Source organism: Medicago sativa, chromosome 4 (assembly GCF_051527215.1).
Source record: "Medicago sativa cultivar Bolivia chromosome 4, Bolivia_mono, whole genome shotgun sequence".
In the NCBI taxonomy this organism is placed as follows: Eukaryota; Viridiplantae; Streptophyta; class Magnoliopsida; order Fabales; family Fabaceae; genus Medicago; species Medicago sativa.
Genome location: NC_140752.1, coordinates 63573274 through 63645362, shown reverse-complemented (window position 1 = coordinate 63645362; position 72089 = coordinate 63573274). Strand labels below are relative to the sequence as shown.

The 72089-nt window shown below is 32.1% G+C and overlaps 4 protein-coding genes and 5 long non-coding RNA genes across 10 annotated transcripts; 2 read left to right on the top strand and 7 right to left on the bottom strand.

Annotated features, from left to right (window-relative positions):
* Nucleotides 1-14738: 14738 nt before the first annotated feature.
* On the bottom strand, nt 14739-17732 carry LOC146930625 (heat shock cognate 70 kDa protein 2-like). Its single transcript, XM_085702098.1, has 2 exons — nt 17405-17732; nt 14739-16655 (listed from the first exon to the last, which is right to left on the bottom strand). The coding sequence occupies exons 1-2, from the start codon at nt 17616-17618 to the stop codon at nt 14920-14922; spliced, it is 1950 nt and encodes a 649-aa protein (XP_085558224.1). The 5' UTR covers nt 17619-17732; the 3' UTR covers nt 14739-14919.
* Nucleotides 17733-22871: 5139 nt separating this feature from the next.
* On the bottom strand, nt 22872-25862 carry LOC146930624 (heat shock cognate 70 kDa protein 2). The gene is made up of 2 exons (XM_085702099.1): nt 25528-25862; nt 22872-24789 (listed from the first exon to the last, which is right to left on the bottom strand). The coding sequence occupies exons 1-2, from the start codon at nt 25739-25741 to the stop codon at nt 23054-23056; spliced, it is 1950 nt and encodes a 649-aa protein (XP_085558225.1). The 5' UTR covers nt 25742-25862; the 3' UTR covers nt 22872-23053.
* A 2974-nt stretch (nt 25863-28836) lies between these two features.
* Nucleotides 28837-34483, top strand: ALB3 (63 kDa inner membrane family protein). Its single transcript, XM_085702097.1, has 11 exons — nt 28837-29216; nt 29964-30074; nt 30284-30358; nt 30484-30544; nt 30697-30770; nt 30868-30972; nt 32414-32521; nt 32598-32701; nt 33153-33302; nt 33380-33503; nt 34044-34483. The coding sequence occupies exons 1-11, from the start codon at nt 28899-28901 to the stop codon at nt 34149-34151; spliced, it is 1338 nt and encodes a 445-aa protein (XP_085558223.1). The 5' UTR covers nt 28837-28898; the 3' UTR covers nt 34152-34483.
* A 5876-nt stretch (nt 34484-40359) lies between these two features.
* Nucleotides 40360-41761, bottom strand: LOC146930622 (uncharacterized). Its single transcript, XR_015006435.1, has 3 exons — nt 41588-41761; nt 41389-41495; nt 40360-40601 (listed from the first exon to the last, which is right to left on the bottom strand). It is a non-coding gene; the product is annotated as an uncharacterized LOC146930622 (long non-coding RNA).
* A 4819-nt stretch (nt 41762-46580) lies between these two features.
* On the bottom strand, nt 46581-47609 carry LOC146930621 (CLAVATA 3/ESR (CLE)-like protein). The gene is made up of 3 exons (XM_085708310.1): nt 47446-47609; nt 47115-47182; nt 46581-46990 (listed from the first exon to the last, which is right to left on the bottom strand). The coding sequence occupies exons 1-3, from the start codon at nt 47543-47545 to the stop codon at nt 46910-46912; spliced, it is 249 nt and encodes an 82-aa protein (XP_085564436.1). The 5' UTR covers nt 47546-47609; the 3' UTR covers nt 46581-46909.
* A 3941-nt stretch (nt 47610-51550) lies between these two features.
* Nucleotides 51551-52295, bottom strand: LOC146930620 (uncharacterized). The gene is made up of 2 exons (XR_015006434.1): nt 51807-52295; nt 51551-51725 (listed from the first exon to the last, which is right to left on the bottom strand). It is a non-coding gene; the product is annotated as an uncharacterized LOC146930620 (long non-coding RNA).
* Nucleotides 52296-57358: 5063 nt separating this feature from the next.
* On the bottom strand, nt 57359-60062 carry LOC146930619 (uncharacterized). Its single transcript, XR_015006428.1, has 3 exons — nt 59860-60062; nt 59671-59771; nt 57359-57696 (listed from the first exon to the last, which is right to left on the bottom strand). It is a non-coding gene; the product is annotated as an uncharacterized LOC146930619 (long non-coding RNA).
* A 2761-nt stretch (nt 60063-62823) lies between these two features.
* On the bottom strand, nt 62824-66408 carry LOC146930618 (uncharacterized). Of its 2 annotated transcripts, none has more exons than XR_015008347.1 (3): nt 64147-66408; nt 63386-63484; nt 62824-63018 (listed from the first exon to the last, which is right to left on the bottom strand). It is a non-coding gene; the product is annotated as an uncharacterized LOC146930618 (long non-coding RNA). The 2 variants fall into 2 exon arrangements; XR_015008348.1 differs by having other exon boundaries at nt 65937-66408.
* Nucleotides 66409-67344: 936 nt separating this feature from the next.
* LOC146930617 (uncharacterized) lies at nt 67345-68823 on the top strand. The gene is made up of 2 exons (XR_015008346.1): nt 67345-67607; nt 68680-68823. It is a non-coding gene; the product is annotated as an uncharacterized LOC146930617 (long non-coding RNA).
* The last annotated feature ends 3266 nt before the right edge of the window (nt 68824-72089 follow it).

The window sequence follows — 72089 nt, the reverse complement described above, 5'->3', positions numbered from 1 at the left end:
GGTTTCCGTTAATTGGCAGTAGGCATGGCAATGGGCCGGATGGGGACAGATTTTACCTTCTCCGTCCCCATACCCTACTCTCATATATACTTACCCGTTACCCTACCCATACCTAGCGGGGATGAGAAATCGAAATCCATCCTCGTCCTCGACGGGTTCGGGTATCCCCGCCTCATCCCCATCCCCGCCGTGGATAATTTTTTTAATAAAAGTAAAAGTATTTTTCAGCTCCGAACGCAATGTTGTAACACATTATCCAACAAAGAGATGATGGTGATCGATGTCTATGGTGATAGAGAAGGGAGAGGTCGAAAGTGTGAGATATGGAAGGAGAAAATAGAGCTATGATAAGTGAGTGCCATAAAAGACTAAGACTTCTTCAAAAAGAAAAATAAATAAATAAAAGACTAAGACTTAACTGTGTGAGCGGAATAATTTAGGATTTTGATTTCTATTTATATAAAAGGGGTAATAAATTGATTTTCTACATTCAGGGGGCTTGGGTATGGGTACCTATATCCCTGATACCCGTCTCGTACCGTGTTTTGAAATCGGAAAAAAAAAAAAAAAAAAAAACCAAACCCATACTTAAACGCAGTCAAAACGGGCGAAATCCGTCAAATTAGGTTTGGTTCGAGTGGGTACCCGTAAGTATGGGTTTTGTTTCCATGCCTAGTTGACAGCCAATACACTTTGAAATAGCTGCTGATAAAATCAGTAGCAAATTCTATTTTTTCTCGTAGTGGTTGTTGTTCTTTTGTGAGCTACGACTCTTCGTGAGTCAAAAAATCCACCTTGAATACGAGTAAGTGAAAAATAACAGAAAAGGAGACCCGATCTCGTCAAGGTTCTAGGATCATCAGTATCTTTTCTTTTTATCGAAGTTGGCGACAAAAAGTTTGATAGATATGCATACTTTATGGCAAAGTAAACCTCTTCTTCTCTCATGTCATTAGTAGTACTGCATTTTTTTTTTTTTTTTTTGAGAGAACTACATTTTTATTTTTTAGGGATTAGGCAACATTTCTTTGTGCAAATTTAAAGTGTAAATCCACACATGTACAAGGTTTTAATTAGGCTTTATTTGGAAAAAAATTAAAAGTTGATAGCTGATCAGTGAGCTAATTATAGCTGATCACAGATAAATTAGTTGAGTTTACGGTGTTTAGTAAATTAGGGATTAAACCACATTATAAATATATATATATATGGAATTACATAAAAATATATGTTTAATTAATATTTAATAAACATATACTACAGATGGAGCAATTGCTTTAGTTTGACCTATATATTCTCACATATATACAGAGAAGATAATGTTTGTGCTAACAAACTTGCTAGCCTGGATCATAATTCTTCAAGTTTTAGTTGATGGGATTCTTTACCGACTAGTCTCATAGAGGAATTTGTTAGGGACTGTTGTGGTCTTCTTAATTTTCGCTTTTGCTTATTCTGTCCTTTTTGTGTACTTTTTTCTTTTGTTTTGGGAAAAGGCCTAGTTCCCCTCTTGTATATATTTCCCCCTTTTTAAAATATTTATATATGAGCAATTGTAATATGATTAGAGGCCAAGGAGTGTTAACCTAATTTTGATGTCGTATAATCTCTTTGATGGCTTTTACTCTTAATTTACCATAAATAAATATATTTAATAAATTAAAGATAACAAGGATTTAGTTGAGAGAAGTGGAAGGGTTTTGGAGTTGGGACTTGAAGTGGTGGAGGAACTTTTTTTATGGGAAAATCTCTATTTCACGATTTATGGGACCAGATTGAGGGGTTCTTAGTTGGCATGAAGGTGATAGTTAGATTTGAATGCGTGTTTTTTGGTCAAATCTTTGTATGTGGCCCTTGATAAAAAAAAAAAAAAATTTACCAGAGAAAGTTTAGTTTGCGGCCTTGCAAAGGGATTGAAAGCTAATTGGATAAGTTTCGCTCCGCCTAAAGTTCAAACTTTTGCTTGGCAACTCTTTCTTGGAAGGCTTCCACCTAGAGGAAATTTAGCAAATAGGAGAATTCTTATCAATAGTTTGGATGGTGATTGTGTTTGATGTACGAGATCCTTAGAGGTGGAAGACCATCTATTTTGTAGGTGCAAGTTTTCAAGCTCGGTGTGGTATGATTTTTCAAATGGGTAGGAACGGAAGTGGTGCTTCCCGGTTCTATGACCCCTCTTTTTGATTATTTTTATTCCTCTTCTCACAACAAAAGGCACCAAAATGGCTTAATTTTAATATGACATACTACAACCGTTTAGAAGATTTCGGAGGCTAGAAATGAGAAAAAATATGCAGATAAAAAAGTTGGTATCGTAGATATAATCAATGATATTAAAGTATCCTCTTGAAAATGGTTCCTTTGCTTGTAGAAAGGGGTGCCCTTGTTTGTATTATGAGTGGTTTGTGAACCTTCTTAGTTGTCTTCTTTTTTAGAATGTAGTTTATGGATTTTTGTGGGTCGAGTACCCCTTATACTTCTCTTAATTAATTAGAAAGAAAAATATTATTTGTACTTCTCTCATTCTCTTCAATAATACTATCAATTTTGATGTTAAAAAAAGTTGAGAGAAAAAAAAATGATACGACACATTTGAATAAAAAAGAGTATGAAGCCGATAAAAAAAATACAAACTTGTGAAAAAAATATTTTTATCAAACAAATTTATGATTGTAATATGAATTAATATGCTATTGTAAATTGGTAAAATGCCAACAAGTGTCCTAAGAGCCCTAAAGGCACTTGTTAAGGAGCTTAAAGTAGCAACTTTATCTTAGAAATTGTCCATTCAACTTATTGAAAGATTAAAAAGCAATTTTTTTTACATGAAATTTCACAATTATTTTCCTTTTTAAATCCTTAACAAGTGTCCTAAGAGCACTGGTTAGCATAACTCTTCTATTAAAAAAAAATGGTTATAGACTCGGTTCTATAATCTCAAAAAGAAATATTCAAACAAAAGCTCCACATAGGAAAAGGTTATTTGCATAAAGATTTTAATTTACATATAGAGGTTGCACTTGCACTAAAATGCTTTTAAACCTACACCTACATTTTTTTTTTTAAATGGCAAAATATATATAAATAGAAAAACAAAAGAACAAGATAGTACAGAATATAAAAAGAAAAAGTTGCCAAGCGATACACCAACACAACACCCCAATGGAGGAACGCCCCAAACCCCACAGGCGGGGCCGAAGACTCATTCACAAGTCTCCAACAGGAGCAAAGAATACCAAAAGAAGAAAGAAAAAAAAACATAGAGCATCAATAACCGAGCGCCCTAATCAGCAGAGAACCCAACAAACACCTACGGGCAACAAAGAACAACATGAATAACACTTAACATATCTAAAAAGATGTGTGACAAAATAAACCATCATATATAGAAATTAAATCTTTATATATATTTGAGGGAATGTTCTTTTTGTAAGCTACGCCGTTAGGCTAAAATTAAAGTTCATAAAATCCTTAAAATAAGGAAAACAAAAAGAAAAACAAAGATACAGACACGTTACACATTAACACATAGAAAGATAGCGATAATGTATATACAGCGTATATCCCACGAGAAACTTAGATGTAACCAGATAAAGCAATGCAATGGGTAGAGAAGAAGATCCAAATTGTGGGGATGCATGTGAATGATGCGAGGAAGATGCGTGTTACAGGTTAAAAAACACGTGTTAAGTTGAGAATGGCTTAGGGCATGCAGATTACTAAACCAAAACACCAAGTTGATGTTGGACGTTAGTGCCATTAATGTCACTGTTGCATGCTAAGACATGCAGTCAACGAAGTACAGGGTGTAAAACAAGACATGATAGGTGAAGGATCATGCTATTCAATTCCTCAAGAATAACGGGCTTTTGCGCTGATTGTTGTGTGTGCCTGCCTTGGAAGAAGAAGAAGGGTTTCTCAGTCTTATCGTATCCCCATACTTATTTAAATTTAAAAAAGGTCTTGTTAACGGGTGTTCGAGACACTCCTTAAACATACACCCTCTGGTCACTATTATAAGCAAAATTTTATTTTTTAGGTTCATTCAATAAATGATGTATGTGGTCTATTTAATGGACCAGATACATCATTTATTAAATGAACCTAAAAATTAGAATTTTGCTTATAATAGTGACCGGAGGGTGTATTAAATTAAGTAATTATTCTTTTAAAATGTAAAAGTTTTTAATTTTTAATGCATTGATTACACAAACTTTTATAAAAAGTTACTATTTAAGGTCTTTAATCAATGCCCCGAAGACATTAGTTAACATTTCCCTTTAAAAAATATTATAAATGAAAGAAATCTAGTAATAATTTTATCAAATATTCATGTAAAAATATTATAAATGAAAGAAATCTAGTAATAATTTTATCAAATATTCATGTTTGTGGGTCTTGCTAACGAAGGACACTCTTTAATGTTTCTCAATCAAGAAACTATTTATTGAAAAAGTTTAATATACTTCAATTTTCAATGTATTAAATGCACAAGTTTCAGTGGAAACTTACTATCTAAAGTCGTTTATGAGTGCCCTGAGAGCACTCGTTAGCATTTCCTTTCATATATTTATTACCATTACCACCAATGAGGTTCATCTAACATACACCCTCATGTCACTATTATAAATAAAAATGTAGACTTTATCCCACTAAATAGGGTCAGCTATGAGTAAGGATCCTCTCCATTTTCTTAAAATAAATGGAAAATATCATTTAGTGATAGATAGATACAAATAAGTAGATAATTGGTCTTACAACTAAGTGAACCACAATTAATTATTTATATATTTTTTTAAACATCATTGTGTGATTATCTCTTCAAATGGAAGAGATCGAGAGAGTACTAAATGGATCAAATCACATCATATTGTTATATAAACAATATTTGGATACAATTTATTAACCTTTAAAACTTTCATAATAGTGTCTCTTATAGTTTTACTAGATCTTTCTCTGTCTCTTTTAATCCGACTCTCCTTTATATCTACTCGTCTTACTTTAACATCTATATGTCTTCTCCTGCCTATGGTAGCCTTGTTATACATATAGTTTATCCCTTGTCAGGGTAGAAGAAGAGAGTTGTGTAAGGTCTCGACGGCCAACATAAAACTGTATCGAATCTCTATAACATGGACAAAAAAATGTATTTACCATTAATGATAAATGGAATGTGTTAAATTGGGAAAAGTAAGAGTGCCTTCGAGAAAGAAAAATGATCGATTATGTTTGAAACATATGAAATAGTAAAGATTTTTTTTTGAAGAAATATGAAATAGTAAAGATAAAATATATTGAATTTAACTAACAAATATTATTAAAAAAAACCAGCAAAATAATATATCAATACAATATTTGGTGCAAATAACAAATAAATACGTATTAATACTTGTGTATGCTGTTCGATTTGGTTCGATTCAATTTTAAAAAATGAATCCAAAATATGATTTGATTCAAATGACTGTCACAAAAGCACATCTAAATACACCCAATAAATTTGTGATTTTATTTTGAAGCGGTTTGAATTTGCACATTCAAACACATCCAGTATAAAAGGCAAAATTGGTGCATGGATATAACTAACCCAAAAAAAATCCCAGAACTCCCAAAATTAAAAAATAATTTGTTGAAACATAATCTATGATGCATATTGAGAATAATTTTTTTTAGTAATATATTCAATACAGTGATAGATGTCAAAGATAAAATGAAAGATAACGAGAAGACGAGAATGGACTTAGCACTTTACCGTAAACAAAATAACTTGGAGGTGAAGCCTCAAGCAAATGGAAGATTGTTAAAATTCAAGGCCATTTATAGTTTAACTATTCATGAAGTAAAGTTTGTTTGTTTGTTTGTCAGTGGTTAAAAGAGGATATCCAACATGCATTATTGTTACGCTTGCTTCCAATTGATTTTAGTTCATTGTTCAACAATGTTTTAAATCCACTTATAGAAGTTAGTCAATCTGTTAAAAAATTTGTGTGCTTCAACTTTGAAAGTATATGAACTTACTAAAGTGAAAAAGAATATTACATTCATTATTTGCAATGAATTATCCAACAAAGAGATTATGATGATCGATGGCTATATGGTGATTGAGAAGAGAGAGGACGAGAGTGTGAGATATGGAAGGAGAAAAGATAGAATTATGATAAGTGAGTGTCATCTGAAAGACTGAGACTCTGATCTGTGAGGGTGAAATGATTTAGGGTTTGAGTTTCTATTTATATAAAAAGGGGTAGTAAATTGATTTTCTACATTCGAGATGGGTTTGGGTATGGGTTCGGGGTGGATACTTATATCCTCGTTACTCGTCATGTTTCCCGTGTTTTGAAATTGGGGAAAACCCAAACCCAGTCAAAGCGGAAAAAACCTGTCAAATTGGGTTTGATTTTGGTGGGTACCTGCGTGTATGAGTTTTGTTAGCCATGCCTAATTTGATTCATTGAAACATTTCTGATGCATCTTGCATATGAAGCTATGCTCAGTAAACCTTTTCAAGATAGGTATGATGTGTCAATTTTATAGATTTGTGGGTGAGTCGAAGCGATCACTAAATAATAAGATTAGAGTTAAAGGATCAATGGGTATGTCTTATTTGCATTGGAAAACGTCATATTTTTGTTTTTGACACTTTTGATTTTCTAACACTAGAGACTATCCTTCTAAATAGAGTTCAAATAACAATGTCATGTCTCATAGATCCATAAATATTGTGTTTGCGATGATTGGTTTTGTCATCAAAAAAAAATCTAAGTGCGCAACTTGTTACCCGCTTGTCTTCTATTTATGTGTAAGTAATCCTTGATATATATATATATAACACCTTCTATTTAATACCATAAATAAAGTCGATGATAAAAGTAAAAAGACATACATTAGTCTTATTAGTCTTTTGTCTTTGTGGTCGCCATTTTAGCAACGAGGATTAACGTTGGTTGAGTGAAAAAGAACTTTAATTAGCTCATATCTATGTGTTGATTAATTGCATTATAAATTGTTCATAAGTTATCTTGACGAAATTATAAAAATAAACCGAAAATAGCTAATGACAATGTCATAACTTTTTCTTTTAACTACTTTCAAAAAGTCTCACAAAACTAATATCAATAAATAAGTCCAAATAAGTTAATCCAAACAAACTCTTTTTTTTAATAAAAGAGATTATAAGTAGGGAAAGAGGTAGTATGAAGTTTATGTTTAATATTTCCTCCGCCCCACGATATTTGATCCATTTGCAACAACAACAACAAAAATTTCTCAATGACATTGTAACTATTGAAATGCCGCCACCTGCTCTATTTCTCAGCGAGCCTCGTGAACAACACAACATGGACAAAGTAAGAGGGGGGCCAGGGAGGGGCTTGAGAGATGGAGTGAATATTGGTTTGGACTTCGTAGCAGCAAAAGCACCAATCCCTTCGCCAAGTTCAGCTACTGAATTCGATGCAGATTGCTAAATCCATATGCATGCATGCTTATCCTCAACAGTAAATTGTGATTCAGGGACAATATGTAGACCAAAATACGAATTCAGATACCATGCATTCCTTAATTAGTCTTCAGTCACACCAATTGGTTCAATACAGTGCATGCGTTGTAAGAAGAATACGACGATTTTGGGACAATATGTTTTTCTTGTTTTAAACTATTATTAAATTACTCCCTGGGTCAAAATTATATTATTTCTAACTAGTGTTTTGGAACACTAATAAGCAAAATCCTACAAATTTAGTTCTAACTATTCAATTTCAATTTTTTTTTAGTACAGTAATTATCTTATTGAATTTCCATACCAACTATGCACTCATCCTCATCTTAGAAGACATAATTCAATAAAGGTTGATTCAGTTGATAAGAAGTTGATTCACCCACAATGTCGTGGGTTCAACTTCTTTCGCTATCGATGTCTTTAACTGGTGATATGTAAGTACATCTATAAACGTTTTTTGAGCTTTAAGGTCGATCTATCTTGACTAATGGTGTTCGCGATGCAGTTTGAATCGGTTTTGAGGCATAAACTCATCCGATACAAAAATAAAAGTATATGCGGTCCGGTTAGGTTTTGGATGACTTATTTATAAAATCCAAACGGATCTAATTTAATGCGGTTTATTTTGGATCGGTTTTTGGATATTCAAATTGCAATTTTTTATTAATATTAATAGACAATGTAAATATATAGGTTTGGTGCAAAATATAACGTATAATATGTTAATAATTAATATTATGGGATGAAAATCATCGATTATGTTTCAAGCATATGAAATAATAATAATAATAATAATAATAATAATAATAATAATAATAATAATAATAATAATAATAATAATAATTTAAATTAATAAGTAGAATTAAAAAAAATTATAAACCTGGGAATTATATATGTGTGTGTGTGCGCGATTCGGTTTGGTTTTAAAACCACATCTGACTGATCTTAGTGGTTCTCACAAAACAATATCCAAAGACATCCAATAATATTCGATTTTGTGCAGTTTTCAGATTTTTTGGATCGATTTACTGTTTTAATTTAGATCAGTTTAGATTTGAACACCCCTAATCTTGATCATGGTGAGCTCCCGCAGCCCAGCTTGTGTAAACTAATTTCTCTAAATAAATAAAAAAAGAACTTAGAAGATAGAAGAATTAATAGGAAAAGATCATCACTTATTTAATTCTTCATATGTTTATAGAGAATAAATAATAGCTTGGCACCTTAAAGATATTCTTATTGCTTATAAACAAGCTTCAAGTGAGGCGATAAACTGGGGAAATTCAGCCATAGCTTTTAGTGCAAATACGCACCAAGACACTATCTCGTCCATCAGCTCCTCACTCGGGGTTCACAATACTATTGGTAGTGGTAAATACTTGGGGTTACCATCCATGATGGGAGAAGTAAGAAGGCCATTTTTTTTTCTTATTTAAAGGATCAGATTTGGGAAAAAATGTCAATCTTAAAGTGCTCGATCCCTTTCTCGCGTAGGGAAGGAAATCTTGAAAAAATTTGTCGCACAAGCTATCCCTTCTTATTGTATGGGTGTCTTTCTCATTCCTACTTCTTTATGTGATGAGATCGAGCGAATGATGAATTCGTTTTATTTGGATTCTAAAAAAAATGGTCGTCGTGGAATTAATTGGATGTGTTGGGATAAACTCACTTTACAAAAAAGTTTAGGAGGCCTTGGCTTCTGTAATTTGGAGGATTTAAATCTATATATGATTGGAAAGCAAATTTGGAAACTCTAATCCAACTCCACCTCTCTACTCACCCGGATCCTCAAAGTTAAATACTTCTCGCAAAAGGATTTCTTAGATGCCAACCTTGGCCATAATCCAAGCTATACTTGGAGGAGTCTCTGGAGCACTCAATCTTTACTTTCACTAGGTCATAGAGGGAAAATTGGATATGGCACCAATTTTAATGTGTGTAGGGATGTAAATGGATATCCATGGATGCGGATAGTGTGATATCTATGTCCGCTTCGTTGGATAAATATGAAATACGTACCCTATCCATATCTGCACGGATATTCGTTTAGCGGGTAATCCACGAATTTTGAGGTATCTGCGGGTTTATACAGATATACATGGATAACATTTATAAATAAAAAAATTAAAAAAAATTGTAAATTTTTTTAACTGAAATTTAAAAACAATAGTTCATCACATGCATTTTCTTTTCTTTTCAGCAAAACATAATATTCATACATTACAATAACAACAAATACCATTAACTCAACAAAAACATAAATAAAGTTCCATACATTTAATAAAAATAAAGTTCTTTGATTTAACAAAAGCATAAATAAAGCTCATCATATTCAACAAAAACAAAGCTTCTTGCTTCAACAATCCCGACCACTTTCACTTCCTTTTGAAGGAGCGTAATATAGATTTGAACAGTCGTGTAATAACTAATAACACTCATAGTACCGAGGTTGTTTGTTTAGGAAGTTGAAAGGTATTAAGGTTATTTATGTAATTTATTCGGTTTAATCGCGGGTATGGATATCCGCGGGTGCGGATACCATTAAATCCACATCCGTATCCATTAATTAGCGGGTAGTTAAAATATCCATTTATTTTATCCATGGATATCCATTAAGACATCTGCTCCGTGTCCGTGGCGGATATCCGCGGGTGAGGATTTTTTTGTCGTCCCTAAATGTGTGGAAAATGTCGTGGATCCGCAACCTTCATTCTCACAAACCCTCTACCTCGCCACCTCTTCACTATGAAGATCTTACGGTAAACGCTTTGATAAACCTGAGTCTGAATTCTTGGAACATTCATGTAATACAAAATTTGTTTGATGTTACTGATGTAACTGCAATTCTGTCCATTCCGTTATTTACTCGATCAAGAACTGATTCTTGAATCTGGAAGGCAACGGTGGATGGAGTTTATATTGTCAAAACAGCTTACAATGCCTGCTCCGATCTTTTACTTAATGTTGCACATGTTCGTAACAATTTCTGTTGGAATTCTATATGGTAGATGCAAATTCCTCATCGAGTTTGTTCCTTTATATGGCGGTTAACTCATCAATGTTTACCTACCCATGCAAATCTCATCAGTGGCGGCATCCCTTGTGATGATTCTTGTGTTTGTTGTGACCTCTTGGTTGAAACGCATATGCACCTCTTCTTTGTTTGCTCAAAAGCGGTCAATTGTTGGGAACAAATCGACATCTACAACATTGTACTCAATCTGGTGGTGACAACTAATGATTTCGCTTCCATGTTTTTGGTTTGTTTTACAGGTTGCCCACACATCAAAGATATCTAGCAGTTATGGTTCTTGCGAGTTTGTGGAAAAACCACAATTTAAAGCTTTGGGATAATACATATAACTCACCGGCCTACATAGTTACCCGAGCTAAGGACACTCTCAATAAATGGAGTTGTATGCAAAGAGCAAAGTTGGCTATCCAAACTGCCAATATTCCTCATCTTTTGAGCAAACCTCCCGTGGGAACAATCAAATGCAATGTTAACGTCACGTCTTTCAACAACAATTCAATTATGGGGTATGTATTTGTTTTAGAGATTCCTCAGGATCGTTTATGTTTGGAAAATCTGATTATCTTTACACTTCCACCACATTCTTAGAAGCTGAAACTATAGACTTGTTGGAAGCTATAAAAATGGTCATCCTGAATGGAATGACTACTGGCTTTTTTGAAACCGATTGAAAATCTCTGGTTGATGCACTAACCACAAACTCCAGCCCTCTTAATGAATTTGGTGACCTCATTTCCCAGTGTAGAAGTCTCTTACTTACCAGTCCCGACTTTGTGTTGTCGCATATTCGGAGGAAAACAAATAGTGTTGCTCGTAATATAGCTAGAGCATCTCTATATCACACTAGCCCCCATATTTTATTGTCCCAACAACTTTGTATTCGTTGATTATGAATGAAATGGCTTAACTTTGCATTTGCTAAAAAAATAAAAAAATCTTCGGAAAAAGATATCACTATTGAATTCCTTATTCTTTATGAATTCATGGAGAATAAGTATTGGGTTTTCAAGTTCTTCATTAACTACACGATATATTCAAATAATAAAAATAAAGGGTTAAATAAGTAAATAGTCTGTATAAATATCCACAATTTCATTTTTAATCCTTAAAAAAAAATCACATTTTTTAGTCCAGGTAAAAATTTCATCAACATTTTTTATTCTCTTTAGAATTTTTTATCATCTTTTTTTTGTTACTGTAAAATTTTCCATCGGCATTTATTGTCCCTTAAAATGCTAAAGAAAAATGTACATAGACTAAGAAGTGCATTTTTTTGTAGGGAATCAAATTCTAAATATTTATAAGGACCGTTTAATTAACCCTAAAATAAATACTCTAAGCAACTCGTCGAGGATTTATCACTTTTGAATTTGTCTAGAATTCATATTTAATATAAATTGAGTTTTTAAGTTCTTCAGAAATACACAACAAATCTAAACAATGAAGTCAATTCTTTGTGAAATTCTTACAGGTTGCATCACTATTGAAATCTTCATGAGTTTATGAAAAATAAAACTTAGATTAGGCTTTTTTGTTGGTGGAATAAAAATTAGGTTTTTAGCTCTTCTAGAACTATACAATACAATAGATTTAAACAATAAAATTGATATTTCATTCAAGTCTTCGGAAATGCGAAACTTTTGAATTCTTCCAAAATTTATAGAGAATAAAATTGAGTTATTCAATAACAATATAATTCCTTGAGAATTATATTAGGTCTCTATAAATTTATTTTATAAGAAAAGACCAATCCTTAGATGCATCATGCATATAGGATAAACATGATACGAAGGGTCATGTGGTTTTTTAAGATCAATTTTTCATTTCTTTTGCCATTACCAAAATCAAGTTTACATTGAACTTACCTTTAACGGAACAAATATTAAAACTAAATTAAGTCAAAATGGGAAAAGCTATTCATTTTAGCTCTTGAAAACTGAGACTCAATTTCCCTGAAAAACATATTCTAATCCCTTACATAAACTTAAACCGCGTTAAATTATCTCTATCTCATTCTCTTCTAAGTGACTAAGTATCTGTTTGTTACAGCGGTGGAAGAGGCCTGTACCCACGTTTTGGCAAAAGCTACAATTTTAAGCTTCCTAAAAATCATGGTGGGTTAGCATTGGGAAGTGGTATTTATGCTCCCACCACTATACCAAACAGGCTATAAGTATCTGTTTGTTACAGCGGTGGAAGAGGCCTGTACCCACGTTTTGGCAAAAGCTACAATTTTAAGCTTCCTAAAATTATTTGACTACAGTGAGACCAACTTATCTTTTTTTAATTATTATCAGGGATATAATTGTTCATTTCTCTTAAAAAAAAACTAGCTCGTCCTTCAAAAAAAAAACTAACTCGTCTCTTTTTTATCATTGTTAAGAACTTAATTCACGTAAGTTACCTTTTTTAGGGACTAAAATATGATTTCATTTTTCTCACAAACTAAAATGCTTCTCAAGTTTTTCTCAAAGTTTTCTTCACTTAAATTTCATATAATTGTTATCATTCATTCGGAACATCGGTATGAGGTTTTGAAATAAGACATAACAAATTACAGAACCAGCAATTTAAATATATAAAAAAAAAAAAAAAAATTTGAACAAGGCAGAACAAAAACTATATTATAAAGGGTTAATTACCTCAAATAGCCACTGTGGACGAGGTCTGAAAATAATTTGAATTCTCATATTATATCCCTTTAAGGAGCTATTTGAGGAATACTTTTTGAAGAGAATATGGTAATTATGAAGAATCTAAAGTTACATAAGAAAAATCCGTGTTTTTAGTTTTACATAGGCTATTTTTCAACTTTGCACACATTATAAAGAGGTTATTTGAGATGTTAACTCTACAATAAATATGTGCCAAACAAGCACCAATCCATAATTCCAAACGACAAACTTAACACCGGTAAACAAACAAGAACAATAATGCATTATACACACATGATGATTAAGCTGGTGTATAACTCGAATAAAGTACAATACTCATAGAACGATGCTAATGAACAAAGGGTAAGTGTAAGCGATGCTATGTTTTGTTCCTAACACATTCTTCTTCTCGCTCTATCTCCATTGGAACCACACCCTTTACATGAACACAGTTACGTGATACACGCAAAGTACCTAAATACTCCCAGCACCTTTGCACACAAGTTACTTACTGTATAGCAAACAAGACATACAAGACTATTTCATATTGGACACGTAGACTCTGAAGATAAAGTCTCAATAGTTAATTACCATAAGCAGGTTCCATATCAAACGAGCAAATTACCAATGACATGTTATGATCCAAGTTACAAATACAACCCACAAGAAATTATCATATCATTAATCATTATCAGTTCTCACAATCCCAAACAAATATACCTAATGCAACTTCTTGTGATATGGGAAGAAAAAGAAAAAATCATCAATCTCACTCCTCATAATAACAAACAAGAAAGAAAAAAGGAAAAGACGGAGTTTGATTGAGTTGGGAAATGGGAAAAATAGCAAAAAATGAAAGAAAAAAATTGAGCTTACTGAATTGAATTGCGTTGGTTTTGTTTGTGTTTGTATGTAATCATAAGTCACCTACTACAAGTGAGAACAGAGTGGTGGAAGTATATTCTGATCAAGAAGGCAGAAATATTTTGTTCAGGGAAAAAAAGGGCAAACATAGATGAATTTAACTATTTCTAATGTTGAAAATTGATTGAACAAGTCAGATTACTAAAAATACTTACAGTAGCTTCACTCTGTCTCTCTTGACTAATTAATTAACCACCAAACATCATTTCCAAACATCACTGGACCTGGGTAACCTGTTTCTCTACTTATATTTTCGACCTATACAAATTATATATCTCATTTGATTTTATGCAGATAATTTTGGATTTGAAAAGTATAGCAAACTGAATAAATCCCTGCTAAAATAAGGCAAGAACTGCAAAATTATGCAGAGCTGTTACTAAAACCCCCTTCAAACTAAAGGCCAACCAATGTCAATTGAGCCATTTTGTAGCCTTTTTTAATAAGCCCTCGAACGCCACAGTTTTAAAAGCCAAACCAAAACCAAAAATTGAAGAATTCTATTCACTGCAAATTTCTTAACTGATCTTAAACTACCTAACTGAGAAAGATAAAGACGAATTTAAGTGGTTCCCCCAAGGCATTGAAATCTTGTTTGAGAACCATGATCAAATTATCATAACAAGAAAAATAAACAACAGAAACTTAAACCATGATTAACAATAAAGGAAAAAGTACATTGAAGTAACCTAGATAGAGTTCGTTGTACTACCTAAAACTAAACACATACATATTACTATGATGCTATGCTATTTCAAAAGAGTCCTTGCAATATCATGAACCACCCATAAATCCCATTACCAAAGTTCAGCTTAATCAACTTCCTCAATTTTGGGGCCAGCACCACTTCCACTGCCAGCAGCAGGACCATCCTCATCCATGGCTCCTCCAGCATCACCACCAGCACCTTGATACATCCTTGCAATGATAGGGTTGCAAATGCCCTCCAGCTCCTTCATCTTGTCCTCAAATTCATCAGCCTCTCCAAGTTGATTTCCATCCAACCATTGAATAGCCCCCTCAATAGCATCTTCAATTTTCTTCTTATCATCAGCCGACAACTTTGAAGCAATCTTGTCATCTTTGATTGTGTTCCTCATGTTGTAGGCATAGTTTTCAAGTGCGTTTTTGGCCTCCACCTTCTTCTTGTGCTCCTCGTCCTCAGACTTGTACTTTTCAGCTTCCTGCACCATCTTCTCAATTTCCTCCTTCGAGAGCCTACCCTTGTCATTGGTAATTGTAATCTTGTTTTTCTGCCCTGTAGTCTTGTCCTCTGCTGAGACATTCAAAATACCATTGGCATCAATGTCAAAGCAGACAGTGATCTGAGGAACACCCCTTGGAGCAGGAGGGATACCCGACAACTCAAACTTGCCCAACAAATTGTTATCACGGGTCCTTGTTCTTTCTCCTTCATAGACCTGAATCAGCACACCAGGTTGGTTATCAGAGTAGGTCGAAAACACCTGCTCCTTCTTGGTAGGAATGGTTGTGTTTCTCGGAATCAACACAGTCATGACACCTCCTGCAGTCTCCAAACCAAGGGAAAGAGGAGTAACATCCAGCAACAACAGATCCTGTACTTTCTCATTTCCCTCACCACTCAAAATAGCAGCTTGGACTGCTGCCCCATATGCAACGGCTTCATCAGGATTGATGCTCTTACATAGCTCCTTTCCATTGAAAAAATCTTGCAAAAGTTGTTGAACCTTGGGAATCCTAGTAGATCCACCAACTAGAACAACATCATCAACACTGTTCTTATCCATCTTAGCATCCCTTAAACACTTCTCAACAGGCTCCATACACTTTCTAAACAAATCCATGTTGAGCTCTTCAAAACGGGCACGAGTAATAGTAGTGTAAAAGTCAATACCCTCAAACAATGAATCAATTTCAATGGTGGTTTGAGCAGTAGAGGAAAGGGTCCTCTTGGCTCTCTCACAAGCAGTTCTCAATCTTCTCAGAGCCCTCGGATTTCCACTGATATCCTTCTTATTCTTCCTCTTGAATTCTTGAACAAAATGGTTCACCATTCTGTTATCAAAATCTTCACCTCCCAAATGTGTATCACCAGCAGTAGCTTTCACCTCAAAAATACCTTCCTCAATAGTAAGAAGTGAAACATCAAAAGTTCCACCACCAAGATCGAAAATAAGAACATTCTTTTCACCGGTACTTGTAGCTTTCTTATCAAGACCATAAGCAATAGCAGCAGCAGTAGGTTCATTAATGATTCTCATTACATTGAGTCCAGAAATGACACCGGCATCCTTGGTAGCTTGACGTTGTGAATCATTGAAGTAAGCAGGCACAGTTACAACCGCATTCTTAATTGTTGTACCAAGATAAGCCTCTGCAATCTCCTTCATCTTCATAAGAACCATGGAAGATATCTCTTCAGCAGAAAATTGTTTCTCCTCCGCCTTATAGTTCACCACAATCATTGGTTTGTCAGCGGGGCCAGGAATGACCTTGAATGGCCACAATTTCATGTCGCTCTGTACCGAAACATCGCTGATTCGCCTACCAATTAAACGCTTGGCATCTGAAAACACCAAATCAAGCAAACACAATCAGTAAAAGATTCACTATTTAATCACATATCCAATGCAAAACCATTATCAACAATCTTACTTCTATAAATAATAAAATTCACTTTCCTATTTACTACATAAAAATAACCTATGCACAATCACTTGAGGATTCACAATCTAGACTCATAACCAATGCAAGACCATCATCAACAATCTTACTTCTACAAACAATAAAATTAACTTTCCTACTTACATACTAAAACTTAAATCATGCTCTAATACTACAACCTAATCATATAACCAAATCAATCGTATAAACAATGCAAAAACTATAATCGACAACCTAATCATATAACCAAACCAATCGTATAAACAATGCAAAAACTATAATCAACAATTTCACAACAATAAAATTCACTTTTCTATCTTTTGGAACAGAATAAAATTAAAAGGTTTAAGAGTTTAATTAGAGAGAGAGTATACACCCAAGTTATTATCAACAACAATCTTACTACTACTATTAATTAACAATAAATTTCACTTAACAGTGAAAAACAAATTATTTATTAAAAAAACAGATTACTGGAAATATCGACTCATGCTCTAATCGAAGACAAGAACCTAATCATCTAATCCTATAACCAAGATGAAGATCAAAAAATTTACAATAATTAGGATTTTTCTACCTAATAAACAAATACTGAAACTGAATAAAACTTCGGAAAATCAAGCATTAAGAGGTTGATTTGGGAATACTTACCGAAAACAGTGTTAGTAGGGTTCATAGCAACTTGGTTCTTAGCAGCATCACCGATCAAACGTTCCGTATCAGTGAAAGCAACATAAGAAGGAGTAGTTCTGTTACCCTGATCGTTTGCTATGATTTCAACACGATCATGTTGCCAAACACCAACACACGAGTAAGTTGTTCCCAAATCGATTCCAATTGCAGGTCCTTCACCTTTTCCAGCCATAGTCTCGCGAAATTTTGGGAATGAGAAAAACTAGGGTTTCTATAGAGTGAAGAATAGAAAGAAAAAAAACTAGGGTTTATAGAGCAGTAAAGAATGAACCTTTGAAAACTGATTGAGTTGCAGAGAGAAAGTACTGTGTTAATATAGAACAGATTTGATGTCTGGAATGTTCGATATAGTACTAGTAGTTTCTAGCCGTTGGATGTACAGTTTGGACGGTATAGATGTTTCGAGAAATTTCTAGATTGAAGTTGTTTTTCGTTTTGTATTTTTCTATTTTTTTTTCAGTTTTCCCGCGCCATTGGCTATCGAGCGAGCGTGTGCTTAACATAACTCACCAACCAAATTTAACTTTTTTTTTGTTTTTTTGAAAAAGCCCAAATATTATTAAAAATGCAAAAATAAAAATTAGTTTTTATGAAATTTTAATTAATATTACTTTTTTTGACAAGAAAAAATTAATATTACTTTGATTTTGGTTAAATATAGGTATAAATATTTTGTATTTTCATATTACAGCAAATTACATTATATTTTTCAACGACACCAACAATATAGCAAATATAATATAAATTTTAATTTTTTTAATCACACTAACAATATAACATTCTTCTTGGCAAATTTTTAAGGTTATAATTGAAAGTAAAAAATTCATTTCAAAACCATGTATTTTCTTTATATATATATATATATATATATATATATATATATATATATATATATATATATATGATAAATGATATTTTGACAACCATTTTTTGATAACTTTTGGACAACTTTCTCTCTCATACTCACATGATGTTGTTATCCTCCCTCTTCCTTTTTCTCTCTCCATTGTTTTTGACCAATAAAAAGTGAGAAAAATAAGATCGTCAACAAAGTTGTCATCAAATGGATGTCAAAATATCATTACTATATATATATATATATATATATATATATATATATATATATATATATATATATATATATATATATATATAGACATATAAAGCATAGACAACGCACCAGGGCTACCATAGAAAGATAACAAAGTTTGAATTAAAATTAGAAAAAGTGAATTCGATCAAGTAGAGTGAAAACTGCTTTTTTTTTTTTTTTACATGGTGAAACCAACTAACAATGACCTAAAACGCAATGGATACACTGAAGGGGTGGGTTAGAATAGTTAGTGATCATACCTGATTAGAAGATGACTACCGATTCAATATTGAGTCAGAAAGGGGAGTTGAGAGAGTTAAGAGGTTCTAACCTTGGGGACTACTGAGAGACCCCTTTATATAGTATGGGTGTTGCAAGAGCCGTTGTTTGGCACATGTAGAGCTTGGTGGTTACAGATTCGGGGAAATCGTAACTGTCGTGCGAGATTCATGGGAACGAGGGAGGGGACGTTATTCTTTGGTTTGAATGAGTCTTTGGTTTAAACGACACTTAATTGCCGCTCAACCAACGTTAATTAGAGGATGTGTAAAGAGCAACCTTCAAAAATGAAAGATATGGCTCAAACTAATTTAATGACCAAACACCACTAATGAAGTACAAAAAAATAAGAGTATTTCCTTTCCACTTTCTACACTTGCTTTAGATGGTATAATCCGAAATTTTTTTTTTTAGAGGATTATCCTAAATGTTGCCGAGCTTTAGTGTGTGTTTTAAAAGTATTTTTACACCTTTCAGACTATATAATCTAAAATATTGTAGGACACACGATAAGCTAGTAGGGCGGAATAAAAAAAACTCAAATAAGGATGGTAGTAAGACACCACATCTACCTTCAATTTAAATTAGAAAATAAAATTTGCAGATTATTTGAAAAATAATCTTATTCTTTAATTCTATATAATGTTAGAATAACTCATTTTCACCTCCACTTGATCACACCTTCGGCCCGGTAAAATTGAATAAAAAAAACAAAAAAAAATGTTACCCTGAATAACTGAAAAGAAAAAAATGTCATTCAAAGTTTAACTTAATGGAAATGTTAATGTTAAGTTATTCTCTTTTGGTGATATAGTGTAGAAAAGTGATTAAAAAAGGTGTTAAATATATTTTTTATCTGTATAACTTTTTTGAAAAGGCCATAATAAAATATATTGGCAAATCAAAAAAGTCCCTCCAACACAACCCGTATAAGAGAGGACTTAGAGTCGTTACAAGGTTAGATTACAAAGTAAATCGGAAGAGAAAGAAAAAACATGGAGAGCTAGGATACAACAATCAAACAAGAAAGAGGGTTAAACCTCCAAAAACGATAATCAAAATCGAACGTTACATATTTCGATTTCAATCACCAAAATGATTGAAGCTTAGCTTTTTCACTTAAATATAGCATGATCTTTCTTATGTTAAAAAATGCATCTGTTTTTCTCTTTCCAAATTACCCAAGCAACGAAAAGCTAAATAATATGAAAATGCACCGAACACGTCTAATCCTCCTAACCCACTAAACCAAACAAGATGCTCATTTAAGGTTCCCTAAGTAATTGTTAAGAATCCTAGCCAACTTGAAACCAACCAAAATTTACCGTAAAAGTCACGTCTCGCAAATAGATGATCTCGATCTTCATTTTTACCACAGGCTCATGTGCATAGCTGATAATTACTAGGAAAAAACCCAACGTCGAACCAAGTTTTCTTTAGTGGAAACGCGATCAAGAAGAAGTTGCCAAGCAAAATAGATATTTTTAACGGAACCGCCTTAATCCACATAATAGACCTATCATCCAGTTATTTTTGTCATCTGCCGCAGTCAAGTAATAATAAGCACTACTCACCATGTAACAATGAGAACAATGTAACTTCCAAACCTACATGTCCATCACATCTACCTGTAAGGCAACATAAGTTAACAACCCCATACACTCCCCCCACCAACTCTTCCTCCCAAGGAAACAACCTCTTTACGTCATTGTGAAACCTCTCTAATTGCCCCATACCTTATAGAAATCATATATGACACTATCGCCAATTTATTTTCAAATATTCATAAAACCTAGAGAACTTAGCATTAAGAGGTACCCCAGCCAAGCAAGGGTCCAACCAAAATAGTGTAGAGGACCCATCACCAACCACACGCCCAATGTTATCAAGCAACCAACTAGCCTCTCACATGCAAACATCATCTCTAATCCTATTAAAATTTTACAACCACACAGATCCCCCCACCGCGACCCACCATTACAAGAACTTAAAACCTAATACCATAAATTATCCCTTTCCACCAATATTGTTCACCAAGGAAGACTAAACTAAACTCATTTAACTTCCTCACCCAAAACTACCTTTTTTTTTCTTTCTTCAGACAAATAGTGTCACATTTAATCTGAGACCCCGAGAAATAAAAACATTAAAAATATATTCAAGAGAAGATATGATACATGAGAAAGTCTTAAAGAAGAAAATAAAACAAACCATTTGAAAGATAGAAGAGACTTAAGCAGAGTCAGACAATCCCCTAAAAAATATTACGACTCTTCCATCCTGACAATCTATTTCTAATATGATCAATCAAAGGATGCCAAAAATGAATCTTACGTGGATTACCAATAGAATGTCATAAATACAAAAATGGAATGTGCCGATGCTTGCAATTCATAACCAATGTTGCCTCCTTCAACCAAGATTCAATTCCAACTTCCAATTTTAATGCCCCTAAAAAATTTCTTCGACTTTTGATCCCCTAAAAATTTAACATTATCACTTTTTATCCTTGTTTTTAAATCAACTCATATGCATCATTAGAAATTTCAAATAATTTTTTTTTTCAGAAATCTCTTGAATATTAGAAGAATATCTCCAAAAAAAATATTTTTTTAACATAACATGAAGTATGAATTTTTAAACACCAAAAATATAAAAATTCATATTTAATTTATCTCTTGTTAAAAAGTCTCTTGTTTAAAAAAGTTCAAAATTTTGAAAAAAATAATTGCATAATGTACTAAACATAATGGTGGAAAACAAATTTAAAATTTTGAATGATACGCATTATAAATTAATTTAAAAGCATATGGTCTAAAGATGGTCATGTAAAACTTTTGTGGAACAAAAAAAATGGTATATGGATCAAAAACATATATTTAACCCTACAAAGAATGGATAAATACTAGAATGACCGGATATAAATACTCTGCTTCTATTATATGCCCATTATGCGAGTTTAAGCCCCCCACAAACAACTCAACTAAATTTCTAAGAAAAAGAAATGAAGGAGATGACTAGGGAATAGTCTAGAAGGAAAGAGTGCGAAGTGTATATCACCCATGATAAGATCGGCAATCTTGATCAATCCAAAGGTTTTAATAAACCAGAATATAAAAGACCACTTTTAAACTTCTAATATACCAAAGTACTCACTAACACTCATATTTTTGCTATATGAAAACACAGCAGCATCCACCTCCTATTCTTCATCATGACAATAATAAAAATGACAAAATTTAACAGGATATTTATCAAATATTTGACCTGCCATCTACTCTATGCAATGAACTCAAATTACCAATTACAGATTATAAACCAGGTTACGAACACAATCAACAAGAAACTATCACACCACTTTAAGTTCTCACAATAACAAATACTTATACCTGATGCAACTAGCTGTGAAATGGGAGAAAAAGAAAAAATGATCATTGCTACTCATCACAATCACAAACAAAATAAATAAGAGAAGGTAAAGACAAGCTTTTGAAGGGGGTAAGGGAATTGAAGCTTGTGTAAAACAGATGTTGTAGATAGAGTTTAAGACCCTCTCACAAGTCAGCACTACTCACAAGGGATTAGTGATTTAAGTATCTTCCGATCAGGAAAGCAGAACGATTTTATTAAAAGAAGAAAGCAATATAGATGAAGCCTCTACTAATTAATATTCAAACCATTGCCAAAACTTGGTAAAAATGTTCTGTTTCTATGCTTGTTTTATCTACTTACACAAATAATAAAACTTATTACAAACACTAATATTTCCATCTCTTTCAATTTTATTCGGTTACACTTGGATTTGAGAAGTAAAAGCAAACTGAAGAGGGTGGTTATTGAACTCCCCTTCAAAACCTGAACCAAACCCAAGGCCCACAAAACTCAATTGCACCAATTACCAACTTCAAACAAGCACCTAAATTAAAGAGTTTTCATACCTGATTAAATTTCCAGCAAACAGTACCCATTTCATACTGATAAACACAGCAATTGCATCGAAGAATAATAGAATTCAGTTTGAGAACCATAAGCAATTAATCATACTAAGCAAAATGAAGAATAGAAGCTTAAACCATGATTAACATTAAAAGTGAAAAGAAGTACACTGATGGAGAAAAAGTTCCCTACACTACTTAAATCAAAACAAATACATAAAATTGCGCTACTATTTCAAGAGTCCTTGCAAAAAAAAAAATCATAAACCACCCATCAATATCCCATGACCAAAGTTCAGCTTAATCAACTTCCTCAATCTTGGGGCCAGCACCACTTCCACTGCCAGCAGCAGGACCATCCTCATCCATGGCTCCTCCAGCATCACCACCAGCACCTTGATACATCCTTGCAATGATAGGGTTGCAAATGCCCTCCAGCTCCTTCATCTTGTCCTCAAATTCATCAGCCTCTCCAAGTTGATTTCCATCCAACCATTGAATAGCCCCCTCAATAGCATCTTCAATTTTCTTCTTATCATCAGCAGACAACTTCGAAGCAATCTTGTCGTCTTTGATTGTGTTCCTCATGTTGTATGCATAGTTCTCAAGTGCATTCTTGGCCTCCACCTTCTTTTTGTGCTCCTCGTCCTCAGACTTGTACTTTTCAGCATCCTGCACCATCTTCTCAATTTCCTCTTTGGAAAGCCTACCCTTGTCATTGGTGATTGTAATCTTATTTTTCTGCCCTGTGGTCTTGTCCTCTGCTGAGACATTCAGAATACCATTGGCATCAATGTCAAAGCAAACAGTGATCTGAGGAACACCCCTTGGAGCAGGAGGGATACCCGATAACTCAAATTTGCCCAACAAATTGTTATCACGAGTCCTTGTTCTTTCTCCTTCGTAGACCTGAATCAGCACACCAGGTTGGTTATCAGAGTAGGTTGAAAACACCTGCTCCTTCTTGGTAGGAATGGTTGTGTTTCTGGGAATTAACACAGTCATGACTCCTCCTGCAGTCTCCAAACCAAGGGAGAGAGGAGTAACATCAAGCAACAACAGATCCTGTACTTTCTCATTACCCTCACCGCTCAAAATAGCAGCTTGGACTGCAGCGCCATAAGCAACAGCCTCATCAGGGTTGATGCTCTTACAAAGCTCCTTTCCATTGAAGAAATCTTGCAAAAGTTGTTGAACCTTGGGAATCCTAGTCGATCCACCAACAAGAACAACATCATGTACACTATTCTTATCCATCTTAGCATCCCTTAAACACTTCTCCACAGGCTCCATACACTTCCTAAACAAATCCATATTGAGCTCTTCAAAACGAGCACGAGTAATGGTTGTGTAAAAGTCAATACCCTCAAACAATGAATCAATTTCAATGGTGGTTTGAGCAGTAGAGGAAAGAGTCCTCTTAGCTCTCTCACAAGCAGTTCTCAATCTTCTAAGAGCCCTTGGATTTCCGCTAATATCCTTCTTATTCTTCCTCTTGAATTCTTGAACAAAATGGTTCACCATTCTGTTATCAAAATCTTCACCTCCCAAATGTGTATCACCAGCAGTAGCTTTCACCTCAAAGATACCTTCCTCAATAGTAAGAAGTGAAACATCAAAAGTTCCACCACCAAGATCGAAAATTAGAACGTTCTTCTCACCAGTACTTGTAGCCTTCTTGTCAAGACCATAGGCAATAGCAGCAGCAGTGGGCTCATTAATGATCCTCAACACATTCAGTCCAGAAATGACACCGGCATCCTTTGTAGCTTGACGTTGTGAATCGTTGAAGTAAGCAGGCACAGTTACGACAGCATTCTTAATTGTTGTACCAAGATAAGCCTCTGCAATCTCCTTCATCTTCATAAGAACCATAGAAGATATTTCTTCAGCAGAAAATTGTTTCTCCTCTGCTTTATAGTTCACCACAATCATCGGTTTGTCAGCAGGGCCAGGAATGACCTTGAAGGGCCACAATTTCATGTCACTTTGTACCGAAACATCACTGATTCGCCTACCAATTAAACGCTTAGCATCTGAAAACACAAATTCAAGCAAACACGATCAGTTACGGAACACAACCATTCTTACCAAATACTGAAACAATAAAATCCCCATTTTTACTATTATGCTCTGATGAGCATGAGCATGAATAAAATTGTTAATCGCGTAACCAATGCAAAGCTATGATCAACACTCTCAATATTATAAACAATAAAATTCACTTCCCTAGTATTATGTATCAGTATATGTACAAGAATATTATTATGTATATGTACAAGAATTTAAAAACAGATTATCTATATGGAAAATAAAAAAAATCAACTCACGCTCTAACACTGCAACATAATCATATAAACAAACTAATTATATATATAATCATGGCAAAACTATTATATTATCAACAATTTTACAACCATTAACAATAAATTTCCTTTTTCTACCTCATATACTTTTCTACCTTATATATTATATCAAACACTCAAAAACAAATTATTTATAAATTAATAAAAAAAATAAAAAAACAGATTACTGGAAATTTACCTCTGCTCTGATTTTATCATGTTATCAGCAATTTTACAGGAAAAAAGGTCAACAATAAAAATTCACTTTTCTACTTTTTGTACAAACAGAGTGTTAGAAATTTCAACTCATGCATGTTCTAATAAACAATATCTAAGAAACAATTACTTTAACATAATAAAAATTTCGACTTTAACAGAATAAAAACTTCAGAAAATAAATGATTAAGAAGTTGATTTGAGAATACTTACCGAAAACAGTGTTAGTAGGGTTCATAGCAACTTGGTTCTTAGCAGCATCACCGATCAAACGTTCAGTATCAGTAAAAGCAACATAAGAAGGTGTAGTTCTGTTACCCTGATCGTTTGCAATGATCTCAACACGATCATGTTGCCAAACACCAACACATGAATATGTTGTTCCCAAATCGATTCCAATCGCAGGTCCTTCACCTTTTCCAGCCATAATCTCTCAACAAATTTTCCTTTCGATCGAATGAATCAAAAAACTAGGGTTTATAGAGTAGTAGAGAATGAATTGGAATGAATTGAAGTTTTGTTTTTGCTTTCTTTGAAAAAAACTGAATGAGTTGCAGAGAGAAAGTACTGTGTTAATATAGGACAAGTTTATGTCTGGAATGTTCGGTATAGTGGTTTTTAGCCGTTGGATGAGTAATTTGGACGGTGATGATTTGACATAAATTTGAATTGAGGATGTGGGATTTCTCTAGCATTGTCTAGCACGTTCGAGAAAATTCTGATGATGAAACGCCACGCGTTGTAGTTGTTGTGAGTTTTCGTACCGCCTATGTTTTTTTATTTTCCTTTGATTGGTTTTCCCGCGCCATTGGCTATCAACCGTGCGTTTTATATAACGGACCAATAGGATTAAAATTATGTTATCTTTTTTGAGAGGAACTTTATGTTATCTTCATCTTCACGACTCTACTTATACAATACAAAATCAATCTAAATTCCTCTAAAAAAAATATCAATCTAAATAAAATTTTAATTTAATTTAGAAAATTAGAAACAATACAAAATGTATTTTTTTTTGCCGCAAACTGTTCGAATTAGATCAGATTTTGATCTTATTTTTTAAAAAGAAATTGAACTAAACCGCATATAAATTTTATTGCTTGACTAGGTCGGTCTATAGAGAGTGGGAGGAAGTGTAGAATATTTGCCATGGCTAACTGGGTTATCCAACGTGTTAGCGATATTTTTTTTGGGTACATATATAGAAAAAAATTAGATAAATTTTTTTTAGCATTAATTTACTAAAGGGTTAAATAAGATTACATACTTTTAATATTTCAGTTATACCTTCATCTAACGTTCACCATACATTTAGATATTTTATAGATAATGAAACATTTAGATATTCTGATGTCTCTCAGTTATCTGATAAAATGACACTATGTTCTTATAGTGTGTGTGATTGTAAACCTAGATCGATGTCTCGCAATACAAATGTTCTTATGTCGTGTCCTTGGACAAAAAGTCTATGTTCAACACTTACTAAATCAAAAGATCATATTCGAAGTTTCATGTCGGAAAAGCCTTAAGTGCAAGAATAACAACATTGATATAATGAAACAAAACTTATATATAACTAGTCATATCAAGTATTTACATTAAAATCATAATTAACTAGACCTAATCATAAGACAACGAGAGATTTAGTTACACATTGTCATGGTAACTTACAACAAAGAGATGAAACGAGAGAGGATGTTGCGTCAACACTTGATTCTTCAAGTTGTATTGCTCCACCTTGCTTGTAGACTTGCTCCTCACAATTATCCTTGCTTGTGATCGATTCCCCTTTATTTAGTTTTTTTAAAGTGACAATTTGCTAGACGAATTGTATGCTCGACTGGAGAATTGTGATTTTTTTACCTTGAAGTCTTTAGCAGCTCATCCACATGGGTCACTAATCTGTCAGAATTCACTATGAGAATTGGAATATGCCACATTGAATGGTGCCCCATTTCAAGACTCCAATCTCTGTGCCAATTCACTGGGAGTGTGCTTCTTTTCGCCTACTGAATTGCATGAACTTAATCTTCTTGTCCTTTTTGCTTGGATCTTTATTCATGTTTCTTTAATACTAAAAATGCATTTGAACAAGATCATAGTACATGAATTTCCACTCATGATCTAACTATCTAATATTTAGATTAAATTGGAGGATTATCATTAGATTCCTTGCATAGCAAGTCAATAATTGTTATAATTTATATAGATAAAATTAAGTAATTTGAAACTTATCAAGCACCGTCGGGGCATTTTGAGCATCTTAATAGTACATGTATTGACTAGACTCTCCTTTTCAACAAACAAGAATTGGCTTCTCTGCTTGCACTAACTTGGAGTAAAGTTAATCAACACATTGGAGTTCATATGTTGTTAGGTTACACGAGTCAAGTCTCGCATACCATGTTTATTGTTGTCTTGTGTTAGTCTTTTTTTGAAAACTCGTCTTGTGTTAATCTTAGTCCACTTGTTTGTTAATATGTTGATTATTGTCAGGATGATTGCTACATATATTTAAGATATTTATCTCATTCAATTATATTCTTTAAATAATTACTCACTTTGTATGTCTTTCTTACGAGCACCTGTGTATTTCTTTTGTACAGGTAGATAATGAGATGGTGTTGCTTAAATAGAAGATTGAAGACGAAGCGAAAGAGTTATCGACATTATGTTGTTACAATATATTTAAATTTAGTTTAGTTATGAATAAGTCAACAAACACTTATGCGATTGACACTTGAATTTATATCTAGAGTCAGCTTAATAACTTGTGTAACAAACTATTTACAATTGTTTTCTTTGAGATTTTATTATTTTATATAACTTGATTTATGTTATTCCACAGGTTTACAATGTGATGTTTTCTATGTCTGTGAATATTTTTAAAAAATGAAAAATTATATCATACTTTTACTATTATTACGCGGTTAACATTTTCTGGGTAGATCTCACCTTTAATTTTGTTGTGATGTTTTCTATGTCTGTGAATATTTTAAAAAATAAAAAATTATCTCATAATTTTACAATTATTTGGCACTTAACATTTTAAGGGTACTCTCTCCGTTTCTAATTATAAACAAATTTGATTTTTTTAAGTTCATTCAATTAATGATGTATATGATTCATATACATCATTAATTGAATAAATCTAAAAAGTCAAATTTGCTTATAATTAAAAACGGATGGAGTAGATCTCATCTTCAACTTTGTATGAACTACTGTAATGTTTTTGTGAACTATTCTGATAATTTTTTGCTTAAATTCTTGAAAAAATAATTGTTCTTTAAATCTTTTACTTCATCCTTAAAAAAAAATTATTTCCCTTGAAATAAAAAGTGATAAAATTTGAAGTCATCGTTCTTTAATTGTACACCGTTTGCAAGAACGAAATAACCACCGGTAATAATATGTAATGACGTGTCAATCAGTCGCTGGCTGAAAATCTTCCACTACCCATATCGTGCACTTGTTTCTACCTCGCAAACAAAATGCATTCGGATAATAGCAAAATATCCTCTCATCTCTATTCTGTGACGAGAAGCTAAAACCTCCAAGCCTCTCGTGCACAAACCTTCTCATCCATGGCGAAGACACTGATTTCATCTCCATCGTTCCTCGGAACTCCACTTCCTTCACTTCACCGCAACAACTTCTCCCCTAACCGTACCAGACTATATACCAAAGTTCACTTCAGTTTCCACCAAATTCCACCAATTCAATCCTTAACTCATTCTATTGATGTTGCCGGTGTCTTCGCCAGAGCTGAAGGACTTCTTTATACGCTCGCCGACGCTGCCGTTACCGCCGATGCAGTTACTTCCACTTCCACGGATGTTGCTGTGCAGAAGAACGGAGGTTGGTTTGGTTTCATCTCCGATGCCATGGAGTTTGTTCTTAAGGTAATCTTCACAACTTGTGCTTTTTAATTTTATCAACTATCTTTCTTAATATTCGTAATTTAACTAATTTTTGCTTATAATTCATTCCAAAGAAAGTATATGAAATAAAATCAAACCGAACTTATGAAAATAAACTGAAAACAGTTTGGGAGATGTCATAATTTGTTTTTATGTGATCTTTGGAACAGTCTCATAAGTGATTATGTTAATAAATAAGCTAAAATAAGTCAATCCAAACATGACCTTACTATATAAGGATTTTGTTGCCTTGAGATTCATGAAATTTGTATTATTGAGGTTGTTTAGACTTTAGATTGCTTATATCTTAAGATACTCTCCGTCGTTGAGTTTTTTCTTAGAAGATTGAACCGTTGGTTTTGAACGTACTTTAAATGAGAACGATGTTAAGGTTCTTATCCTGAAATTATATGTTGCAGGGAAAGTGTTCAGTGTTACTGACTTACTGTTTACTTCTGTTAATTTAATTAAACAAGTTAAACTTGTGTTTTTTTTTTTTTTTTTGTTATATGGAAATGTATACATATAAATGGAAAGAGTAATGCTATTTGTTTCGAAAGGTTTTCCACCAGTTTCAATGTACTTGGCCCTTACCCTTTTGCTTTAGAGTTATCATGTAAAATAGCCATAAAAAGGAAAACAAAACTACCTACAAATGTTCCACGTTCCTGTAATAAAATTGGAGGATTGCATTTTTTAACAGGAAATGTTTTGCTTGTTGTTACTCAGATATTAAAGGATGGTTTGTCTGCCGTGCATGTGCCTTATTCGTATGGATTTGCTATCATATTGCTCACTCTTATTGTTAAGGCCGCTACACTTCCTTTGACAAAGCAACAGGTTAGTACAAATTACAGCAATTTCTATAGGCAAATTTACTGAAACCATGAAATTATGATAACCTCGTTTGAAACATTAAAAACAAACCATAAATGGATTGCCAGTCCAAAAAAAAAAAAACCATAAATGGATTTTTCTTTCAGTTATATGAAATTTAACACATACTATATATCACTAAATGAAGTTCTGACTTTATTTAATACATGTAGGTTGAATCAACACTAGCTATGCAAAACCTTCAACCTAAAATTAAGGCCATTCAAGAAAGATATGCCGGCAATCAGGTGAGGGGTGTTGCTGTTTGTTACTTGTTAAGCTTCCAATTTATTCTTAAGTAAATATTGATTTTGTACCTTAAAATGATAGCATGGTTGTTTCTAACTACTTATTTCATTGCCCTCATTTCAAGGAAAGAATACAACTTGAGACTTCAAGGCTATATACCCAAGCTGGGGTTAACCCTTTGGCAGGTACAGTTATATCTTACTATTGCCTTTATCATTTTCATCTCAACTCTGATTCTGTATAATAATGCTTTGACATGTGATAATATGATGTCAAAACATTTGCAATATCATAACTGGGCTGTACTTAAAGAAGGCAATTTTATCATTTTGTATAGGTTGTTTACCGACTTTGGCTACTATTCCCGTCTGGATTGGTCTATACCAAGCTTTATCTAATGTGGCAAATGAGGTAATTAATGGTATATAAACTATTATAATTTGAGATTTTGATAGACGAATTACAAATACATGATTTTTGCTAATTATTGAAAACTTTTAATTTGAAGGGACTGTTAACAGAAGGTTTCTTATGGATCCCTTCTCTCGGTGGTCCCACTAGCATTGCTGCTAGACAAAGTGGATCCGGAATTTCTTGGCTTTTTCCATTTGTGGTAAGTTATCCTTTGCTCATAAGCGAAGTATTTTTTTCGCATTTGGCTATTTCTTTTTCCTAGTACTTGTGAGTCTGTGACACTATGATTTTCAGACATCAGACTATTTACTCTTGGCAATCATTTTCTTTGGAGCTTATTCCAGTCATGGTTCTTGAAACAATTTTTTTTTTTTTTTTTAAATTGTATGTCATACAGTACAGTTGCTGATAAAAATTCTTTTCATAGTTAGTAATGTAGCAATTTGCGTAGGCTCTGCTTGCAAAAATATATGCAAAGGTTCCTTTTTATAAGTTATGCATATGCCCTATTGTCCCAGTTAGTCTTAGATTTCAGTAAATACGAGACATGGTTTATGCAGCATGGGTGCAAGTTGGATTAAATAGTAGTATATAACATGCAGCACATTTAGTGATGCAGATTCTTTTAGTAGTTAGGAATTTAGCATTTTGGGGGTGGGGGTATGGTCTGTTCACCACAGAATGTGCCAATAGGGACTAAATGAGCATTTAGGTCAACTGCTTAATTAAACATTAATTCACAAGCACTTGTCGTATTAAAGCTTATATACAAATTGTTTCTACCAAGGGAGAGCCTTGGCGCAATGGTAAAGTTGTTGTCACGTGACTGAAAGGTCACAGGTTCAAGATCTAGAAACAGCCTCTTGTGTAAAACACAGGGGAAGACTGCGTAGGGTACACCAAAATGGTGGGACCCATTCCTGGACCTGCATATGTGGGAGCTTTAGTGCACCGAGCTGCCCTTTTGTTTTACAAATTGTTTCTACCATCAAAGAGGAAATGAGAGTTAATTGCACTACAGTTCTTTTGAGTTGTTTCATTACAAAATGAAGTTCTCTTATAGCCTATCCATAAAAGCTTATGAAAATAAGTTGAATACAAATGAACATATCATTAAGTATTTTAGTAAGTTTTTCCAAGCACTTGCTCAAATGTTTATATCATAAGATAAGCCTAAATACACTCTTATAAACACCCCCTAGTAAATCATTTTGCTTGTTACAATGGTCATTACCACATCAATTAGTTTCTTTATAGTTTTACGGAGCTCGGTGTTTATTGGTTGTGTTGTGGTAGGTTGAGTCTTGTAGTAAATGTAACTAGGAAGTAGGAACTGGGAAAACAACATTATGTTTTGATGACTTTAGTATTTCTTCTCTTTGGTTGACCCTCTTTTCTCACTTTCTTTTTACAGGGAAAAGTTTTCTTCTACATTTTTTTGGTTGTGGTTTATGAGATTTCATTTTTTATTTATTTATTTATATCAGTATGGATATTAGCATTTAATGTTCTAGATGAAATGCTCACCTACTGCAATCATTTATCAAGATGTAGTAGGCGGTACACTTTGTTAGTTGATTCTATGTTTTTTCTTCCGCTATACAATATAACATAACAAACGTCTGTTAATTGTTGTGCAGGATGGCCATCCACCTTTGGGTTGGCATGACACTGCAGCATATCTTGTTTTACCTGTTCTTCTTATTCTTTCTCAATATGTTTCAATGGAAATCATGAAACCACCTCAGGTAAGCATGTCAGGTATCCTTCTCTTTCCTTATTATTTTACAAAGCAGACCTAACTTACTTTTTTTTTTTTTACAGACAAATGATCCTACTCAAAAGAATACACTTCTTATTTTCAAGTTTCTTCCACTCATGATCGGCTACTTCTCACTATCTGTGCCATCAGGACTAACAATTTACTGGTTAGTATTTCACAAACTATATCAATGGACTCCTCTCTACCTATTAAGTTCCTATATTTTAATTTTTAAATTTTTGCCATAACTCCATACATTCTTTATATGTTTTATTATGGGTTACTATTATACTTATCTTATATTCTATAAATAAATCAAATTTGGTCAGCAAATCAACTTACCGTATCCATATAATACACCTTTTTCTTTCAGAAACCATTTCCTTGATATGACTGCCTTATGTGTGAAACACAAGTATACAGAGACCATATGCACGAGAACTTAGATACTTCTTTCTGAAGGAATATCATGTTCATCAAGTCAATAATTTTTCAATAATACACACACACACACACACACACACTACTAGATGTGGGAGATAGCTGTGAAGACATTGCTTGTGTGCTGAGAAAAATAAACAATTTAGTTGCTGATAGATTTTTTTTCCTTTTGCTAGGTTTACGAATAATGTCCTGAGCACAGCTCAACAAATATGGTTGCGCAAATTAGGAGGTGCAAAGCCTGCTGTTAATGAAGATGCTGGTGGAATTATTACGGCAGGACGAGCTAAGAGATCATTTTCTAAGCCCGAAAAGGATGGTGAAAGGTCAGTATTTTACGATACAGGTTGCAGCCTCAGTCTTTCAATCCCTCATATACTTATGGCAAATTGGTGATTTACAGGTTTACGCAGTTAAAAGAAGAGGAGAAGAAGAAAAAGTTAAGCAAGGCACTGCCCGTGGATGAAGTTCAACCTCTGGCTTCGGCTTCTGTTTCCGATGATGGCTCGGATGTAAAAAACGAGAAGGTAAATATTCAACTTCTAAAGTTTCCTAGTCACAAATTGTATACAATAGAGCTGTCTATTCGAGAGAGAAAGAAGTAATTAAAGGTGTTTGGATCCCAACTCCAGACAAAAAGAAAAGCTCAATATTTCCATGATTTCATATTGCATAGAATCCCTTAAAAATTGAAACTATTGTATAAGGAACAATTTCCGAATTCCAACTACCATCTATTTCCAATCTTGTATAAAGATGAAATGGCTCGTTCATTTGCTTCCATATAAGAATATACAAATTTCCCAGGAAATTCAAGAGGCCTGGTTCTGTCTCAACCCACTTCTTTCCTGATTCTGTCTTCCGCCCACTTTGTTTCCCCTTCCCTCCTAACCATCTGACCATCCTATTCCTGATTTTCCCATGCTACGGAAAAGATGTTGAACAACTTTTCCTATTTTTACTTTTTTGAGAAAAATTATTACCGTCATTTTAATGTAATTTAAGGCTGGTGTTTGAAATTTCCATTCTTCTACCAAAAAAACCCATGCTAAACCAACTTTATACAGGAACAAGAAGTTACCGAAGAGGCGTATGCATCCAAAGTTCCCCAAGAGGTTCAAAGTTTTTCTAGGGAAAGAAGAAGCAAGCGTTCAAAGCGAAAGCCTGTTGTATGATAACGGACCACACACAATTGTTTGTAGTTTATAGTAAGTTTTGTATATTACAACGGTCTGTAACATTTTTGGGTTGTCACTTTTATTGAACTTGTTATTTAATTCTGCAAAATATATTTTGTTTCGTATAAGTTCCACATGTTAGCAAATGTAAATTGTCCTTTAACAGACACCTGCTTTCTTACAATTAAAAACTTTCTGTTGAACAACGATAGTATGACAACGGATCACATACAATTGTTTGTAGCTTATAGTAAGTTTTGTATATTTCAACGGTGTGTAACACTTTTGGGTTGTCACTTTTATTGAATGTGTTATTTAATTCTGCAAAATATATTTTGTTTCGTATAAGTTCCACATGTTAGCAAATGCAAATTGTCCTTTAACAGATACCTCCTTTCTTACAATTAAAAACTTCTTGTTGAAAAAAGACTCTGTAAAACCTTGTAATGAAAATTCTCAATTGAAAGCAAATTTGGAAGCTTGAGATGAGTGTATATTAACCTTGCACATTATTGTGAAAGAAATTATTTAACATGCTTATATACCAAGTCTGTGTAACAAACTGTCGCTTCATTAAAAGTAATTGACTAGCTCTGTAAAAGAAAGTTTGAAAGAGCTGGGGAATTTGACGAGACAGGAAATGGGGAGACATCTCATGAAGAATGGCATGTCTAGGGGATGGACTTTTCTCTAGTATGTAGGTTATAATTGATGGGGTGCATCTTTGAACCCGCACCCTAACACATCAGATGTTCATGTAGCTATCATCTGAGTTATACTTACAATATAGAGAGAGTATTTTAAATTGTTATTATTACCAATCTCAGAATTCTTTCTTCAAAGAAAAATTATTTTCGTTCACCAACCATACATGCTACTTTAGTATCAAATTACCCCTAAACGAAAACTTCATAATCAAATGCATCATCTTAAATTTCTATTTCTTGTCCATTTAGACTATAAACTGATTTTGGTAAAGTTAATCACTACTCCATTTGTCCGTATTATAAGAAAAAATATGTCAGAGAAAGTTGATGTATTTGGTTCAAATTTGAAGGATAACTTGACTTTGAAGCTTTGATGAACAGGATATATAATAAATTAGGAGAATAAGGAGTTAAGTGGAAAACAAATCTGTTGGGGTAGGTGATTTGGGGATGATAGTCCGATGAAAGTGGTGCATGGGAATTCAAGGAACATACGGGGATTGCGTATCCTCATCTATACCAAGTCTGTGTAACAAACTGTCGCTTCATTAAAAGTAACTGACTAGCTCTGTGCAAGAAAGTTTGAAAGAGCTGGGGAATTTGACGAGACAGGAAATGGGGAGACATCTCATGAAGAATGGCATGTCTAGGGGATGGACTTTTCTCTAGTATGTAGGTTATAATTGATGGGGTGTATCTTTGAACCCGCACCCTAACACATCAGATGTTCATGTAGCTATCATCTGAGTTATACTTACAATATAGAGAGAGTATTTTAAATTGTTATTATTACCAATCTCTGAATTCTTTCTTCAAAGAAAAATTATTTTCGTTCACCAACCATACATGCTACTTTAGTATCAAATTACCTCTAAACGAAAACTTCATAATCAAATGCATCATCTTAAATTTCTATTTCTTGTCCATTTAGACTATAAACTGATTTTGGCAAAGTTAATCACTACTCCATTTGTCCGTATTATAAGAAAAAATATGTCAGAGAAAGTTGATATATTTGGTTCAAATTTGAAGGATAACTTGACTTTGAAGCTTTGATGAAGAGGATATATAATAAATTAGGAGAATAAGGAGTTAAGTGGAAAACAAATCCGTTGGGGTAGGTGATTTGGGGATGATAGTCCGATGAAAGTGGTGCATGGGAATTCAAGGAACATACGGGGATTGCGTATCCTCATCTATTCCCCCCCCCCCCCCCCCCCCCCCCCCCCCCCCCCTATTTCAGAGACCATAACCCTAAGTTATTTAAGTAATACTAGTTCAAATTTTTGTCTTTTAAATCTTTAGCAATTCTTGGGTTTGAAACCACCAAAGTTTCATAAATACTAAAAGATTCCCAAAAAATCCAATTTTAAACTGTTCTCAGTTTTTGTTAGTATGGATCAATCAATCTGAGGAGTGCAATACCAACATTGTTTCTCATTGATCAAAATCATTATTTGATATGTAACTTCATAAAATAATTTATGTTTCAATCAAATTCATAAAACAACCAAATTTTTTCTTTATTCTTCAATTTTATAGTTTTTCCTTAACATTAGACAACCATAATCATTCTTCTATAATTCTATTTGTAAATACACAAATTATCGATCAAGGTAGGAAAGAGTTTGATTCTTAGATAAAACAATTATAAGTAAGATTATTAAATAGGAATGTATTATGATCCCTAGGTTGCACGAACATAGTTATTACTTATTATGCTTAGACTGTTTTCGAAACCATGAAATTAGGCTATGTGCTATTTGATCAACAAATCTCTCACGATGTGTCATTTATTTAGTTTATTATTTTCATAATATGATTGGTTGATGAATATGGCTCCATATGTGTATGTTGATGTTAAATGTATATGATAATGTGTTGAAGTATGCAGTTTGTGTGATTTATATGAAAACTGATTATAATTATGACATGATATTAATTGTTGATGATTTTGTGTAATTCTATGAAGTTGATTATATTTCTTTGTTTGATAAATTGATTTTTAGGATTCAGAAATCAATTAATAGGTTAAATTTGGTTAAAAAAATGATAGAAACGAGTAACAATAATCTTACTCGATTAAGGGACTTAGAGAAATCAATTGATTAGTTGAACAGTCATAATAATTGATTAATGAGTGTATATTAATTGATTGATGATGATAAAATGAAGAAATAACTAAGGTGATGATATGACCATAAATTATATATCAATGATTTCTTCATTCCCGAGGGTACTAGTTAAGGAATCCTCAAATAGAAATTTTGTCTTCAAAATGTAAGTTTTTACTTTTAATGATGTAATAATCACACTACCTTTATAAAAACTTACCAGTTTTGGTTGCTTAACCAATGCCCCTGAAGCACTAGTTAGCATTCTTATGTAGAGGGTAGCTCATCTTCCTGTATTAATCAAGATTTAATGGATCCATGTGTTGGAGTAGTTGATGATTAGTGTAACGCCCGTCTTAATTATTCGATTATTTAAAAATATATTTATATATATGATTTACGTGATTTTCATGACTGATATGTGTGAATTTTATGATTTATGAAGTTGAATGGGTTATATGATTTATAACTGAATTATGAGGGATATTTTGTTGTGGTGAAGTTGTTATGTTGTTATGACTTATTTTATTATTAAATAAAATAAGATTTGATAAATAAAATAAAAATATTAAAAATTGGGCTGTGTTGTGATATGAGCAATTAGTAGTGATAAGAGTAATTAGGAGAGATAAATAGACAACAAAAGTTAGAAAACAGAATACGTACGTTTTTGGAGAAAAAGGGAGAAAAGTCAGAAAAGAGGAGAACCAGAGGGAGAGCTGCGATTTCATCATAACCAGGTAAGGGTGAGACTAATTTTCAATATTATTAAGGGTATAATTCTATAGGATGAATTTAGCATGATTAGGTTAAGTTTTGGTGAGAATTGAGAATTAGGTTTAGGATCAATTTTGATGAATAAATCAAGAACAGATGTTAGATTGATGCAAAATTAGTATACAGACCTTAGATATGGCTTAAGATGATAATTAGATGCTATTTGGATGAAGGAATCATGAATATAGGTGAAAAGTTGTGATTTTTAGGTTTCTGGCCGTACTGACATTCATCGCTCGCACCTGCGAGCAAGAACACTCGCATCTGCGAGCTAGAACCCAGAACTCGCAACTGCGAGCAATGCAACTCGCAACTGCGAGTGACCTGTGAGCTCGCAACTGCGAGCAGAATAACTCGCCACTGCGAGTAAATACGTAGGAACCCAGAATGCACACTTTGCTCGCCAGTGCGAGTGAAGTTACTCGCCACTGCGAGTTAAGCTGTTAGTTGCCCAAAATTGTCCCGATGCGATCCTTTCGCACGTGTAGTCTTGAGATGACCTTAGAAGTAAGTTAGAGAGCTGTTTAGGATGCTTTCATAAGCTCCAGAAGTCTGTTATGGTGACTGAAAATTAGAAGTGTTGCTGCATGAATGCTATAATGATGTTTTATGATATTTATATTGATGTAATTAATTCCTTATGTGAATGTTAACACATTCAAGCGTTGTTAATTGTTGTATGTTGCTGCTGTTTTTTTTGTTGTCGACTGTTAGTGTCTTGAGGTTGCATGAGTCGGTCTATGTTGTTGGAATTTAAGAAGTTGTCCATGATTATGAGTCGTATGAGTTGTACACGTCGTTGTCTAAGTTGTTGGAAGTTGAGTCCATTGCATACTCATATAAGTTGGTTGAGGGCTTGATGCCCTGGAATGCTTAGTCATTCACATGATTGGTGAAGGCTTGATGCCCTGGAGCTTTTGCTCACTATGTTGGGGGCTTGATGCCCTGAAGAGCCTAATTACGCTCATATAAGTTGGTTGGGAGCTTGATGCTCTGTATTGGTACCAAATGCATTTGCATATCAAGAGGTTCATGATGTTTAAGTTGTCAAGATGTTGTCGAGTTGATAGAGTTGCATGGTCAAGGATGAGTTGTGTCGTCAAGTTGAGTGTTAAGTTGATTATGATTTGTGATGAGAATTAGTAATGGTATTGATGATTGTATTTGTTATGTAATGAAAAATTATGCTAATTGTTAATTGTTGATATGTTATTAATGTTTAAGTTGTTAAATGCATTTTATTGGATTATATGCTTAATGTATTGATTATGAAATCTCACCCCTTCTGCGTATATGTTGCCTCGACCGTGGGTAATGTGCAGGTAATAAAGATTAGAGGCGTTCATGAGTGGACTCTCAGTTGGTGTCTAGGTGCTCTGATACGTAACGGGATGGGGGCTTGCTTTTACTTCTATTCCTTACGTGTCTCTTTTATGAACTAATTTATGAGATTTTTCAATAAGGCCTGCGTGCCAAGACTTTTAAATGTTGAACTATTTTCCGCTGCAATAGTTTAAGATTTTTCATGATGTTGAATTTGAAGGATAATTATTATTATCCATTTTATGATTTAATTGAAGTATGTGACATTCCGTTGTTATCAAAAATACTCTGATTTTAAATGAAATTTTCATGTTGGGAAAACGGGGTGTTACAATTAGGCTGCATAATTGATTGCTGATATGCATGCTTATGGGTGCGATTATTTGATGATATATGTTATTGTGTTGCTTGTTGATATGTAATTCAATATTATGTACTCTGTCGTTGTTATATATTTGCATATGACGATTCAAAATTTGTATGTTCCTCTGTGGCTACCTATATATCCTTGTGTGGGTATATGATTGAAATGTCATTGTCGCAATATATATATATATATATATATATATATATATATATATATATATATATGGTTGTTAATAAGTCATTCAACATATGGTTCGACTAACATTTGAGTTATTTTATAGGGTTAATAGGCTTTTACGCCCCTGTAATATAGACGACTTTTGGTTTTGCCCCTTGTAAAAAAAAAAATTAGATTCTGTCCTCGTAAAATGAAGATTCTTCATGTTTGCCCCCTGACCCCAATGAGTCAGTAGAATCTCCTACGTGGCACGCTGCGTCACCTTTTTCTGATGACGTGGCGCGCTGACTGTGTAATTATACAGTCAGCGCGCCACGTCATCAAAAAAAGCTGACGCAGCGTGCCACGTAGGAGATTCTGCTGACTCATTGGAGTCATGGGGTAAACTTGAAGAATCTTCATTTTACGAGTACGGAATCTAAAATTTTTTTTTACAGGGGGCAAAACCAAAAGTCGCCTATATCACAGGGGGGTAAAGGCCTATTAACCCTATTTTATATTAAATTTTGTATAATGTGACAAAAGTATTGTGGTTGTCATATATTGATTTAATAACGTATTTCTCAAGTTTGTATTATATGATATTATCTATTCTTATGAGTGTTTTAAATTGAAGCAAATTTTACCTAAAGTTTGTATTATATTACATTTTAAACACTTTCATCAGTTCATGGTATAGAGTGTGACAAAAGACAATATATTGTCGGATTACAAATCAACGCTTAAAAAACTCATAAAAGTATAAAAATTTAGACCCGAATTATTTTTTTCACATTTCCAAAAAATAAATTTGCTAAATTAAGAGTAAAATAAGTAACAACAATACAACATTTTGGCATATGAAAGCCAATTATAACAATACAAACATCTGATAAGGAATAGAATAACACCAACGAAACTGAATATTAAAAATAAAAGTCTATACTCTACTCGCACAAGCAAAGTGTCATCGTTTACTTCTCATGAACATGTTGACTACAATCTGCATGTATGATACATAAAAGAAGATAACAAACAAAAAATGTGTGAGTATATCTTATATCATTTTAAAGGTATAAGGTAAAATTAGATTAATACACATTCACAAACACACCATCAACATACTCACACAACATCACAATAATTATGGAGGTATATTATCATATGATATGATGAATGACAATGCATTACTCAAAATGCACTAATCAAAAGAACTTTCATTTAATTTTATTAAAAGGGCATTCTCTCTCCCTATGACTCACCAAAAAATATCCATTATAGGACATTTAGAATTTTCTCATCAAACACCCTATGGTCGGGATCTTTGCCATTAAGGACACCCTAAGTTGACCTCTATGTCACCAATTCAACATGCTTACCCCCCTTTATAAATATTTCAAATGATCACGATGCATCAATCGCAAGTGATCACCACCCCCACCTCTCTAAGTTGTATCCCTAACAATCATATTATCCATCAATTACCATTGTAACCTTTATCAACCATGTATCATTGTTGCCTTATTTGTCCAAGGTCATTCATTCATGTACAATTTTGAAGAAGTATTATTATAGCATCCTTAGACATAAGCCATGAAATATTCAAACATCCTTAAAATAGTATTCTAAAGTCACAATATAAGTCAACCACTCCCTTAAGGTTTAAAGGGTATTAGAGAAATATATGTGAAATATTCACCAAAGTATTAAAAAAACATAAGACTAACAACATTAAGATGAGCAAATGAAATTACATATTATTCGTAATATAGTACTGTTTTTCAACTTACCTATGATTTAATACACTGACACTTTAGAAACCTACACTCTGGAACTTCATTAGGAGATGTACATAGATCTTGTCCACAATTAGAATCTTTAATACAAAAAGCGAATGCTGTGATAGAAAATAAGAATAAAAAAATATTACTAAATATGGATGAAAGTTCGCAGAAGAAAAAAAAACGAGAAAGATGATAAAGGGCTTACGGTCAGTATCGGCCACAACAAGAAATATGTAAAGAAATACGATCATGACATAAACAAGCTTGAGAACTTTAGTCATACTTTTTCCTCTTTTTCATGTAACTAGTAGAAAATTGTTTGATCACTTTATAGCCTAAAAATTCTCATACAATGTTGCTTCAGTTAAATAAATTTTAGTACTTATGGATTTGAATAAAACCTTCCTAAAAAGTGATATGCTATAAAATGTCTCTAAAGTATATTGATTGGTCACATATATCCTTTTGGCTTAGTCGATTGATCACTTGAATTTATTATAGATCTTACGTGGCAATTAAATGTCTCTAAAGTAAATTGAAAAATTTCATCGATTTTTTTGGGACCTTTCATTATTTTTCTTTATTTCCTTTCTGTCCTATGATGATAAAATTATTTTTAAACATCTCTAAACTGCATTGATGTGTGGTGTTTGTCCTTTTAGTTCAAACAATCATTTGATTATATTAAAAATATCGGTGGTTTATTACTTTCTTTTGCCAACATTTCATCATTCTAAATTTTTTTAAGGAATTTCATCATTTTAATTATGAACCATCCTTTTATGATAGATGGAGAAAAAAATATTAAACAATAAATGATAATTATTCTGGGTCATAATACATACACAACCCTTAATTTCATACATAAGTTTGGAACCAACCCACATGACCTTTTTTTTATGCGACTCATAGTGGATAAAAAAACAAATAAATCAACAAAACACAAATAAAAACAAAAAACTAGTGAAGTCAATCTTTATCTCTCCTCACTACTCTGTCTCTCTACCTCTCCTCCTCCTTCCATGTTTCTCTCATTCCCCACCCCTCTACTTCATCATCCTCATCTCCAGGGGCGGACCTAGACTTTTGATATTGGTGTGAATAAAATTTTAAAGAAACTATATATATTAACCAAGTGTACTTATGACACATTAAACACATCAGCAAAAATGGCATAGGCTTGACATTTTTACCAATATGTCACAGGTACTGATTGTTACAGCATTATCTACCGCTAGGCCAAGTTAGAACACATGCAAAACATACAACATATATTATATATAATGGATTATTTAAGTCTAGTACAAACAAAAAATGAGTTGTAATCTGGTGTGGCAACAACCACACCATGCCTTATGGTGGGTCCGCCCCCTGCTCATCTCGGCCGCCCAGACTCCCCTCTATCCTTCACATTCTTTGTACTTTTATGTCAACGTCAATAACATGGATCTGGTCAGCTACCTTGAAAATGTTGACATGGTTATCATCATCGACAATGTGAATATGACCTCAAGGTTGTTAGAAGAGATGCATAAGACTCGACGAAGTGAATCTCGCCGCCACCAACACAGTTGCCAGTGGAGAGGATTGTGTGTTTGGCATTGAGGATAGCCGAGATGAGGAGGAGGCAGTGGCGGGGTGGAGAGAATTAGAGAAGGTGGAGGACGGTGGTATGTAAAATGAGCGAGAAATCAATTGTTTTATTTTTAAATATTGTTTTTTTTTATTTTGAATGAGAGGTAGATAGATAGATAGTGGCTACTCAATGGTGGATGGACAAAATGGGATGTCCATGAAACATTAATGCATTTTTTTTTTTTTACAAATAAATGATAGTGTTGACCAATGAAAAAATTAATTGTATTAATAATGAAGCAATGACGTGATTATACTTAGAGTAAATTACACTCCCCTCCCCTAAGAGAGACTTGAATTACACTCTCCTCCCCTCTTATGTTAAAATATACACTCCTTTTACTTAAAAAGTAAAATTTATACTTCCTCCCCTATGAGATGCTTGAATTACAACCCCTCCCTTAATAATTAAATATGCACTACACATTAATCTATTTAACATAAATAAATTCGGTCAAAAAAAAATTAACATAAATAAATATTTTTATAATATATAATAATTTTTAATCACTATTTAAAAATAAATAAATTCGTTTCTTTATAATTTAAATGTCAATGATAATTAAATTTAAATATTTTGTTATTAATTTTATAATTTAGAGTATAAAATACACTTTTAAATAACCATACTTAATCGACTTTAGTAATTTTTCACATATTTTAATTTTATATGGGATTGTTTCATATTTCATAATAGGGTTTAAAAATATATTTTAATGAAATTGTGAATAAAAAATAGCGAAAAATATGTATTCAAAATTTGATTATATGAAAATGGACCCGCAATACTGTTTTTCTTTGAAGTGTGTTTGATTTTTTTTTATTTCTAGATTATTAGAAATAAAAATAAAATATTGAGGGACTAAAGCGTAGATTTTAACATAAGAGGGGGAAAGGAATGTAATTCAAGATTCTCTCAAGGGAGGGGAGTGACATATTTTCTAATATGTTTTGAATAAGAGGGGAGGGAAGTGTATATTTTAACATAAGAAGGGAGGGGAGTGTAATTCAAGCATCTTTGAGGGGAGAGGAGTGTAATTTACTCTTATACTTATTCATAAATTGAAAGTATTTTTGAAGCTAATGCATAGTTTTTTTTTTTTGTTGACAAAAACAAAACAATATTCATTCATTCAAATTGAGAGTACATCAGATATATTAACATGTTCAACATCGCTAAAAACATAAAGAGTGAATCTGCGAACAAACTCACAACACGTAAGTTAATAGCATACAACGGAAAAACGCCTACAAATAATATGATAAATTCTAGGTCACCGAAATACCCATGTTTCCGGATCTGCAACGTCGACGCCCAAATCATTGATTGAATATGTAATTGACTGAAGTTGATCTTTCAATAGGAACCAAATGAACATCGCAACAAGACACGGAATCAAATGCCACACAAAACGACGAACAACACAACACTGCACTCAGACGACAAAATAAAAAAAAAACACAAGATGTAAAACTTGATATGTGTGAAAACAAACGTAATTGTAGGTTCAAGTTTCAACTAGAAGCTTGTAATTACAGGTTTAAAGCTCTACACTCTATTTAGAGCACTATTAATCAATTTCACGTTATTTTTCAAAAATCAAACATTATAGTTATAGTCCCTAGACATAGTTCTATCACAAAGAACAACGATTGACATAAAATTTCTTTGTTAAAAGGCAAGCAAAGATGATGGTACTCAAGCATATTTATACACTTAACAACAGAAAATTGTGCAATGTGGGACAAATAACAAACTACAAACAACTTCAAAACCAACTTCAACACCCATCGTCACGCCTAGCGTGGCCTGAGTCCAATTCCTAAACTGTAATCCTTAACCCGACTCACCATGTTAAATAGGCTTTGATCTCATCCCAAAAGTTAGCTCAAATGACGAGGTTACTCAAATATACTTATACACTCAACAATCGAGGAACCTAAGTAATGTGTGACAAATAACAAAACTACAAACAACTTCAAAACAAACTTCAACACCCACCCTCACGCCTAGCTTGGGTATGGGTCCAATTCCCACATTGCAATCCTTCACGTGACTCTAATACCATGTTAAATAAGCTTGGATTTCATCCCAAAAGTTAACTCAAAGGATGATGGTACTCATTCCAATTACCATACTCAATGAGCCTGATATTGTTATTTATTGTCACTACCTCCCCGTGTTAGGATTTGATGAGATCAATCCAAGCCTATTTAACATGGTATCAAAGTCGAGTTAAGGATTGCAATGTGGGAATTTGACCCAGGCCTACGCTAGGCGTGAGGGTGGGTGTTGAAGTTGGTTTTGAAATTGTTTGTAGTTTGTTATTTGTCCCACATTGCTCAGGTTCCCAGACTGTTGAGTGTGTTAGTACGCTTGAGTATCCCCCATCCTTTGAGTTAGCTTTTGAGATGAGATCCAAGCCTATTTAACATGATATTAGAGCCGTGTTAAAGATTGCAATGTGGGAATTAGACTCAGACTCACTGTAGGCGTGAGAGTGGGTATTGAAGTTGATTTTGAAGTTGTTTGTAGTTTGTTATTTGTCTCAGATTGCTCAGGTTCTCAGGCTGTTGAGTGTATAAGTATGCTTGAGTACCCTCATCCTTTGAGCTAGCTTTGGGATGAGATCCAAACCAATTTAACATGGTGAGCCGGGTTAAGGATTGCAATTTAGGAATTGGACTCAGGCCCACTCTAAGCGTGAGGGTAGGTGTTGAAGTTGGTTTTAAAGTTGTTTGCAGTTTATTATTTGTCCCACATAACTCAATTTCTCGCTATTAAGTGTATAAGTATGCTTGAGTACCCTCACCTTTTAACAAAGAAATTTTCTGTTAATAGTTGTTTTTTGTGATAGAACTATATGTAGGGACTAGCTATAATGTTTGATTTTTGAAAAATAATGCGAAATTGATTAATAGTGCTCTAAATAGAGTGCAGAGCTTTGAACCTGCAATTACAAGCTTCTACTTGAAACTTGAACATGTGTTCAGCCAATTTTAACGAAGAGACAAACATACACTTGACTATATATATTGTATTGTCTGTTTGCTCCAAAATTTGAACAAACATAACAAGTTAGTAAGAAATACCTTATATATAGAAAAAGCTAGTTAAAAAATAAGTCGATGTTTGTTTTTCTTGTGGTAATTTGTACAATACGAATAGGGGTGGGAACAGGTCAGACCGTCCGACAGGGGCATACGCTCTAGCCTGTTTAAAGCCTAACTCGGCCCAACTCGTTTAATAGAAAGGTCATGTTCAAGTTTTTTTTAAAAAGTTTGTTTACTTAAATAGGTCAGGCTAAGGCTTACAAAAAAGCCTATTAAGTCCGTCAGACCGGCCTATTAAGCTTTTTATATATAATATATCTTCCATTACTGATATTGTTGAAGTTGTTTTCATAAACTTCAGCCTTCATATGATTTTGTTATTTAATAGCAGGATTGTTGTGATTAGACCTTCGTAAAATTTCGTTATTTAGTAGCAGACATATTCGTGTGCTTTAGGCCTTCATAAGTTTTGACCTATTTAGTAGTAGACTTATACATGTTGTAATGCCTTAGTGTAAATTTGACTTTTAAATAGACTTTCAGGCTTCATCAGACCTTTAAAAAGGTCACGGCAGACCTTGAAAATGAGCCCATGACGGATAATAGGTCAGACTGACCTATAATTTTTGAAGTGGGTCAGATTTAAGCCTAATAAAGCTCGGCCCGGCCTAACCCATTTTAACCCCTAAATACGAACATTAATTAATACCATTTAAGTACAAACACAATGCCCCAAAGAGTAGAATACACGAATCCATTGATCTCTAATGACATGAAAGAAACATTTATTGATATCACTACTGAATGCTGATGATGTTGAATGAAGATTTTCATCTCTTTAAGGTTTTGTTGGTGGGCGCTGCTGATTCCCTTTTGGGCTGGGCCCTGATGGGCTTTTACGACTCTTCTTTTCTTTAACCTGTGATTTTCATTGCTCGGATCAGAATATAATTATGCAATTATCATACAATTACCAATAAATTAAAATGAATAAAAATTCACATTTGAAAATAAAAAGTGATTGATGTCTTTATAAAACTAACCCACGAAGGTATGGCATGTTCAGTATATGGCTTTGGGATAGCCTGTAGGGTTCTGAGCTTGAAATCAACTGTTGGCAGGAATAGAGAGTTATGTGAGATAGAGTATAATCATTAGAGTTTTAAATTGATTTATAAAATTAAAAAATCTTGTTCATCTATTCAATTAAGTACATTGATTATTTACTCCTTGCAAAGTTGACACAGCTCAGAGGAATAAAATATTTTACACGTATGTGAATGTAATTTTCTTAAGAAATATATGATAAGTGCAAGATTGTACCAAAAAAATAAAATAAAGTGCAAGCTATTTGTGTGAGAATGGGGGAATTACCTGATTGATTAGCCTGAACATTGGCATTGACGCGATTGAATGCAGAAGCTGCAAGTAGAAGCCATGCAAAGAGAAGATGGATGGAAAATTGTCTTCTCATCTTTGGCAAAGCTTGAAGTGATTATAGTGAATGTAATGGCACTTTTAATGGGGTAATTTAGGGTTACAAATTTACATACATGATGTACATACTCCCTCCGTTCAAAATGAGTGTCGCTTTAGCCAAAAAAATTTGTTTTAAAATGAATGTCACTTTCAGTTTCCAATGCAATAATAACTTTTTCTTTTCAATTGTACCCTCCAATTAATACTTTGTGCACCACTTCCAAAGTATTATTTTTAAAACTAACCAATAGTTAATAAGGATAATTTGGTAAAATAATCATTCTCTTTCTTTTAATCATTGCATTTCTTAATATGTGTGTAAACACCTAAAACGACACTCATTTTGAAACGGAGGGAGTATAATTTTAAGAAAACGCCCCAAATGAACATTGTTTAAGAAGTCAAAAAAGTAACTTTTGAATAAAAAAATTGTATATTTATTACTGTGACAAATGTAAATGTTTGATTTGTATTTTCAAGACACAATTTTGTTTTATAGATTTCTTAAACAACACCGTTATAACACTTGTTAACAAAAAAAAAATCATTTGGTAATTGGTACTATTGTATAATCATGATGCAATTGTACCCAAAAAAAATAATAATCATGATGCAATTTGAAATTTTACGTGAGAATGTTTGTTAAAAGATGGCAAGGAATCCTATGACATTTACGTGAGGAAATGTGGGACCATAAAAGATAGAGAATCTGTTTTTGTCCTCATAATTATACTATATTGACGTCTTATATGTTATCATTGCTTTCATGACAGTGCTTTACTATTCTGTCGGCATCCTTTCTCAAAATGGCAATATATAGTTAATTGAAATCTGAGCAATACTACTATATATAGTGTAAATATTGAGCCTTGAAACATTATTTAAGATTTTTGTTTTTCATTTTTTTAAGAAGATATGAGGGTAAGAGTGATTTTAGGATTTGAGAGAGAGGGAGGAAGAAGAAAATGTTGTGTTTTGTGATTTTTGGAGCAAGATATCCTATTTATAAAGTCGGTTTGATTTTGAAATAAACCGAACCCATTTATTTTCAGTTTTAAGTAGGTGTCTTAATTGAGCTTTAATCTAACTCTCATGACTAAAAATAAAAAAAATTCTTGGTACATTTTAAACTACTTTTTGCTACCGATAAAATTCACTGGCTCGTGATGATTATTTTTTCAACGGAGTTCTCATTTTAGAACGTTCAAAATTTCAAACTTCAGTACTTTTTTAACAGAGAACAATTTACATAGCATAGCATGTAGAGAGATGTTACAACATTCACTTATGTTGCAAAAAATTATTTAGTCTTGTTCAAATTACACGGAGGAAAGAAACAACACTAAACAAGTTCAACATACCAATATACACAACTCAAACAAAAAAAATCACAATATTAGTCATGCTTGCACAAACCACATAGTCATGTTTCGATTACTCATAAGAAATAAACATTTAGTCATAACTATAGGTAGTGGCGGAGCTAGAAATTTTATAGAGCCTGGGCAAAAATTGTAGAGCCAGGAATTCTTATGTGTGCGCGTGTGAAAATGTTGAGTTTGCCCAATTTTTTTTTTTTAAGTGGGTTAATAGGCTATTGAGTTGGGTCAAATATAAAGAAAGTATCAATTGAGTTCGGGCGATGGCTCCGCCCCTGACTATTGGTTCAATAGACAAAAACTCTAGCTCTAGCTAATGTAAAACTACGGGTCTTACGTCAATATTTAAGTTAAATGTTTTATTTAAAATAAATATTGTTACTTTTGTAGATCAATAGAGGATTTTATAGGGTTTCATCTCACACCAAGAAAGCCATCTTCCCATGGTCTATGGTGTCTTACGCTCCTGAGAAACTTGCACTTGTGCTCTCTTTTGTGCAAGTAGTCAATTATTTGTTTGCATGAGTCTTTAAACATTTCATAATATTAATAATATAATTATCTTCTATTTAATTAACACAAGATTACACGAAACACAAGTCTTTTACTAGTTTATAAACAATAAAATAACTTTCTAATGACACATATTTTTAAAAGTGTCTCTTTGAGTAACTTGACAAATGTCTTAATTTTAAATAAGTAAATTACAAATTATTTTCTGGCGACTTCTATAGAAACTTGGGTTTTTCGATTGACACATTCACTAAGTTGAATGATTCTTTATTACTCATGTCGAATATATGCATGTAACATGGACCACGGTTTTTTTATTTAACACAAGTCTTACTCAAAAGTGTTTAGATGAGATGACTCAAATCTCTTTTAACTTAACTAAGGTTATGGGTATGAATACAATTTTAGGCATGCATGCATCGACATTAATACTTTTAGAGAGAATTTGTCGTTCATTATAAGTCCCACAAGACTTGATAAATTAGTCTTCATGACTACGCACGGAGGATAAATGATTTGCAACAAAAAGAAACTCGTTATATTTAGGCCATGTCATACGCTTTCTAAGGGTGACAAATTGTTCAATATAACAATATAAAACTATTCTAATCAATGAACTCATCAAACCTATTACATGAATAACCGACAAGGGAATGGCTTCTCTATTTGAGTTCTTTTCCAACAAGTTGCATGTCAATTATTTATCATCTTATGCCTATTCTTAATTTCCTTTTGTATTACACCAATGATATGTTATGTGCAAGTGTGAGTTAAATGTCCTACATCGGATAGAAAAGTGGAGGTTGAACATTTTATAAGCAAGAGAACTCATAAAAACATTGCCTTAAAGTTTTAGGTAAGAGTGTGGCGTCTCTCTTACTTGTGTGGTTGCTCTGCCTGAATATGGGTGGTCCCCCGAACTCCCCTCGTGACCCAACACGATCACTGGAATAGGCCTTCGACATTCATCCAATCCCAAAACCTATATTTGGTCTGATATTCACTTAACCAACAAAGATTCTAATATCTATAATTAACATCACATTTCTTTCGACAAAGAAAAAAACTCTAATCACACTAATATCCCTAACATCATATTTCTTTCAAAAATGTCTCTAAAATCATATAGAAAATATATTTTTCCACACTAACACGATCAACCATTCCCTTGTGGTATAAACATAACTTTTAGGCTTCTTACATGATGTATCAAACACCTAGCTAGTTCATACTTACTAACCTCTTTATATCAATCATAAGAACAAGAAAAAATTGTAACACTACACAATATTAATAAACAATTTCTACGGTGCACTTAAAAAATTGATATGTATCGGTACATCCGATCTTTAAATTAACAATTAAACGAGTTTTTTTGAGAAAAAAAATTTACTTTCTATGATTTACAATTGTAATAACTAAATATTATTCACCAAAAGTTTCGGTGAAATAAAATCTAATTTTTCTAAATTTTTATTAGTCATAGTAGTGAATATTGACCGATAATCGACTCGGTAAGGGTACTGGGTCACTGAGTCAACGGTCGAACCACACTACTAAAAAAACAAAAATTAGTGAGGAAAATTTAATGAGGGAAACATGAAATCCCTCTCAAATTCCGTCACTAAATTTTGCGACCAAAGAATTTGTGAGAGATTTCATTTTTTCTGTCACTAATTTTCCTCCCTAATTTTGCTTTTTCTAGTAATGCCACCGGGTCACTGATCGAACCGCATGAAAGAATCGGATTAAATCGGTCAACTTGATTGTGTCACTCGGCCTTTATAATGAAAATCTCATATTACATTGTATGATTTTGCTCTCTAAAAAAATTTACTACACTTTAAAAACTAAAAAAATTAACATAATTTCTGAAGTTCATTTTTTAAATTTAATCCACTGACTATGATACAATTACCAATCAAATACAAAAATTAATTTTAAACACAAAACTGATTTTCATAAAAAGAAATTACGCTATTTTTATTCTTGAGAACAGAAATATGCTATTAATCACAACAATATTTACAAGCAAGTGTATTTTTTTTGTATTAAAAATAATTGTATATAATTTTGCAACATATCATTAAGCTAAATGAAAAAGATAATTAAAACATTAAATTTAATATAACAATAAAAATAAAATAAAATGTGAATTACTGTCACCTCTTGCAATTGAATTTAATATAACAAAGAAGAAGTAAAATAGTTCAACAACTGAGAGCATGGCGTGTTGGTGGTGCATTCTACATTTCAAGTTGTTGTTGCTGGTTTGATTCCCACCTAGGCAAAATTGAATTTCTTTTTTTTTTTTAAATATAACAGGCGCTTGTTTCTTGAAAAAAAAACCGGTCAAGTGTTTACCCGGTCGGATTGAGGAGACCTCCGAGTCACCTGTTTATTCCGGTTCTGGCCGAGTTGCACCGGTTCATAGTGAGTCAATAACATGATTGATCCAATAGATGAATCGAACCGGCTTACCCACCGATTCCCAGTCGGACCGGTTCGACCTGCCGGTCCCGTCAGAGTTTTAAAACTGTATAATATGGAGTTATTTTTCAACTTTACTATGATTTAATGCAGTAACACAAACTATAGCTTTATACATAATATAGTTATTTGGCAACCTATGATTTAATGCAGTACCACTTTATAAACCTACACGACGGTACTTCATCATGACCCAGACATAGAGATTTTGGACAATCAAAATCATCAATACAAATAGCAAGTGTTGTGATATAAATACGAATAAAAAGAGTGCCATTGAATGGGGATAAAATTTTGCCTATAAGGAAAAAATGAAATGGATGCCAAAGCAATACTAGAAATTTGGTTTTAGCAACAACCACATTCCGTCGTAAAACAGTCGCAAACTGTTCTCTGAAGGTTTGTGCGACGAAACCGAAATATGTCGTAATAATGGGCGTCGGAAAAAATTTGCGAGGGAAAATTAAATCCGTCACAATTTGCTCGGTTCACATATGATCGCAAACAGGAAAAAATTCGACGTTAAACCTCAAAATAATGTCATTTACAACCAGATTTCCGTCACAAATTATCGACGCAATAAAAATTCACAAATTTCTGAGGGAAATGAGCTGTTGCAAAATTTCTGAGATCATACTCCGTCGCTATGTTTCTAGAAATTTATGTAGCATCACAGAAAAAGCCGATGCTAATTTGCATGCCAAATATTTTGTGACTTTTAATTTTCCATCGCAAATAGTAAATTTTTTTTTGTGCATAAACATAAGTTTATGAAATTTCTCAAATCTTTCTCAAAATACTTTTGTTATTGTTGAGGATGACTCGAAATTTGGTGTTTTGGAGTTTTGGAGGAACAGAGAAATCGTGACACGATTTCGTGAGCGTGGCACGATTTTGGTATGTCGTGAGCATGTTTTCTGGATGTTCAATCGTGACACGATTTTGGCAAAACGTGACACGATTTTCGGCTTGCTGGGCAAGTTTTCAGGATAAGGTTGGTCGTACCTTGGGTCGTACGTATCAACCGTGTCACGATTTGGACAAACGTGACACGATTTTGACAGATCTGAAACACGTTTTAAGCACTCCATGACCCATTTTGTTGGGTAAGCTTGGTGAATCTCATGGAAACCAAAGGAGGGAACTTTTAGGGTTTTAGATACTAAATGTTGAGGGTCTTTGGGTGAGGTTCAAAGCTTCAAGATGTGAATCTTAGAGAACCAAAAGAGGGGGCTCTTGGGAAAAGGGTTTGTGCCTTTTGGGGAAGATTCATGGGGTTGGGAAACACATGAGTGAAGAGTCTTTAGTAAGCAACATGGGTGAGTCTTGTGAAACCAAAGAAAAGAAGATCCTTAGTGAAATCAAAGGCTAAGGGTTGGTTCTTTTTGGGGGGTTAGACTCTAGTGTTGGGAAACAATTGTAAACACCTTGGGAGAGTGAAAATTCATGAGTGTCTTGTTCATTGGTGAGATTGGGAAAATGGGTAGAAATTAGGGTTGTTCTTGTGAGCTTGTTGAAGCTAATTTCTTGTAACTCATTTGTATCTCTTTGTAAGAACTCATTGATAGTGGATTGGAGAGATCAATCTCTCCCACAGAGTAGGTCAAGTTGGACCGAACTGGGTGAACATTTCTTGGTGTTGTTATCTTTTCTTTACTCTCTTTATCTTGTTTATTCCTTGGTTGGATTGTGGTTTTGCTATGCACTTGGTTTATAGACTAGGTTTATATTGTTGTTGTTGCTTGTGGTTAATTTTGGTTGTTGGTTGCCATTGATACTTGCTCCACACATCATAGTTTGTATTGGTGTGAAATTTGAGTCCGGAATTCACAACAGTTATATAAGATAAGATGAATCACAAATATCAAAAATTTTAAAAAACAAAATACATACAATACACATTAATATTTGAATCAAGTTTTGTCTGTGGCAATTGCGATTGCTTTGTCCCCCATAAATATTTGTTTACGCATGTGACATTCATCACAAATATATATATATATAAATCAAGTTTACGATTACGAGGGACTAAGCCATTAATTAATTTCTTGTAAAAAAAACATTAATTTATTTTTTTATTCAGGTTGTAAGAGAGCAAACCATCACAAATGTTAAATAATTTTTTTTAGACTTAATTGCAGTTTTAACCCCCCTATGTTTCACAATCTGGTGATTTTTATAAAAAATAATAACAATTTTACCCTTAAGTTTACCCCCTTCTGCAATTTTGGCCACTTGATATGATTTTGACCCAGTCAACTCACACGTGGCACCTCACTTAAGTGAGTAGGATGACACATGTGTATTTTTTTATTTTTATATTTACAAAATTCAACTCATAAATAATAATAATTAAAAAAGAAAAAAAAATCTTTCTCCTGCTACACTTCTTGAAGCATCCACTCCCTCTAAAGGAATACGATTTTTCAAACACTTTTTCCACTATAGACTTTCTTGATGTTATTGGTGATACAACCTTAGAGCTTTCCGGTGAAACATATGAAACCTCCATGTGTCTGAAAAAGTGGACACACCTAACAGTCAAACAAACCTCGTTCCCGCCACCACCGGAATAAGATTTCTCCAGTGGAGAAAAGGATGGAAGAGAGAAAGTGTAGCTGACATGAGAGGAGAGGAGAGAAGAGAAGGGTGAAAAAATGATTGGTGTGGAAGTGTCGAAATACGAGAAAGAAGAAAGATTTTTATTTTATTATTTTTATTTTCTTTTATATTTATTATTATTTATGAGTTGGATTTTTTTAAAATTAAAAATACACGCGTGGCCTCCTATTCACTAAAGTGAGGTGCCACATGTGTATTGACTAGGTCAAAATCAGACCAAGGGGCAAAAATTGCAAAAGGGATAAACTTAAGGGGAAAAATTGTTTTTGTTTTTTATAAGTGGTCAAAATCGTCAGATTGTGAAACATAGAGGGTTAAAATTGCAATTAAGCATTTTTTATTCAAATGACGTTTGTGGTGGACTAGTCCGCCACAAAGTTTGAAAAAAGGTTTCCCTTACAAAAACCTCATTTTTTATAAATACCACTCTCACATTTTCTCATTTCTCACTTCTTTCTTCTTTCTAAAAGAGTAGTGATATTTGAGCATCCAAACTTTTATACCGTATAAAATACATCTAAAACAAATGTGAGTTTCATCTAGAGAGAAACAAATTATCATAAAAAAAAACAATCATATGAAAATACAATGTGTAATATGGATATTTTAGAACAACTATAAGAAAAATCGTATGAATATACAACCTCTCTAATACTATTTTGGCTAAAGTGCACTTTTCCCCCCTTAACTTTCAAAAACTTGCAATTTTGGCCCCCTAACTATGAAAACTACAATTTTGGCCCCCTAAGTTTTAGCCCCATTGCACTTTTGGTCCTTTTGGCCAATTTTGACCGGTCAACGCCTACGTGGCACGCCACGTGTGTAATTATTAAATTTAAAAAAAATTAAAAAAGCCACTTAAACATTTTTTTAATTAAATAAATAAAAAATCTAATTAAAAATATTTAAAAAATCAGGAAAATTGAAAAATTAATAAAAAAATCGAAAAAAATTCAGAAAATATTTAAAAAATCTGGAAAAATGAAAAATTAATAAAAAAATTGAAAAAAATAAAAAAATTCTGGAAAAATAAAAAATTTATAAAAATGAAAAATTGAAGAAATACGGAAAAAATTTAAAAATTCTGGAAAAATAAAAAAAATCTGAAAAAATACGGAAAAATTTAAAAATTCTGAAAAAATTAATAAAAATAAAAAATGATTAAAAAAATAAAATAATCTAATAAAATGAAAAATAATAAAAAATTTTGAAAAAAATAAAGAAGATTGAAAAATTCTGAAAATATTAAAAAATTGTGGAAAAATGAAAAAACTTTTGAAATTTTGGAAAAAATTAAAAAGATTAATCATTTTTAAAAAAATGAAATTTTTAAAATTTTCAATAGTATTTCTCGAAATTTCGAAATTTTCATTAGTATATATGTCGAGCTTAGGTTTTTTCAGGGTATTTATTTCAAAAAAAAATTCCGGGAATTTTTGTGTATTTATAAACCGAAAATTTTTGTGTATTTATAAACCGAGAATAAGGGAAAAAATATGTGTATTTATAAACCGAGTTTAGGTTTTTTTTTTGTATTTTTCGAAATTCAAAATAAGGGAAAAAATTTGAAATTCGAAATAAGGGAAAAAATTCGAAATTTCGAAAAATACACAAAAAACCTAAGCTCGGTTTATAAATACACATTTTTTCCCTTATTCTCGGTTTATAAATACACAAAAATTTCCTGTTTATAAATACACAAAAATTCCCAAAAATTTTTTTGAAAATAAATACACTGAAAAAATCTAAGCTCGACATATATACTAATGAAAATTTCTAAATTTCGAGAAATACCAATGAAAATTTCAAAAATTTCATTTTTTTTAAAAATGATGAATCTTTTTAATTTTTTCCAAAATTTCCAAAATTTTTAATATTTTTTCAATTTTTTTATTAATTTTTCATTTTTCCAGAATTTTTTAATATTTTCAGAATTTTTTTAATCTTTTTTATTTTTTTCAGAATTTTTCATTTTATTAGATTATTTAATTTTTTTTAATCGTTTTTTATTTTAGTTAATTTTTTCAGAATTTTTAAACTTTTTCCGTATTTTTTCAGATTTTTTTATTTTTCCAGAATTTTTAAATTTTTTCCGTATTTTTTCAATTTTTATTAATTTTTCATTTTTCCAGATTTTTTAAATATTTTCAGATTTTTTTTTCAATTTTTTATTAATTTTTCAATTTTCCTTATTTTTTAAATATTTTTAATTAGATTTTTTATTTATTTAATTAAAAAATGATTAAGTGGCATTTTTATTTATTTTTTAATTTAATAATTTCACATGTGGCGTGCCACATAGGCGTTGACCGGTCAAAATTGACCAAAAGGACCAAAATTGCAATGGGGCTAAAACTTAGGGGGCCAAAATTGTAGTTTTCATAGTTAGGGGGCCAAAATTGCAAGTTTTTGAAAGTTAAGGGGGGAAAAATGCACTTTAGCCTACTATTTTTTTAGTTTAATTGTTTGTGGTGGACTAGGCAGCCACAAAAGTCATCTCATTTCTCCCAATACTGTTTATGGAAGATTGGTCCCTCACAAATCCATTTTCTGATTAAGACAAAGTAAGACATTTGTGATCAGTTAGGCAGCCACAAATGTTTCTAACAGGCAAATATGTGAGAGATTTTGGCCATCACAACATATCTCAATTTTGTGGCCGCTATTCATCATTTGTGATGGCTTTTAGCCCCCACAAAAGAAAATCTTGTATTCACCTTTCTCACTACATCTACTTTTTTTTTTTTTTTTTTGAGGGATCACTACATCTACTTTATGATGTCAAGTTGATGTAGGGAGACACATTAAAAGAATGCATGAATCATTAATTGATTTATGACATGTTTATATAATTCAAGTACATGTTTGTTAATGATGCTCCTGAGATGCATGTATTATATGTTATTACTGTAAGATATGCGTCTTATGCATTTGTTTTCATGTTTTAAAGTACAAGCTTACAAACTCGAGAGTAAAACAAATAACAACAGAAAATAGTCTAGATCCCTATATAATAATATTGGAGTCGTAGGAATATTTCATAACGAATAGAAAGAAAAAAACCAACAATGCATATGTCTTTATCTTCTCTCATTAGCAAAGCTCCCCTGATTGCTTTTCATTACCATAATTTTTGTGTAATCTGTATATAGAAATGCATAGAAGAAGATACCACCCAAATAAATGGCGGGTACATCTTACATGATGTTAGAAGTATATGGCTTAATATATGAATACATAGACAAACAACATATATAAAATCACAACAATCATGGAAATATAATATTATATGATATATTGGAAGATAATTAACCACTTCATATGCATGTGGTGCCAAACTAACTCATGAAAATATGAATTAAGAGGGCATGATATATGTGACATACAAGTGCAAAAAATATGCAGTTTTTATGTCTTCATATATATAGTACACTCTCACGAATATGATATTGTTATGTGAACAATCAAGATATGTCCAAACATAAGATATCTAATATAATCCATTTATAATTTCCCTATCGAACGCCCCTCAAGGATGAGATTTTCCCCCATGTGTACATCCACCTTTCAAATTTAAAGATGATTTCCCCTTGCAGAAGAAATTCAAATGATAATGATGCCTTAATTCACAAGTAAGTATCATCCTTGTCTATTAGAATAGGGCCTTAACAATATTCACTAAGTACCATTCTTATGTTTCATAGCCTTGGTGGCTAGTCATCAACCATGTACCATTTTTTTCTTACGCATCCTAAGTTAATTTGCTTATTGAAGATATAGGTTATTCATTAGTAGCTATTGGTTGAGGTTGGTTACTAGTTAGTTAGTGCCTTTAAATAGACATGAGTTAGTCAAATTGTAACTAACTTCTTTATTTATAATACTACTCATTCTCATCAATACAAGAATGTTATAGTTTTCTCTAAATTTTATCCAGGGATGCCATGTTTCATAACATCACATGAGTTCCATTGTTGCTAATTCAACTTGGGCCAGACGATGTCAACAAGTGTTATTCTAACCTTCTTAGACCTTATTCACTTGATATAAATCATAAATATATGTTACAAATAGGGGTGGGAATAGGTCAGGCCGTTCGTCAGGGGCCTATGGCTCGGCCTACTAAAAGCTCAGCTCGGCCTAGCTCGTTTAATAAATGGGTCAAGCTTGAACTTTTTAAAAAGCCTATTAATTTAATTAGGCCAGGCTTAGGCTTATAAAAAAGCCTATCAAGTCTATCAGGCCGGCCTGTATACGAGTATATTTTTTCATATTTATTATTTATATTTATATACCAAAAAGAATTATTGATCCTTCAAATTCTCATACCACAATTATTATTATTTCAGTTTTTTATTTTATTTTGTATGGCTTGCTACTTATATATTTATATATATTTGTGTGAACTGTTAAGACTTGCTACTGATATGCATAAGGTCAAGTATGGTTATTAGATTAAGTTTGGAATCCTTGTTGACATGATTATTCTTGAGTTTCTATCCATCTATGAATTTTACAATTATGTTTCATTAGTTTAATCTGTATCTAATTAATGTTTATCTCTATATTAAGTACGTTACACAAATTGAAAGGAAAAAAAATTGATGAACAAACTCTATTAGAAATTTGTAACATAAACTAGGCTTTTAGACAGGCTAATAGGCCAGGCCAGACTTTTAAAAAGGTCAGGTCAGACTTAAAATAAAGTCTTTGACAGGTAAAAGGCCAAGGCTTAGGCCTTAGTTTTTTCAACTAGGCCTAGCCTATTTAAGTAAAGCCCGACTCGGCCCGGCTCATTCCCACCCCTAGTTACAAAGCATGATAAAATACTGAAAAAATCTTCAAGATGATATTCTAAAGTCTTAAACTCAAACATTCATTCCCTTGATATTTAAACCTTATTTCTTATCTTCTTTCATGTTATATCAAGCATTTAAGTCATATTAGTGTATTGCTAAGACTTGAATAAAACAATTAACACATTTCTAATACTATGAAATAAATTGAAAATGTTAGAGAAATATATATAATATGAGACACATCATACAAGTAATAACATGTGATGAGAATTATAGTTAATCTTAGAGGGAACAAAGAACTATTTTTTTCAAAATACCTGTCAAACACAATGACAATCGAAAAAAACACACTTCGCGGTTTTAGGAGAACAAAAAAGTTGTGGACAAGCAGCATCAGTTACACAAAGACCACCAAATGCTATCATAAAATATAATAATAAAATAACGTTAGTGATAGGATATGAATGATTGTGTATAAGAAAAAAAAAATATGAGAAATGGCTTACCATCGACATGAACTAGAGCAAGAAATAGAGAAATAAAAAATGTCATAGCATACACAAACTTGAAAATTGCAGTCATATTATTTGATCAGTTTATAATTTAAAACATTTGATGGTATGCTTACTTCATTTAAATAGTTTTTAATACTTTGAAATTGCAATAAATACTACCTAAAAATAGAATCACGGTAAAATGTATCCAAAGTACAATGATATGTCATGTTTGTCCCTTTAGCTCAAATAATTAGTTACTTGACCTTTGAATGGATCTAACTATAGAAATTAATTGATTGTATTAAAAATTCTTTTTTTAACAACCTTTCATTATTTTTTATTTTTTATCTAGCTTTTCATAGAATACGAAGGAATAAACACAAAAGAGAAATAATAGCTTTTTATTTTTGATCTAGCCTTCCATACAATAAGGAGGAAGAAACACAAAAGAGAAGTAATAGTCTTGATGATGACAAACTTAGCCGCAAAAATAATACAACAATTAAGCAAAAATATTTTGTTGCAAAAAATTAAAAGTATCATAGGATGCAAATATATGCATAAATAAACCTCATAATTTTGTATATACTTTTTTCCACCCTTTCATACTTTGTCCATACTTCCGCATCAAGCCCCAATAGATATCGTGATTTTGAACTTTGGGGGTAATCATTCTGCCTTAGTGGTAACAACAATTCCTTGAAGCAAAAATAATTTTTTATTTTTGAAAACGCAAAGGTTATGAAATTCATGCCAATTAAACAGGCATTATTACGAGTAGCAAACAATAAGTGATCATATGTAGTTTTTTAAGACTCAACATATTTTAAAGATTGATTGAGAAAAATTAAAATCAATGGGTTGCCTCCCTTTCAAAGCTTCTTATAATGTCATTAGGTCGGCACCTCAACCACAATTATGGTTTATTATATGCAAGAAAGAACACATCATCATTCATCTTCCTCTTGTTTGGTAGGAATTCCATGAATTTGGCATAGATCGTAGAAAATTCAAAGTTCGTATCTTTCCCTCGGCAAGCTTTTAGAATTTGTGGTCTCCCATCTTATAGAATAATGAGACACGCTACAAATTAATATTCCTTTGAATCTCCAATTTCACGAAGTTTGACAGAATTGAAAGCTTGTCTACTTGCACCATCACGTCCTCCACTACTCCATATGAATGTTTAATTGTTTTATTTCCAACTCCTAGAGTAACACTTAATGGCTTCACCTCAACTCTTTCGATATTTCTTAGAATTGATAATGGCATCAAGTTAATTTTTTCACCTTGATCACACAAAGCTTTTCCTATGGATAGTTTCTCAAAAGATTGGAATTTACTGGGTCTTTTTTCTCTGGAGGTAACCGTCTTGAAAAGATGGAACATCAACTTTTGGTTAAAGCAATAGAATCTTCACCCTTGACCTTCCTCTTTTTGGATAGAAGTTATTTCATAAACTTTGCATGGCATCTTCTCAAGAGCTTTAGCCAAAGAGATGTTGATTTGAAGTCTAGTAAGCAACTCCATAAAAAAATTTAAACTTCGTATCATGCTTCTCATTCTTCTTTGAGATACGGGTATGATACTACACCATTTTTGGCTTTAGGCAACGAGTCATTAGGCCACGGCTGGAAAACAGTGGCCTAAAGGGGTGATAAGCCACGGTTGTATGGACGTTGATAGCGTTTTAAAATTTTTCATTAACATGTTAAAAACCGTTGCCTATTATCTTTTAGCCACGGAGTTTAAATGTGGGAGTAAATCAACCGTCGCCTATTCATTATAGGCATTGCCATTTAGCCGTGGATATCTCGGCCACAATGAATAACCGTGCCAGTTTCTTATACAAAAGACTATCTATATATATCCGTGGCCTATGCATGTTCTAGCCACGGCTTTATGCTAAATTATGCCACACTGTATAACCGTTGCTAATAACCTGACCTTCATTATTCTCCCAATTTTAGTTTAGGGTTAACCATAATTTTGGTCTCTATAAATATATTGTTTTAGTTCCTCTAAAATTTTCCTTCAATTTTTAGTCCCTATAAAATTTTCAATCATTACTTTTGCTCCCTATTTTAAAGTAAATATTTGTAATTTTTTTAATGAAATTGTATATAAATAATTATCATATTGTAAAAATCACTCCTAAAAAAAATTAGAATTTTTGAACAAAACATAATTTAAACATTAATTTATTACGGTAAAAAATATAAAAGTTTATATTTAATTCATGTTTTGGTAAAAAAAATTAATTCTTTTTGGGAGAAAGATGTATAATAAATAGGGGCATGTATGTAAAGAAATAATTAATGTAGTTTTAAATAGCAAAGGGGTCTTATAAAAAAGGACAAAAAAATTCTCAAAAGGGTATTATAATTAGGGACGGAGGTAGTAGATTAAAATTATAAGTATGCACAGGTATTTGTGACTTTCAAATGTAAATTATAAGTAGGGATGATACCCACAAATTTAAATAGGTTGGACACGGGTAAGGGTAGTATACTGCCTGAACCCGCAACCCCGCATATACATATTTATATAATATCAAAAATAATTTATTTATTTTTGCTGTATAACTAATTAATTTATTTAACTCACTACTACAAAATACCCCCTTTAATAGCATTCATTTTAGCGTTTAATAGCGCTTTTGAAGCGCTAAGAAAGCCCCCGCTATTATAGGTCAGAAGCCTATAATAGCGCTTTTGAAACGCTATTAAATAGCAATGCTTCAATAGCGCTTTCAGAAAGCGCTAATATATCCTTATTTTTGTGCTATTAAAGTCGTTTTCTAACAGACGTTTCTTAGCACTTTCTGAAAAGCGCTATTGTAGCCTTTCTACTCTAACAGGTGTTTCTTAGCGTTTGACTGAAAGCGCTAATAAAAGTTACAGTAATTTTTTTATTTTAATCTACAACCACAAACGCTATAATTAAATCTACAATATAAAACGCTATAATACGATACTGAAATATGAGATTATTACAAATTGATCATAAACTTAATTACAAATGTCATAATATTAATCAATCCACAATTACCAAAAGAAAAAGCACCTAAAAGCAGCCACAATTACAACAAAAAAATACCTAAATTTAAGAGGACTCGTGACAAGTTATCCAACGTCTAGTTGATAAATCTACCAGCAACATTTTCTCCTGTGTCGTATAATATGAAACAATAAATTAATTAACATCGAATTTCCAACACAACCAACAGTTTAAAATAACTCAAAATTAACGTCTAGTTGTTTTTATATACTATAAGTTGTTCTATTAAGCTATCATGGAGAGCTTATGGAAATAAGTTGAAAATAGTTTGTGGACATGTCATAAGCTATTTCTATAAGTTCTCACTAACGATCTCACTAACATTGCATATTATCTATTAATACACATCTTCATTCTAGATTTAGTAGGGGTCCCTAATATGTGTATCAATCTTGGCCAAAATATATTAGTACTTAACAACAATCAACAATTTAACTACTTATAACCACAAAACACAAAAACAACGATTTCTTACCGCTATTGAAGGAAAACAGAGGCAACGACGGTGGCCACGACGGATGCTCCTTGTCTTTAGTTCCAATTGATGAATCAACTGATGCTCTATAAGGAGAATCTATAAGGAGTAGCTATAAACAATTAGAAGCTATAAGCCATAAGCAAAAACAATCGAAACATAGAAGTCTAGTGATTTGATCTCATATATTCATATCTATATATGATAGAAAAAGAAACATAAAAGTTATTAATAAGTGTGACATAGAAACATAGAAACATAAAGTCTCCAATCAAACACCTATCATCATCATTATGGATACTTTTCATAACTCCTCCCACATATATCCCCTCACTTAATATTTTGAATTTGGAAATTACTAACATGTGCTCTAAAGACTCATGTTAATGAACTATGTATGATAATTTTGTCTTAAAATCGTGTATTAAAATTCTTAAAAGTGCCCATAAAAAAAAATCTTAAATGTACTGTAACAATACCAATTATTTTGACCAATTCAAAATTTATGCTTTTGAATTCTTTAACTTCTGCTGGAAAAAAAGTTAGCAAAACCCTTTTAATTTTAAAATAAATCAATAATAACATTTAGAAAATAATACATTTCTTGAAGAAAAGAAATAGTAACATGTAAAAGAGTAATATATAGGATTATGGTGCTATGAAATGTGCATAAAAGTGGGAATAAATGGTGGACAAAACTGCCCAAAAAACTACCGGACAAGTCCCAATTTAAACAGTAGAAGCACCCAAAAAAACTACACCTTAGAGATGCCAGAACTGCCCAGCCAAAACAGACTCATCCAAACAGCCCCTACAGAAAACCAGCACAGCCGAACAGCAGCAGGCTCAAAACGGCCACACACAAACAGGACTGCAGAACCACAGCTGAGCCAAAAGCGCAGAAGCCACCAAAATAGACACGGAACAGCAGTAGGCAGACAAACTAGGCATCTTAAAAAACCTCAAACTCCAAAACAGCATCCCTCGCGACTTTGTTTAGATTGAAAGTGAACAAAATCATGACATGACACCGTGACTTTGTTTTGAATACGCATATTATGAAAAAAATTAGTTGCGCGTATGATTTAGTCAAACTCACGGTAGATTCAATATACACTAAAGCTTCAAAGAAACTCTGTCCAGATTTTCAACATGTCCTTTTTCTTTGACAATCTATGATCAAGAAATAGGCTAGGAGGAAAGTAAGCCATGTTCAGTAATAAAAAGCATCACATGGAAATTTATTAGAATAGAGAAATAAATGTACATGACTTTTTAAATCATGATCACAAATCAATAGATCAAAAGTCACACCAAAAAAAGAAAGAAAATAAACCTAGGAACAGGAACAACAAACACTAATTAAAAAGATCTAAATTTTTTAAAAAATTAAGTAAAAAGAGCTCATTTCTGAATTGAATATTCAAGAGACAGGGCTTAAGAGTAGTGGTTTTGCAGGAAAAATAAATATATGTTTTGATCAACTTTTTGGAATTTTAGAATGAAAAATAAAAGACACTAAAACAATGAGTTATTTATTTCCATAAACAAGCAGGGAGGAGTGTTAATCATCATATTTATAGACCAGTTTCTTATTTATTTATGAATTTTAAGAGACTCTTGGTTCAATGAAGACATATGTATTGGATAACTTATGTGATTGATGGACAACAATTACACAACTTATTGTTATTTGGGAAGAGGCACCAACAATGAAGTGGCAAGTATTCATTCAAAAAGTAATTAGTATAGATGCTTACACATGTGAATAACAAAAAATTACACAATACTAGTAACACTAGTTTAAGCTGAAAAATTCTTATGTACGGACATTGGGCTTCAGCTGTATTAGGCCTAAGCTTCCACATTCTATAAGTTGTAATTACAAATTTCCTATTTTAAGAAAAACATGGCCAATCAGAATCCAATAGATTGTATCCTCAATAAAAAAACCTTTGACTCTCCATCCAGAATTATATGATATTCAAACATCAAACAAAGTATCTAACAATGTACTACTTCAAATAGATGAAAACATAAAATAGCTAATCTAAATGACATGTCAATGACACTATTCTATCGATCTTACACTTGAAGTGAAATCATATTTTGTATTGATGCTACAAGAGTCAATACAACTATCTATAAGAGAAATAGACTAGAATTTCAGTTACTGTAGAAAAACTAACAAAAAATAATCTAAATCCTACACCATACGATTTCAGAAAATCAAATAAACAAGATAAATTACTCAAATAAGATATCGGTTTTAGCTAAACCAGAACACACAAGGCTTAACCCTAATTTTGATTACAAAACCCATCACAAAACAAGCTTCATTTTAAAAATAAAAAAAAAAACAGTTTGACCCATTTTGAATTTCACTCAAATAAATGTTGAATCCGAAAAAAAATCAAATATTTAGGTCCATAATTTAGTTCAAAGCTTCACCTTTTATGAAATCAGTGAACAAAATCCTTATACAGTTCAACACAAAACAAAATCATTATATACTCAAAATCAAAGCAAGAGAACAGTAAAGGAATGGTACCAGAGAATCAGAAGAGCGATTGAGAAGAAGATAACGTGATTGAGAGGTTGATGAAGGGTATCGATGATGGAGGAGAAGCAGCACGTCGGTGATAGAGAAGTTCGGTGACGAAGGAAAGAAGCTGAATGCACAATGGAGAGAAGCGTTGTGTTCTTTTTTTGTTTTTTTTTTAAACAAAGAAAAGCACTTTATTTTGTGGGCCCGCCTTTTTTATTTATTTCCATGAAGCCCAAACAATAGCGTTTGTGAAAAACGCTATCTATACCCCTCTCCAACAATAGCGTTTTCTGAAAAGCGCTATTAGTGCAAACAAAAATAATAGCGTTTATACAAAAGCGCTATCTAACCCAGTTTTTAACATGTTTTTCTTAGCGCTTTCTGAAAAGTGCTATAACAGGTCTTTGAGTTGCATTTTCAATAGCATTTATCTAGAAGCGCTATTAAACTTGTGCTATTAAAAGCCAAAATTGTGGTAGTGACTATTTAAGCCTACACCTAAACTTAAACCAAAAAACTGCTTAATACAATAACAACTCCATCATGTCAGTGTACGATTCGTACTATTTTATGAGTTAATTTTAAAAAATTTGGACCACACTTTTATTTCAATTGAGATGTTTTTATTGTCTTTTCAAAGTTAAAGTGCAAGTAATGAGTGCGGGTATGGGCACTTAGATACCCATAGGGTATGAGGACAGGGACTAAAGTTGTTGCTCAAGAGGGTACGGACACAGGTACGGGTATTTTTTATAAATGAGGGTATGGTGAAGGGCACTGTATATAGTACCCTACTCATAGGATACCCATTGTCATCACTATTTATAAGTATGTGTATTTGTGAAACAAACTCAAAAAACCATATTTATATTTTTCAATGACAACAATAATACAACAAATATAACAAATATTCTTATTTTTATAGACGATAGAGAAAATAAATATAAGAAAATTGAACTGATTTTGTAACAAGAAATCCCTTTTATATAATTGCATCCAAACAAACTAAATTATTTTTTTAATAAAAATATTTTTATTATTACCGTAAACAAATGAAAAATACATTTTCTTTTTTTATAAAATCTATAAAAACATAATCTCTAAATTATCTAATGTCAAAATCATTTTTATTTTAATTCGTAACAAACGATCCGTAAATTCACGGGGATTAAAAAATTCAAATTTCAGTCCTTTTTATTTGAAGATATTTCGTTTTGATTTTATTTTAAAAAATGAGATCTAAACCATTAATTGAGAGTATAATAAAATAATTATTTTAATTTATCTCATCCCCTTAATTTGCTCACGTGACATATCTCTTAGCCACACAAATTTTATTTTGTTTCTTATTTTATCTTCTTGGCCCCACTCCACCTCCACAAAATATGATTACCTTTTATTATTATCTCCCATCTCACAAAACTCATAACAATGTCTCTCATTGTTCCTTATTGAACCACCACCACCGTAGCTTGTCGGCTTCGATCTGGACACCATGTTTGTCGATCGGAAAAAGTGTCCTCGTTTTCTTTATCTTCTCGACAAGAGCTTTCTTTTGGTCCAATTAGTTTCATGAAAGAAGCAACTTTTTGTCGACCCATTTTTCCTCTTCCGCCGTAAACCACCGCGCCGGAGTACCTATGTCTTCGTTTGTTACTCCTCCTCTAGCAAGTAGTAAGCATTTTTCTTCTGAAAATTCCTTAGTTTATGCTTAAAACATGAAAAACTTCATTTTTGTTTGAAACCCTCATTTTTCCCATGTTTAAGAATCCGAAAATTATCATTTTTCTTGTAATGAAATGAACTTCTATGTTCAATTGAGTGTTTATCTTGGTTAGTTTATGCTTAAAAACTGAAAAACTCTGATTTTTATTAAACACTATAAATCTATTTGTAGTGTTTATTGGTGGCTACACTATAGTTTGAAGTTGTAAAAGATATTATTGTTAAGTTTAGCTTAAGTGTCAATAAGGTTTGATTCTCAAACTAGTGTTTTAGAGATTTTATTGTGTAAGGATAAGATTAATTTGAGTATTTGATGGATTAGATGTTGAATGATTAATGTTAAATTTGGGTTATGAATTGCTACTATAAATTTCTCAAGACACAAGTTTATATAAAAGTGCATTTTCTATTTGTGTTCAACAAGTTGTCTATAGTAGTGATAAGTTGTCTATAGTAGTGATAAAGCTAGTCACCTTCTTACAAAAAAAAAGTAGTGATCGTCACAAGTTAAATAGTTTAAGTTACGCCGGTTGTGTTGTACTTGTTTAGTTACAATTGAAGGATTTAATTTAAGTAAGCTTGAATCAATTTTTAAAATACTAAACTTTTGGTTTTGCCTAAAGTCTAATTCTTGAAGTGATGCTTTTGTTGCGATAACTTGTTATAAATTAGTTACGAGACCATGGTTGATATCAAATTGTGGTGAAAACTTTCAATAGTTAGAAGTATGATTAAGTAGAAACAATATGTGATTTCAAGTTAGTTATCAATTGGAACATTACAAGCTTGAGATCATTAAGTTCATAATTTAAAGCTTTAGGTACTTATATGTTGTTTAGATAAAATGTTGCAAGACATACTTTTTGTTTGTAGTTTTTAGGAGTGAGGTGTGAGTGGTGCTAATTCAACATTTGAATGAAGGTACTATATGATTTTCTTTAACCGATAAGTGTCATTTGTTATCTATTGTTTTAGCTCATGTTGATTAATCATATGAACATTTCATTGTTTGGTTTTTTAGGTAGCTCAAGTGTCGTTCACAGGGATGTTGCTTAAAAAATCACTGGAATCTTTTGAAGTTGGATTGTTCATCTCATTGGTGTTCTATATGTTGAGTATTGTACCAAAAAAGAAAAATGATTAGTCAATAATTCTATTGTATCTAGTGGAATTAGTTGTATATTTATTAATTTTTTTTACAAATAGTTGTACAATTTTTGTAGAATTCTTTTGATGTAATGATCACAATGTATATTTGAATCTAATTTAAGTTATTAATGTTATTGATTTTTAAAAAAAAAATTGTGAGAATCATATAATATCTGATTTAATATAATGATTTCAAATAATTTTTATAATTTTCCTAAAAAAAAATTATTTATTGTTTTTGGGCATAAATTAAAGGCAATGGTTATTCAATCATGGCCTAAACAAAAACCGCGGTCTAAAAGGATTTAAGTAAACTGTGGCCTAAAGAACAGGCATCGGTTCCTAGAGTGTAGCCAAGAAACAACCGTCGCCTCTACCTAACACCAAAACCGCGGCTTATTGACGCATATAAGGCACGGTTATTCGTATTCGTGGTCAGAAGTCCAAAATCCGTGGCCTGAACCCTAAGGCAACGGCCGTATATACCACGCCTCAAAAGCGCGGCCTAAACGTATAGGCAACGGTTTAAGTACCTATTACCACGCTTTTCCAGCGTTGCTTAAAGCAAAAAATGTTGTAGTATTATGAGATGTTGTCAAGATTCTTAGGGTGTGTTTGGATTGAGGGTTTAGGAGGGGAAGGGAGGGGAGGGCTCACTTTTTGTTTTTAAATTACGAACAATATAAAATGTATTTTTAAAATAAATCAAGTGTTTTTGAAGTATTATATGATCATTTATCATGTTGTTAATTCAATTTTCTAAAAATCATTTTATAATGTCGTAATTTAAAAAAGAAAAGTAAACTCTACCATCCCTTCCCCTCCTAAACCATCCATCCAAACACACCCTTACTTTTTTCTAGTATTTGCCGTCTATTTTTCCTTAGGGTGAATCTTTGTCAATGAGTGTTTCAGATATTATGGCATTATCATTCTCTTTCTCTCGTGGGTTCACCTCTTCACTTTCTTTGTGTTTCAACAGTTTCAGTTTTTCTCTTTTTTGCTTCCAATGGTGTCAATATATTCTTACTTCTTAACTCGACTACCATTTTTGTTTGATTGTTAGGATAGTTGCTCTCTACTGGCATAATTTTTTCACTTGTGCATCTAAATTACTCATTTTCCTCTCTAATCTTCCAAATGTTTCTTCATGATGTTGGAGGGCTCCTTGTTGAATTCTTGCAACATATGCAATGTTTTGATGTGATGCCTTCATAAGTAATGTTATCATATACGACCGGCCTTCTTATAGGTTAAGAATTTCACCTCTTGTTGAGAGAAGTGGGTTCTCCCCACCCAGTGTGAGTGAGTAGTACTCAAGCAACACCGGTGGATGAGTATTGTTGTAATGATTTGAACTAGTTTATAGCAAGGTTATCCATGAATTGTTACCTCAAACAACCATAAACACAATACCCTGGGAGCATTGTTCTATCTAAATGTGATAGAAATTATTATTATTATTATTATTATTATTATTATTATTATTATTATTATTATTATTATTATTATTATTATTATTATTATTATTATTATTATTATTATTATTATTATTATTATTATTATTATTATTATTATTATTATTATTATTATTATTATTATTATTATTATTATTATTATTATTATTATTATTATTATTATTATTATTATTATTATTATTATTATTATTATTATTATTATTATTATTATTATTATTATTATTATTATTATTATTATTATTATTATTATTATTATTATTATTATTATTATTATTATTATTATTATTATTATTATTATTATTATTATTATTATTATTATTATTATTATTATTATTATTATTATTATTATTATTATTATTATTATTATTATTATTATTATTATTATTATTATTATTATTATTATTATTATTATTATTATTATTATTATTATTATTATTATTATTATTATTATTATTATTATTATTATTATTATTATTATTATTATTATTATTATTATTATTATTATTATTATTATTATTATTATTATTATTATTATTATTATTATTATTATTATTATTATTATTATTATTATTATTATTATTATTATTATTATTATTATTATTATTATTATTATTATTATTATTATTATTATTATTATTATTATTATTATTATGATTATTATTATTATTATTATTATTATTATTATTATTATTATTATTATTATTATTATTATTATTATTATTATTATTATTATTATTATTATTATTATTATTATTATTATTATTATTATTATTATTATTATTATTATTATTATTATTATTATTATTATTATTATTATTATTATTATTATTTTTTTTTTTTTATTATTTTTTTTTTTTTAATTTTTACTGAAAAATAGAGTTAAATCTTTTTGGGGTTTTGATAGTATTTGACTAAGAAATAAAAACAAAACAAAATAAATACTAAAACAAAATATTTTTGAGAATTTTTAGAATATTTGACTCAAAGATAACAACATAAACGAAAAGCAAATTTTTTTTTGTATTTTGGAAATATTTGACCTTAAAATAGAACTAAGGAAAATAAAACAAAAACAAAACTTTTAGAATTGGCTTTTTAGAATATAAACAGCACAAATCACAAATGAAGATATGACATAGAAATAAAACTAGAAAAAATAACTATAAAATATTTTTAGAGTTTTTAGAATATTATGAAATAAAAATAAAACCAATAGAAACAAAACTACAATAAGAAAAGTAAAGTGAATTGCCTTGTAGAAAAGATCACGATTCCTAGCAACGGTGTCAAAATATTTGATGACAAATTTGGCAAGTGCACCAAACCGTTCAAGTAATATGGTAGTAAGTGTATCTTCACTGCATGGATTGTTATTTTCAACAAGTAATATGGTAGTAAGTGTATCTTCACCGCATGGATTGTTATTTTCAACTCAGCAATTTACTAAACTTTATATTAAAAACTATAAATTTGGGCAGTTTGCAAGAATTGTTTGGTTTGTAGTGAAAAGTAAACAATTTTGTTGATTTAGATGTTTTAGCGGCAATTCTTTGAATCCCCTCTACCTCTTTGTTAGATTAGTGCAAGTTTCCTACCAATTATTGGTTTGCAGTGAAAAATAAAAAGTTTTGCTTATTTAGATGTTTTAGCTGCAATTCTTTAAATCCCATCTACCTCTTTGTTAGATTAATGCAAATTTCCTACCAAATATGACCCAAGGACTATATAAATGATGATTAACCTCGTAGGACAAAGATTCTCGTCCCTTCACATCTTAGATTACTCCATACCAAATACAACCTAA

Excerpts from the sequence above, each read along its gene's own strand:
- LOC146930621 (XM_085708310.1), bottom strand. The coding sequence starts at position 47,545 with ATGAGAAGACAATTTTCCATCCATCTTCTCTTTGCATGGCTTCTACTT. Across the intron at positions 47,183-47,445 it reads TGTTCAGGCTAATCAATCAG|TTGATTTCAAGCTCAGAACC; the intron begins GTAATTCCCCCA and ends TCCTGCCAACAG. Across the intron at positions 46,991-47,114 it reads AACATGCCATACCTTCGTGG|GTTAAAGAAAAGAAGAGTCG; the intron begins GTTAGTTTTATA and ends TGAAAATCACAG.
- LOC146930624 (XM_085702099.1), bottom strand. The coding sequence starts at position 25,741 with ATGGCTGGAAAAGGTGAAGGACCTGCGATTGGAATCGATTTGGGAACA. Across the intron at positions 24,790-25,527 it reads CCCTACTAACACTGTTTTCG|ATGCTAAGCGTTTAATTGGT; the intron begins GTAAGTATTCTC and ends TTGTGTTTTCAG.
- ALB3 (XM_085702097.1), top strand. The coding sequence starts at position 28,899 with ATGGCGAAGACACTGATTTCATCTCCATCGTTCCTCGGAACTCCACTT. Across the intron at positions 30,771-30,867 it reads TATCTAATGTGGCAAATGAG|GGACTGTTAACAGAAGGTTT; the intron begins GTAATTAATGGT and ends TTTAATTTGAAG. Across the intron at positions 33,504-34,043 it reads CGGATGTAAAAAACGAGAAG|GAACAAGAAGTTACCGAAGA; the intron begins GTAAATATTCAA and ends AACTTTATACAG.
- LOC146930625 (XM_085702098.1), bottom strand. The coding sequence starts at position 17,618 with ATGGCTGGAAAAGGTGAAGGACCTGCAATTGGAATCGATTTGGGAACA. Across the intron at positions 16,656-17,404 it reads CCCTACTAACACTGTTTTCG|ATGCCAAGCGTTTAATTGGT; the intron begins GTAAGTATTCCC and ends TGGTGTTTTCAG.